This window comes from Corvus cornix, chromosome 2 (genome assembly GCF_000738735.6).
Source record: "Corvus cornix cornix isolate S_Up_H32 chromosome 2, ASM73873v5, whole genome shotgun sequence".
NCBI lineage: Eukaryota > Metazoa > Chordata > Aves > Passeriformes > Corvidae > Corvus > Corvus cornix.
Genome location: NC_046333.1, coordinates 153130037 through 153195729, shown reverse-complemented (window position 1 = coordinate 153195729; position 65693 = coordinate 153130037). Strand labels below are relative to the sequence as shown.

The following is a 65693-nucleotide window of genomic DNA, read 5'->3' as shown; positions in this document are numbered from 1 at the left end:
GGACTTTGAACTGAAGGTCAACTGTTGATTAGATAAAGGGAAATGCATTGTTCAGTCATCCCAGGCTGAGGGAAAGGTGCGCATCCACAAAAGGCCAAAGCCACCAGCTGCAACTATCCCCGGCTGAGTTTGGGGTGCGGGAAGAGCACAGCTCACAGACGCCAGGTTTACACAGACTGCCCCCACCCGAGCGGAAAGGAGGAGATTTTGGGTGCGTGGTGCAACCTCTGGTGAGAGGCAACAAACACCCATCCTCCGATTACACAAACTGGCCCAGCTGTGGAACCCCCACCCCCACAGGCCACATCCACGGGACTTTCCCGTGAGAGGCTTGGCCCCACAGGACTGCACATGGTGCAACAGATCCAGAGTCTGCTGTGAGAGACTCACCCCCCCGCCAGGGGGACATGCCCAGATGTGGTCACCCAGCCTGAGCATATACACCCATGGGACTCTGTGCCTTCTGGGGGGACCTTCACCACCAAGAGACCAGCTGGAGAAGATCACTGAACATCGTTGGGATCCATGGAGTGGTGATATTTTCCTTATCCTGTCCCTGTCACTCTTTCTGTCCCCCTCACCTATCTTCTACTTCTTTCTTCCTTTCCTTCTCTCTCTCTCTCTCTCTCATATTTACCATCAAATAAAACCCTTACTATTGTCACTGGCATATGGTCTCGTTTGCACCTTAATTCCAGCAGAGGCATTTCTAAGAACCTTAAAATTGGATCATAACAACTCTTCCTTATGGATTTAATTGGATCACAAGCACCAACGTGGGCGTGCCCAGATCATCTGGCCCATGTCACTTCTGTGCCACCAGCAGCCAAAAGATGAAAGCCCCGCAGCTCTCCTCGGGCCTTTAAGGTTGAGCACAAGGTGAAGGTAAAAGGTGAAAGGCAGAGCACAAAACAAAACAATCTTGGACTTGTTTTTGACAGTTTTTAGAGAGAGGATGTTCTCTTTGCTTGATTTCTCTTTTGTTTTTCCCCTTTTAGATGAAATTCCTGAATATTCCAGCCCTTTTGTTTACCTTATCTGGGTGTTTTATGGCTCCCACCCTCCTCTTAGTCCTCTACAGTTTCTTATCCAAGGTCAGCTTGTTCTTCCTCTACTTCTGAAAGACCACAGGCACCGTGCTCCATGGCAATCAACAAATGCCTTTCCTTTTAACTCTTACTCTGCTGGTTCTTCTGGTTTTTCCACACCCTGGAAACATTCCCATTCCTATTTTTTTTACACCAAGTTTAACATTTCCACTATAAAGCTCCAGCACCTTGCCTACAGCTTCAGCACATTTTGTGCCCCCTCCATGGAGTCTGGTGAATTCGTTTTTCATAGAGAGGTGCATTTTTTGGTGGAAGGGGTGGGGAAAGGACTGAAAAGCCTCCTCCTACCCCCAAAAAACCCAGAGATGAGGCCCCTGTTGCAGGAGAGGAGATGCCCTCAGGCACAGCAACCTTTGCAGGTGGTCCAGAACCTCTGATGGCACAAAAAAGGCCAGGACTCAGAAAAAAGCTACAAAACAAGTCCAGAGTTCAGCCAGGAGACAGAATTAGGCCTGGAGACAGGGATAGACACTATATAGTTAAGGATCATCCAGCAGGCAGTGTTGGAGAAGAGAATAATGGAATATCCTGGGTTAGGGACAAAAAGGATCAGCAATTCCAACCCTAAAAGTCACAACCAGAAGTCATAAACAGATAGGAGATAAAATCACAGCACACGGCCAAGGTCCATCCAGGACATGGCTGGAGACAGGGCCACTTACATCAGGGCCTAAAGGGTTAGGCTTGAGCTTAAAGGGGGTTCCTGGAGCCATGGGCACAGTCTGAGCAGGGCCCTGCTGAAACTGTTCAGGGAAACTAAGGTTTTTGCCTGAGTAAGGAGCTCTTCTTAAATCACCACAGTTGTTTTCCTGTCAAAGCCTAAAACAAGCACGGCTGAGGGTGAGTCATGCAGACTTTGGAAGGAGGAAGAGTGAGAATTCCAACACCAGCCAGCAATCCACTTTCACTTTAGGCTCAGGGAGAGAAGGGAAAAGGAAATGTGGATGGCAGCCAGAAGTGAAAGTTCATCCATGCAGCAGTCAGATCCTGTCAGATGACAGTCAGATCCTGACCCCAGGTTGTGGTTGGAGGGAGCAGATGAAGGTTTTATTCTTTTATCTATAAAAAATATAATAAATGGCACAGCCCAAAGATGCATCTGGTTGGGCACCTTTTTTTTCAGGAATTTTCAGGAATCTCAGCAGCTTCTTGAGAGCAATCCCAGGTCTTTCCCCATGGGATGCAGCAGAGGTGGTGGAGGACAGTGACCTGTTCGGCACCAAAGCAAAGAATAACTTGCAGCTTGGTTTGCCCATGGAAAATCTACATCTGGAGCATCCTTGGATGCTCCAAATATGATCCTGAGGGTCTTCTGGGCAACTCTGATCCAGAATAACCAGAAGGGACTTTAGGAGAAGGAACATCCAGGGTGGGATGATGAGGAAGGGCTGGGACATGGAGTCAGGCCTCTCGTTCAGCCAGGTGGAGCAGGGTGGCGTGCGCAGGAATTCCGGGAATGGTGCATCCCAGCTCCAGCATTCCATGGAGTGTCGGGGCCTGTGCCAGCACCTGGGCAAGGAGGACCTTCATGCCAAGACTGTGTTGCAGCAAAGTGCTCCAGACAAAGAGAATTTTGGGGGTGAGAGGAAGCAGCAAGGATGGAGATCCTGGATTCCTGCTCTTTCATGGCCTCCCAGTCCTCTGCCAAACTGATTCTCCACATTTTGCCAGGTGGGGCAGAAACCTCCCACAGAGCAGTTCCAACCCTCTCCGGGAAAAATCTGAACAATTCCCAGCTCCACAGGAGTAATTGCATAATTACTGAAAAAAAAGGACTTTGTCCCCTTCCTGTATCATTGGAGCAAAGCAGTTTGAGAAGTTCTGCTCCACTAACCCGGGGACACGTCTCATTTGCAAATTCCTCTGGCGTTTAGGTGCCTCACGTGCACAGCCAGACCCAGGAAGTCTCACACAAACCCTGAAACAGAAGCGTGATGGGGAAGGAACCTCTCTGTGTCCCACCCGGCTCCACAGAAGCTGAGCAAGCTTTTACTGACCCTGAATTTCAAGCTTGAACTCCCCAAGTGCCTGTTCAACACCAAAGCCTTGCAGGCCTAGTTAGTCTAGGTTTAATTTCTGCGCCATCTCTGCTGCCCTGAGCCATGAAAGGACCTGTCACACTCATCATTTCCTGATTTTAACCGTCCCCATTCCTCCCCAGTGTGCCACAGCCAAGAAATATTTACCCTAGCACCAGTTCGCCCTCTGATCCAGCCACTTCCTTATCTCCTTTTCCTCTGAGTGTGCTTTTGTAGCTGTCTCCACCTTTCTCCAGCACAGGCCACATTCCTGGTGCTGGACTCTACCCCTGTTGCCTCTCTTGCTTCACCCTTCTTTTCGTGAAGAAATGTGTTTTGGCCTTGCACTCACAATATGAAGCCAATGGTTCAACAAAGTCCTCCAGTGACCTCCAAACTTGCAAGAAGAGGTTGGAGCACTCAGGGCAGTGTTTTGTGGGCTGGTCTAGAACAGAGATCTCTGCCAGCAGAGCTGCTGTGTTGAGCTCTGCAGTCTGTCCCACACAGCAGCCTTGGGGAGGAGGTGGGAGATGAGCTTAGGCCGTAGAATATAAAATATCCTGAGTTGGAAGGGACCCAAAAGGATCACCGAGTCCTCAGAAGGAGGACTTTGCCTTTCTTTCCTTCCTTACCTGGTGTAATTTCCACCACAGAAAACTGGTCCCTGGTGGATCTGGCCACCTCTTCCTTTTGCAGCATCCTGTCATTAATGCTGTTCCCACCCAACCATTCCAGTAGGACCGGGATGACTCCAGATCCCACGCTGGGTTGTGACCTTTGTGACTCTTAGGTCCTATCTCTTCCTTCTTATCAGTAGACAGGGCCTCTCCAGGAAAAAAAAGGGGCTGATAATGTTAAATTTAAGTGTGGGAGAAAACCAGGAAGCTGTAGATCCTTGTACTCTTCACCTGGGAATGAGGAGAGTGTGTCACAGAATCCCAAGTTTGGGTTGGAAAGATCATCTTGTTCCACCCCCTGCCATGGGCAGGGACACCTTCCACTAGCCCAGGTTGCTCCAAGCCCCATCCAACCTGGCCTTGGACACTTCCAGGGATGGGGCAGCCCCAGCTTCTCTGGGAAACTGTGCCAGGGCCTCAGCACCCTCCCAGGGAAGAATTTCTTCCCAATATCCAGCCAAAATCTACTTCCTTGGTCTGTATGAGACAGGGGTTTTGCAAATGTGTCTGAATTACAATTCCTCAAGTTACCACAAAGCTGAAACTTCCCATTTTTTTAGTATTTGGTTTGTCCCAGCAGCCTGTTTCAGTGGAAGATACGAGCCCACAGAAACTGCTCGGAAGTCAGTTCCAGCTAGAATACCTGGCAGTGACAAATAAAAGTGAGTCATAGGTAAGAAACGGGAAGCAGGGATTTGCAGGCATGGGTTTGCTTCCCAAGCAGATTGCTCTGAATGCCTCCGACAAGACAGGAGCCGGAATTTCTTCTGACAGATGCGTTTGCCAAGAAATGCTGACTCTGCAGAATTAAACCCATCTGTGGCACAGAGTTTGTCAAGCCTGCTTGTTTCCTGCTGGCTCACCAGCCATCTCCTCCATTCCCAGGCTTTCCTGACAGCCAGCTTCGCAGGGGCCCTCCCCCACTGCCCCTCCTGCAGCCCGTTTCCTAGAGGATTTAGTTATTTCCGTGGGACCTACTGAATTTGGGACACTCCAACATCAGGGGACTTATTTACACTCTGAAGACTCATCTTGCCAAGCAGCCCAGGCTGTCCCATGCCATCCCAGCTGCTGGGCTCTTCAAGCTTCCCAATCCTGTATGCCTAATCCAATTTAGGCTCTGGTAAACAGATGGGGAAGTTGGTTCTTTATGTGCTTGGCTCTTCAGTGGGGGCTGTGCGTGCTGATGGGTCAGACACGAAGAGGGGGTGTTGCATGCAGGGACGGGTTCTGTATTCGAGGGAATCTCGCCTGCAGGAGATCCATGCAGGATATGGGGAATGTGTGTATACAGGGTGGTTGCGAATGTGTGGAGGAGGATGTGTGTGTGCTCAGGGGATCCGTGAGAGGAGATGCATGGAGGAAGAGGGTGAGGCAGGGAATCAGCAGGTCATGTGGGTAGAGGAAGTCAGAGAATCCCAGAATCCCAGAATAAGCTGAGTTTGAAGGATTGCGCTTGGATGAGTGGGGTCCGGCATACAGGCAGCCCCCCTGCTCCGGTCTCTTCCTTCAGGGAAACAGAGGGGACCCGAAAGGGGGCTGGAAAAAGCCTTTTGCGGCACGGCTAGGGGAAAGCTGGCTCTGTTCCCCGTCGGCCAGCCGCTGCCATGCCGACACATTCGGCCCCCTTCCCCGGCCCCGGTTCTCCCGAGCGGGGAAAAGAAACTAGGCGTGGCCAGGGAGGTGGAGGGGGGAGGCGGTGCGGGGGCCAGGCCCGGCCCGCGGGGCGGAGCCGTCGCCCTTTCTCCACCCCCGGCGCCCGGCCCTGCCGCCAGCCTGCGCTCCTCCGCCCGCCCTGCGCGTCTCTCTGGCCACATCGTCCGCACCATGAAGGCGCTCCTGCTCGCTGTGCTGGCCGCGGTGCTGTGCGTGGAGAGAGGTGAGGGAAGGGGATGCCCCCGCCACCATCGCCTCCCCCCCAGGTCCCCCGGTCCCGCGCCAGCCCTGCGTTTGAGAGCAAATTGGGGGGGTGGGGGAGTGATGCGTGTGGCAGGGTGGGCTGTGGAAGTTGGAGGATTGTAGGGGATATAAGGGTTGAAGAGGGGTTGGGGGCACGGCGCTGAGCCGCGGTATGGTTCGGAGCGGGATGCGGGGGTGTCTTTCCAAGACCTGCCTCGCAGCAGTGTCCCTCCTGAAGCAGGAACTTCGGAGCTTCCCCGCCTGTATGAATATGTGAGCATCTCCGGCTGTGCGGGTGGATATCCTGGAGCTTTTCCCAGTTGTAGCTCGAACAAAGAGCAGGGCCGGCTCCGCTCCCCATTTTCGGCGCAGCGAGCCGGGATAACGGCGCTGGGATGGACTGAGATGCAGCCGAGGGGAAGGAAGGTGGAGGGGAAAGGCAGCCCAGCCCTGGCAATGGCTGATGGAGCAAAGTCAGGGCAGAGCCGCTCGTGATTCTGGCTCCTGCTGCCCCCTCCGAGCATCCTTGGGCCGGCTGCGGTGGCCGGTGCGTGGCGCGATGACCCCTAAGGGACAAATGCCCTGTGGGGCGCATCCTGGGGCTGCCACCGAGCCTGGGGAGGACGTGGTTCGTGTTGTGTGTGACTGCCAAGTTGCTCAAGTCGCAGGGCCTGCCATCCCCACCTTCCCCATCGACTCCATCCCTGACTATCCAAACTCCATGGGGCCGTGCAAAACCACGTATTGTTCCCACACATGTCGTTGCTTGGAGAAGCCAAACAAAGAGCAAACGGGAGAGTTCTGAGCTCTCCCAGCCCCTGCTCTGCAAACAGCGTCCCTTCTTGTTTTCTGAGGGCACCGCTGAGAAGAAACTGGCTGTTTGCTTTCCTTCCCATTCCCCCTTCCCAGTGGGATCCGGGAAGCGACTGGCAATTGAAGCGTGGAGTCTCGGGCAGAGCCCAGCTGGCTTGTGCTCAGTTCCAGCTGGGAGGATGGGCTGGCCAGGCCAAAGCAGTGAAGGGTTTCATTCCCCATCACCCCCCCCAAAAAAAACCCCTACAACCCTTTCAGCTTTAAAAGTAAGTTTTTATCGAGGCAAAAGGGGTTGTTGCAGGTGATTTTATCCCCAAACACTTCCAGCATATCCAGGGGGGATCTTACAGAAGAGCTTTACCCCCTGCTCAAAGATCTTGCATATGGATCTTGATAAGGATTTTGCCTTAAGAGAATGGAAAAGCAGCATCGGGGCTAAGTGGAAAAGCTGCTGAAGCAACAGCATTTTCCTGCTGCTACCAAGCTCCAGAGTGGGCTTTTAAAGGCATTTTTTTTCCCTGTCTTTGTAAGAATGGTTCAACCCCTTATCTGAAGGAATTCCCCCCAAATACCCTGCTCTGTTTTGGGAGCTCTTTGTTCCTCTGAGAAGCTGAGCAGCAAACAAATAAACTCAAATTCTTTCACTGGTGAAAACAAGGCTTCTCTTTTGCATTGTTCAGTCTTGGGATTTTTTTTTTTCCTTGTTTTTTTTCTTTTCTTGTAACCTTGAGCTGCAACTCTTTCCTCCGTCTCCAGCTGCATGAAATTAATTCTGCCACCCTTCTTGTGCCTTTTGTCTAAACCACTCAGCGTGTTTGTGCTCTCCTAACTCTGCAGTGGGTGTTTTTTGGGGGGGGCAGAAAGTGACCGAATATTTCTGTTCTTAAACTCTGCCTCTTCTGGAAGGATTTTTTTTCTGTTAAGACAAGGGGTAATGGGTAGGTGTGACAAAGAAAAACATGGGGACAGGTAGGAGGTGCTGTGGCAGGAGCATGGATTGAGTCACGTGGCAGAGAATTTCATGCCCAACAGCACTTTTGTGTCATGTCCAAAGATTTCTGGTGTGTTTGTTCCTGGAACCTTTAATGAACAGCATTGCACCACTCGTGCCTTCAGCGCAGCGAGCAAATACATATGGAGACGTCTGTCCTGCCAGAATGCCCACAGGAAGCCTGTAATCCACTTCATTCCTGATTGCAGAAGATTCCTGAGATGAGTCAATTTGCCTCCTCGGGGTGGTTGTGAGGTGAGGGGTTTGGGACAGGTCACCTGAGACTTGGGAGCAGAGCTGGGCTTCACTCCGAGGTCCCACATGGAGTTGTGGCCACCCCATGGATGGGCTCGGCAATGACTCAGTGGCTGGTCCCATCCTCCTTCCCCTCTCCCAAATCCAGAAATCCACTGAGGAATCTCTCCCGGAGGTTTTGACTCAGCTGGTGGCCCTGTAATCCCGGTGCTGTCAGTTGTGGTGGTTGTGTTGGTGTGCTCAGGTAACCCGGGTTTGTTGTAGGGATTGTTGCCAGAGTGAGGATCCTTGGAGGATGCGTGAGCCAGGCCAGGAAATTCCTGCTTGGGGGGTTGTGGTGTTGGCTTCCACTCCAAAGCAGAGGTTTGGCTGCTCTGATGTGACATTCAGGATCTCCCACTAACCCACTTTAATCTGTTTCTCTGAGATTATATTTTGTTTTCTTTCCCCTCCTTGGCTGTGGCTGCTCGAAAGTCATTCCTCTGAGAGCAATTGCTATTTTTTTTCTCATTTTTCTTGTAGAAACCTTTTATTTTCCTGAGAGAAACAGGAATGAGAAGAAGCTTGAGATGTCGTGCCGTCCCATGGCAGAGTGGGACAGATGCTAAGCAATATTTATCCAAATAATTCTTCAAAATATCCATGGCAGGAACTGCTGAGCCTCAAGAAGCCCATCCCAGGGCTTTCCCCGCTTCACTTCCTTAGGAAAATATTCCAAGGGGGGTCTACAAGAAAGCTGGAGGGGGATTTATTTTACAGGGATAGGGCAAGCAGGAATGCCTTCAAACTGAAAGAGAGTAGGTTTAGGTTGCATATTGGGAAGGAATTCTTCCCTGTGAGGGTGATGAGGTCCTGGCACAGGTTTCCCAGAGAAGCTGTGCCTGCCCCATCCCTGGAAATGTTCCAGGCCAGGTTGGACGGGGCTTGGAACAACCTGGGCTAGTGGAAGGTGTCCCTGCCCGTGGCAGGAGGTTGGAACTGGACGATCCTGAAGGTTCCTTCCATCCCAAACCACTCCATGATTCTTTGATAATCCATTTGTGGCAGGGCTGAAGGAGGTGGGAGCAGCGATGGCACCGCCTTGCACTTCCCACCCTGAATCAGCCCCCGCTCTGTTTTTCATCCCATCAGCACAGAAGGGGGAAAGGTGGTGCCTCGTGGAAGGGCTGCCTGGGAGCTCCAAAATCCCAAATCCATGGAACATTGGGAACAGACCTGATCTGTCTGCATATGTAGGTCAACAACTGCAGCGTGGATGTGATGCTCTTGTATGTAAAATACAGAGATCAAAGTGCCCGTGGCCCTGCTGAGTCACTGGTCCAGGCTGTCCCCACAACCAATTTCCACCCCAAATGCTGTTTTCCAATCATTCCTCTTTGTGAGGGATGAGGGATGGGAGCCAGCTGGTCCATCCTGCTGGTGTAGGATAAGCCATAAATGGCCTCAAGTTGCTCCATGGGAGGTTTAGTTTGGAAACGAGGAAAAATTTCTTCACTGAAGAGGGTGGTCAAATATTGGAACAGTGGTGGAATCACCATCCCTGGAAGTGTTCAAGAAATGTGCAGCTGTGTTGCTTAAAGACTTGGTTTAGTGGTGAATTTGGCAGTGCTGGATTAATGGTTGGAGTCAATGACCTCAGAACTCTTTTCCAACTGAAATGATTCCATGATTCTATAATTTTAGGGGACCTGCCGTGGAGGAGAACATGCAAATTAATGCTCCTGCTCCAAATTAAAAAGATTGGATGAATAAGCTGCCTTTATAGTGCTGTGACTCCACGGAGTGGGACAGTGCAAGTCCTTGCAGGTCTTGAGCTTTCTGCTGAGAAATCATTTCCACCAGGTGCTCCAGCTCAAGCATGGCCTGATCTGGGTGCCCAAAGACAGGTCATGGGAAATTTGAACCCGTGGTCACACCTGGAGCATTTCCCATCAGGGTCACAGAATCATAAAATCAGAACGGTTTCGCTTGGAAGGCACCTAAAGATCATCCAGTTCCAACCCCCCTGGCCCAGGCAGGGACACTGTGTCCGTGGTGGTTGAGCTGAATGAGCCAAAACCTCAAAAATTTGCCTCTGGAGTTTGGTTTCCAGTTGGCAGCTGCAGCTGGAACACGTTCTTGGTGCAAACAGGGGTGACAGAAAGTGCCAGGCTGTGGTTGTACCAGCTTTAGCTGATAAGAGCTCGGAATGCATTCCTTAGGCTTGAACCATTCACTTGGCCAATTTTTTTGGGGAAAAACCCCCCCCACATTGCAGGTTGACAAAACTGAAAGTGTGGCTGTGGCCGGATGCGGGACATCCCGTGTGACAGAGATGGGGACCTCCAAGTGAGGAGGTCTCCCCAGCAGCCCCTAAGCGAGGTTTGCCTTTCTCTTGCAGCCCACACGCTCATCTGCTTTTCCTGCTCGGATGCCTCCTCCAACTGGGCCTGCCTGAAGCCTGTCAAGTGTGGCGAGAATGAAAACCACTGCGTGACGACGTATGTCGGCGTGGGACTCGGTGAGTGCGGGCAGCACCTCCTCCTGCCCCTCCTGGCTGCTCTCCTGGGTCACCTGCTGAGCTGCAGCGAGGCTTTGCTTTCCTCTGGCTGGGGGGAAAAAAGGGAAAGTTCTGCTTAGCAACTGAGTGTCGGACCATCCCACGGGAATTCGTACGAGGGACGCGCTGCCAGGAGGAGTCACGTTAAAGCCCACGTGCCTGCACTGATGCCCGCGAGTCCGGGGGGAATTTCAGGCTGGGGGCGGGGAGTTTGCTGATGAATAAGTGAAAGCGTGGAGGATGCTGCAGGCTCCCTGCGTGGGAAGCTCCAGGGTTGCTATTCTTGCTGATTTTTTGCCTCCTGTTTGGGTTCTTCGTCCCTGAGTCCCACCTTTTGCTTCACTTTCCGTGGACAAGGCGGGAAGGGAGGGTTGTGGCTTTCCTTCCTGAGTGCCTGGGAAGATTTGGGGGGTTCTGTGCTTCCCAGCTGCTGCTCTGAGGGAGGCAGAATGCTCTGGCAGATCTCCTGGTGCCTTTGCAGGAACCAGAGCCCATTCTGGCTCTCCCTGGCAGAAGGAGGGGGAGTTTCATGCCTGAGTCTTCAGCGTGGGTGGGTCAGAGGTGCACAAACAGAGACTGGGAGCTTTTATAAACTTCCTTTCTCAGCCCAGTGCTAATGGTTTCCTCTTTCCTGCCTCTTAACGTGGGCTGTGCTTCTCTGGAAAAGCAGACTTGGCTCCCAAGTGTCTCCCCAGTGCTCCCTGTCTCCCTTGAGTAGGCCCAGAGTAAAGCTCAAGAGGGATTTTTGGGATTCCTCACCAGAGCTGTTGTGGCTGAACATTGGCTGATCCAAAGGGGTGTCCCTGGGGTGTTGTGTGGTCTCTGGGGTGTTTGTGGGAGCTTATCAAGGTGATAAGATGGGCTGGGCTCCTGTCTCCCGAGAACCACTTCATCCTCTCCATGCCGCCTGCGCCACTTTGGTGATCAGGTGATCAGAAACCCAAAAAACCATCCTAAATCTGTCTTTTTTTCTTCCTCTCCACCCCAACCTTATATCCAGGCGGCAAATCCGGCCAGTCCATCTCGAAGGGATGCTCTCCCATCTGCCCCAGTGCCGGGATCAACCTGGGAATAGCGGCCGCCTCCGTTTACTGCTGCGACTCCTTCCTCTGCAACATCAGCGGTTCCAGCAGCGTCCGAGCCAGTTACACGATCCTGGCCTTGGGAATTCTCGTCAGCTTCATCTACGTCCTCCGGGCTCGCGAGTGATGGGGCTGCCCGAGGAAGAGCCGCCTCCCACGGGTCTCGTTAGCCAATATCTTCTCTGTTGCTGTCTGCAAGGAGATCCTCTACTTCTCAGCAGGCTTCCAAGGTGATTGTTTCCCAGACTTTTTGCTCTTCCAAGCATTGGAGACCTGGGCGGTTTGGCCGAGCTGTTCTCCTCCTCCTGTGGACGTCTCCCGCTGCACTCTCACTCCTCCTCGGCCAAGGTGGATAATTTTGGAAGGGTTTCTGCTTTTTCTACCTATTAATAACCCCCCCTCACCCCCCATTTCTAAGGTTGGTTAAAACCAGGCTGGGACTCGCTGAGAACAGACTCACCCCAGGCACCACCAGGTCTGCTCCAGCACATGGGTGGCACGGGCAGCGGGAATGCGGGATCCAAAGGGAGACACATTCCTGGCCCTCGCAGCTGCAGTCTCTTTTTATAAAATAATTTCATTTCTTCTGATCCTGGGCTGACTTTTCTGGAAAACCAATGCCGTGTACCTTGTCCTTCCAAGTTCTGTAAGTGCCAGACCTGAATAAACTTGCTCCTGTTGTTACCTGAGATGGGACGTGTGTGTGTTTCCTTGCTCCAGGGATTAGGAACTGTTTTCTGGAAAATCCCAATATTGTACCCAGCATGAGGGTCCCTCACCCTCTCGAGCAGCTTTTGGGTGCTTCATCTCCACATCCTTTCCAGCTGTGAGCAGCAAATCCATCTTCTCCCTGTTGCCGTCATTCCTGATAAACACCTCTGGGCCAGCTTGTTCCACCACCCTTGGGAATGACTTTTTCCAGGTGCATTTTAGGGATAAAAGCCAGGTTTTGTGGTCTGAGTCAACCCTAATGGAGCAATCACCTTGTGAGCAGGACTTCTAAAAGTGAATCTGCATTTTACAAAGACTTGGTGCCTCAGTTTCCCCACTTTGGACTTGTCATGGTGACCACAACAATGGCGATACCTGAATGACCAAGGACAACAGGTCTGAAAAATTTGGTGAGGTCAGAGGAGATGTCAATACCCACATCTTTAGGTCCAGCCTTCAATGCCTGATGGTGCCCATGAACTGCTGAAGGTGACTTCACCACCCAGCCTTCCACATCTGCTGTCCCTCAGCTCCCAGGATCTTCCCAGGTGTTTTGGCAAGGTTTTTCCTAGAAGTTCTCAGCTGTCCCATGGGAGTTGTGTCCTCCTGCCCTCTCTGTGTCATCTGTGCTGCCTACTCTGCTTGCCTGTGGACCTGCTTGACACAAACCAAGCCAAAATTCAGCCTTAAACCACCAAGTTCAAGCTTTTTGTCACTTCCACTGATGGATCAGAGGTGCCCTGGGCTTTTTTTCCTATTTCTAGCAGCAAAACCCAGGTGTTGGCACATTTTAGCCATGCCTTGTACCCGCTTCTCCTATTCTGTGTCAAAACCCAAACAAAAGCTCCACAAACCTTCAGTTTCACCTCTGTCCCCTCTTCAAGGAGTGATAAATGAAAGGTGGTTGCAGTTGTACAGAAATATTTGTAACAAAAGTGGTTTCATGGGCTTCCCCACCCCCCCTCCCTTCTCCCCCTCTTTTAATTAAAGCAACACAGATGTTAATGACAGCTTTTCCAGCAGGAGGGATGGGTCAGTGGGATGTGACCTGCAATTTAGTGGTTAATGTGGGAAGAATGCATCAATTGTGTTGGTCCTTGGATGTGCCTTCCTTTGGATAATGCATCCTCTTGGGACCTCGGGGCCCGAGGTGCCCCACAAACCTCTGCTATGCATGTGGAGCACAGGGAAAATTGGGAAAAAACTTCCTAAACTGAGGTGAATATTCCCCAGCTTCCCTGTGCCTCAGCCTTCTTCCCAAGAGGGTTCAAAACCTCTGTTTTTGGGTTCATTTGTCCCTCAGCACTTGCCGTGACACTGAGGTGGCACCCGGAGTGCTCTACCTTGGATTTAGGGGGCTCTGTCTTTTCTGGCTGCCTTGAAAAAGGTTTTGGGGTTGGTTTGGGCCTCAATTGCCTTTAGCAAAGAGCTGAACTTCAAAGCCATCAGCTGTGTCCTGATGTCCATCCATGCCTTTATGAGGATCCTGAGGATGCCATAGTGGACAACCCCTTGGGCTGAAGACCTGGTTGTCTCCTCCAAGGGCCCTGGTTGTCTCCTCCAAGGGCCATCTCCTTCCTATCTCAGTATTCCTCAGCTGGTGCCAGGGATTTGGTTGCGCCAGGGAGCAAAGGCCGGTGGGAGCAGCATCCAGAGGCGGTTTATCCCAATAAATAACAAATTATGTTCATGGAATTGCCAGGGGACTGAGCTGAGGGTTGGTTGGATAAATTTCACATGGCGATTTGTTTTTCCTCCTCGCTCTCTTTTTGTCTCTTCCTTCCCATGTGCTCCAATCTAGAGCATGGAAAAAAGGGATATTTTCAGTTTTTCCTTTCCTGGCAAAGATCTCTTGGATAGATCCATGTGTGTTTGAGAGAGGGAGGGAGTGACAGCTTGTCACAGTTGAATCCCAAGCACTTTCTCATCAATTGTGCCAACTCTCGCTATTCCTGGTCCTACTCTAGGTTTATTTTTGCCCCCAAATCCCAAGAATGACAAACCTGGTGAGAACCTCGTCCGTTGTAAAACCCGGGCCTAAAAAGGGGCAGGTGAAGTAATTCAAACCATTAATAATAAGACAATAAGTAGGAAAACACAGGATTCATTAAGTGTTCACACTGGTGGGTTGCTAAACCAAATGCTGGATTTGGAATTTGAGGGCTGTGGTGGGACAGCCCTGAAGTGCTTTGGATGTGTTTCTGTGGACTGTGGAATTCAGAGATCAAAATCTGAGCAGAAAACTCAGGTATTCACCTGTTCTGACAAGACAAGAGGTTATGAGGGGAGGAGGTTTGGCTCCCTAGAAGCATAAAATATCCTGGAAGTGTTTCTAGTGGAAATTTAAGAGTTAAGTGAAATACCTGCCCACTTCGGAGCGTGTTCCCGAGAAAATGGTTTCAGTGCTTCCATCCTGGGAATGGCTGTAATTCACCAGCAACTGCTGCCATCTCCCACTACCCCACGAAGGGCTTGAATTTTTGTGGATTGTCTAAAAATGCTCAAAATCCTTCCCACCCAGGATCTGGGGGTTTGCAGTTTGCCCAAGAGAAGGACTTCAAAATGAGCATGGTTCTTCCAGCTGGTTTTGAGAATTGTTTTTTTTTAAGGGCAAAATTTCTTTTTGGAAACCGCAAATGTGACGTGACTCCCTTGCTCCAACAGAACAAATGATCGGTTGCTTAATTATTACTCCAAGGATCCACTTTGCTACTCCAAGGATGTCCTGGATTGGTGTTGATTTACTCAAGTTGGGGTTTTTTGAAGGGATTTGTCTCCCAGGGGCTTTATTTGCCACCACCCCGGAGGGAAGCGCTGGTGGTGTGCATGTGTGTCCATGGGATGGGTCATAGGATCCGGGCCCTCTGGAAAAAGCAGATGTGGTGCACACCTGGATGCCTGGAGGTTTAGGGCCCTATCCCAAGTCTCTTGCTCCTGTGGGTCTCTGTTTGGGATGAAGGTGGCTCTGGATCCTTGATCCTGAAGGAGTTATTTCACCCCTGTCTGAGGCTGTGGAACGGGAATGGGAACAGAAACGCCCAATTTTGTATTTTGGGAATGCCCATGGTGCCCAGGGAGGAGAAGCCCTGGGTTGGTCCTGCCACCTACTGGTTTTTGCCGGACTTGGTGGAGGAACTTTGAAGCCCAGATCTCCAAAATCAAGGAGGACGAGCTGCCTCAAACCAAATAATTGCACCCAAAGCAGAGAATCATCATCAGCAGAGACAGATTGAAGGTTTTAATTCGTCCAGCTTTGCTCTCTGAGAGTGGAAATTGAGAAATAAAAGGCTTAAGAGCCTTCCCAGCTCCAACATTTTCCATGGGAACACTTCTTCCCAGCCCTAATCCTCCTGGTTCATCAAATGAAAATATATGAAGCCAATAAAATGTTGCGGGGAAAAAAAAAAAAAAGTTGGCACGTTTTATTTCAGCTTTGTTGGATGATCCGAGGTGGTTTCTCCAAAATGCTGATTTTACTAATCCCTATCTGTGAGATTTGTAACTGTGTATTATCTTTATTGTAACGGGGTAAATGGGATAAAGAAGCATCCATCCCTTTAAATATATTAACCTAAGTATAAGTGAAGTGTATGTTCCATCTTGTTTCTTATACTCTAATAAAAAAATATATGGAATTAATATAAAAAAAACCCACTTGGAAGGATGTTTTTGGGTGGTTCTGCAGATATTACAGATATTAAATCTTGTTTTGTGTGGAAGAAAAGTGCCTGGATTGGATTCCAAGCTCAGGGCTGTGGGTTGTGGGCTGGATAAAAAAACTAGGCTGAATTTAGGGACTAAAGGAGGGTTAAATTCTGACATTTCATCTCAAGGCCATTGGAATCTCTTCCTGGGGATGGATAAAGAACAGGGATTGTCTTTGCCTTCAATAGCTCATAAATATCCTTGGCTTGCCCGTGACCCTGCCGGGAATGGAGATGGGATTTGGCCTTGGAGCCTGCACTCTTCCTTGTGGGAGAGGGTGTCTATTTTGGGCACAGAAAGGGCCCTGTGTGGGTGTCCCTGGGCAGCTGCTCCTCTTCCTGCACTCCCAGGGACCCGACCCCGCTCCTGCCTCCGGACAGATGCACACACGGACACAGGGCTGGGTGCTCTGGAGACTCCGTTCTGCTCTCCCAACATTCAGCTCTGCCAAATTGTGTAATCCTAATTTTTGTTTAAAGATTTTCTGGGGATCCCAGTTGGGTCCCATGGGAGAAGGGGATTATATTCCCTGGGGAATGTAAAACAAATGCAGAATAACAGTGATGGGCTTGGGAGTTTCTTTGAAACACACAGAAATATCTTGCCTTTTCTCTGGAAAATCCCAGCCTGGACTATCTCCTTCCTGGGAAGGGATTATTTTCACTGCCCTCCCTCCTTGCAACCCATATTTTTCAGCGTGACTTGCAAGTGATTTTTGGGATTGGGACTATTTTGGGGACTGGGGGACATTGCACAGCCAGGAGAGACCTGCACCTCGCTCCTGCCTGGCATTCCCATCATTTCTCCTCACACTGTCACCCATGTCCCAGCTCCTGCTACTCCCTAAGGATCTGCCTGTCTCTGCACAGGCCCAGGATGGACTTTTCTGTATTTCAGTTGTTTGGAAAGTTGAGGGAAATGGTGCCACATCTCCTGTTTGCTCTGCAGGTGTTCCTCACTGGCATCCCAAGGTTGTCCTGATCATTCCAGGCTGGGAGACACCAAACGGGTCTGAAGTGGGAAAATTCTGGCCTCCACATCATAGGATCCTGGAATGGTTTGTGTTGGAAGGGACCTTCAAGATCATCTCGTTCCAACCCCCTGCCATGGGCAGGGACACCTTCCACTATCCCAGGCTGCCCCAGACCCCATCCAACCTGGCCTTGAAGGGATGGGGCAGCCACAGCTTCTCTAGAAATTCCATTCCAGGGCCTCACCACCCGCCCAGGGAAGAATTCCTTCCCAATATCCCATCGAACCCTGTCCTCTGGCAGTGGGAAGCCATTCCCTTTGTCCTGTCCCTCCATCCTTTGTCCTAAGTCCCTCTCCAGCTCTCCTGGAGCCCCTTTAGGCACTGGAAGGATCTCTGAGGTCTCCCTGGATCTTTCTCTTCTCCAGGCTGGACGTTCCCATCTCTCCCAGCCTGGCTCCAGAGCAGAGGGGCTCCAGCCCTTGCAGCATCTCTGTGGCTTCCTCTGGACCTGCTCCAGAAGGTTCCTGTCATCCATGTGCTTATGACTCCAGAGCTGGATGCAGTATTCCTGGTGGGATCTCATGAGGGCAGAGTAGGGGGGTTATATCCTACCCTTTGCTGTTCCTCTGGACAGGCCTCCTCTCTATCCAGGGCAAATACAGGTTTCAGAGGAGGAGAAAGCTCTGGAGCTGAAGAGGAGTCTCCAGAAAGCTGATTCATTTGGGTGTTTTGACGTGGAGGAGTCAAGAAAGGTGTGTAGGGAGAGAGTTTGGAATTTAGAACTGGAGCGGTGCTAAAGGAAGGCAAAAAAAAAGCAGCTGAATCAAGAGCTCCACCTTCCTGCCAGTGCTGACCCTCTCCACCTCCTTTCCTCCTGCTTCATTTCTCTCCATCCCATGGATTTTGAGAGATCATGGGGGCAAAGGGGGAATGGCACCCCCAGGCTCCAGGAGGCTGGAAAGGTGGGAGGAGGCTGGAAAGATGGGAGGTGCTTTACGTGGCTGTGGGAACATGTCCCAACATTCCTGCTTATCACCTCCCCAGAAGAAGAGATTTAAGGCATTGCACAACGTCTCCATGATCTGACCTTTCCTGGGATACTCAGCCACCCGAGCTGACATTAATAACTTGTTCTTTGCATAGGAGTTAAAGCTGCATGGAAATGTAACACAAACAGCACCAAACTCCTGGGGAGAGAGGTGTGAGTAGCCCCAAACTGCTGGGGGGAGAGGTGTGAGTAGCTCCGTGCTCTCTGCTCCACGCCAATTAACACCAACAGCTGGGTGGGTTGAATGTCACGCGGATTCTTGTCACACTTTGTCACCCAGAGCTAAATCAGGTGTTTTCCACAGGTGCCAAGTGCTCCCGGCTCAGATTCCATCTCTCATTGCACAGATTGTGGCGATTCACTCACCCGTTGTCGCTCCAGAGGCTGAGTTTTGCACCTGAGCTCAGACCAGTTAAACCTGCTGGTTCCAGCAGCAGCAGCACCCATTTAGCACCAAACTATGGAAGGAAAGATGCCAAAAAAAATTCAGGTTCAGTTCAGTCAGTAGATAAACGATGGTGGCACCTTGCATCTGACCACTCAGGTTCTTTATAATGACAAGGTGGAGCTACTCCTGTTGGAATTCAGCTGCTGGTTTGTTCAAGGTGATTTAAATAAACTGAATTTTTCTCCTTATTTTATTTTCGCCTGGAGGTTTCTCATCCTCAAGCTGGTTGGAACCACGTGACTGCAAACCATGAATTTTGGGAACAGTGAGAATTTAAAAATACCGAAAACGATCCTGAAAATTCCTTTCTTCCTTAGGAAATGGGCCGGGAGGACGGATTTGCATTTTTCTCTCTTGTCAGGAGGTGGCAGCGGCAGGTCCCAGTTCTGCCAGTGCTTCCCTTGGGATGTACTGGGATGGGAGTGTTGCCATTCCAGGACCACAAGCCCCTTCTCCTAAGGGACATGATGGAGAAAGGAGTTCATTTGGAACCTGTGGATGAGGAATAAATCCAGCCCAGACCTCTCTTTGACCCTTTTCCATGGCAGATGCTGTGGGGCCCCCTGAGCCCTCCCTTCCCAGCCTGTTTTCCAGGCTGAACAAATCCATCTGTCTCATAACTCCTCGTGTTGCCTGGGGTTAAATCCATGTTCCAAACCACACAAAATGTTGGGAATCGCAGGGACATGGTGGGATAGCTCAGAGAATTGAGTTCTGCCATGGCTGGGCTCTGGCTGGGCAGGGAGAGGGGGCAGATCAGGACAGGTAGTGGTGTTGTGGGTGTCTGATAACAGCCTGATCAGATGGAAGTAGATAAGGCCTTTTCCAGACAGCTGGAACAAGCTTCACATTCCCAGCAACCTTTTTTTATTGTGAAGCCATTGACTCTTGTCCTGCCACTCCAGGCCCTTATCCAAAGTCGCTCTCCAGCTCTCTTGGAGCCCCTTTAGGCACCAGAAGGGGCCTCTCTGAGGTGTCCCCAGAGCCTTCTCTTCTCCCGGCAGAACAATCCTAATTCAGCCTTTCCTCATAGGAGAAGTGTTGTTTTCCTCACCTTTCCCAGGGAGAAATGCTCTGGGAGCCACAAGCTTTGGGATCAGAAACATCTTCCTGAAATCTTCAAGCATCTGGAGACCAAACCTTTTGGTGCAGGATACACTGAGCCTCTCACTTGGGCAGTGGAATCTTCATTTAAGTTTTCTACTGGTTCGGGCAGCTCCCAGCAGCCAAAACCGTGGATATTTCCAGCTCCAATGCCAAGCTCTGCAGGATTAGAGGGAGATGAAGAGGGCCTGGAGGCAAAGCTGGTACTTTTCAGTCGGGTTATTTAGTGTTTTACACGTGTTGTCCTTGTTCTTCCCTTCTGGGTCAACGAGAGAAGTGACTCAAGTAGGAAAGTATCTCCTGTTCCTTGGATTAAGCCTGGAACGAAGGCAGGGGATAATTAAGGTGGGTGACAGCTACACCGAGTGAGTGATTTACATTCCTGCATCATTAACAATGCCTTGGAAAGGCTGGATGGAGCAAATCATCTCCAAATAAGTGATTGCTGCCTTGGTCAGAGTTGACAGGAAAGGAGAATTTCTCAGCTTGGAAGCAAAAAGAGCAAAAGGGAGCTAGAAAAAAATTGATAGGGAAGGAATTAAAATTCCCACTAGTTATAAATACATGATCAATCCTTCCTATGTACATCATAAATACACTTTAGGAATTATTAACTCCTCCAGGATTCCCCCATGGAACCACTGTATCCATGTGCTGGCCACTGGCCAGGGAAGCGATGGACGTGAAGGTCTCACCTGGAAAGAGTTAAGAGCTACACAGAGGTTAATCTAAATAATAACCTGGAGATAAGAGGTACCTGCATGGAATTCAGAGAGGGAGAAAAACAGGTTAGGAAAAAAAATAAAAAGGCGGGTGAATGATTACCTGGAGGGAACAGGACTCCTTATAGAAATAAATCATCTTGTTCCTGCCTTCTTGTCCTGGGGAACATCCAAAGCATCTGAGCCTCAGGTGCAGCTCACAGCACATGGCTGGGGCAGAGACAGGGATACTGTGAGGTCTGGTGGGAATCTGGGATGAGGAGCAGAGTTTAGGAACCCTTTGTGGGGTGGTCTGGCCTGTCTGCCCCGAGTCTGGCTTTAATCACATTCCCTCAGGTCTCTGTTGGAGCCAGGAGACAACAGAACCCTGGGATGCATCAAAGGGAGTGTGACCAGCACGTCCAGGGATGGGATTCCCTCCCTCTGCTCCACTCCCTGTAGATCCCACCTGAGTTCTGTGTCCAGCTCCGAGGGCCTCAGCACAAGGACGTGGAGCTCCTGGAGCGAGCCCAGAGGAGGCCATGGAGATGCTCCAAGGGCTGGAGCCCCTCTGCTCTGGAGCCAGGCTGGGAGAGCTGGGAATGTCCAGCCTGGAGAAGAGAAGGCTCCGGGAAGACCTCAGAGCCCCTTCCAGCGCCTGAAGGTGTTGCTGCCTGTCCCTGAGGTGCGGCCAGGCCCAAGACTGGTCAGAGAAGCCAGGATCTGTCCCTGCCATGTGCTCTGAACCCCCTCTGTTCTAAGCGTGGGTAAAACCGAAAGTAACTCGGATTCCACCTGTTATAAATAAAGTACGTAATTCGTGCTATTATGTATAAAACTGGAATGTAATCAGACCCTACAGAGACTGAGTTTCAAAATCCCTTCACCAGCCTGGCTGAGAGAAAAATTTCACAACACTAAAAGTATTTCTTTCACAGTAAGTGAGGATTCCACCTAGGTGGGGTTGGATCTTATCACCGGGACATTTGCACCATGACGACTTGATCACCACACTCTGATATCTACATCGCATCTGATAAGGAATCGGACATTCTGGGAACTAAAAATAACTGTTCCCGGGAACCAGAGATGGCCCATCCATCAGCAGAAATGGCCCACTCATCACCCAGGATGGACAATTCATCAGACCCAGGAAAAGCTTTGTGCAGCCCAACTCCGGGACAAGAAAACTTCATGAATACGAGAAGAATAGAATTAATTCGGACTCTACCCAAAAACTGTATAAGAAGGGACCAGCCAAAGCAGCATTCATGAACTTGGGAGGTCTGGTGCGATAGAGATCAGATCTATGCGTGTTCACCCAGCTCCGACCCTGGGCTCGGTGCTGCTTTTCTCGATCGTGGCTTTTGAAACCGATATTTCGCTCGCATAATAAATGTTATTTCTTTATAAATTTTGCTTGGGCATTTCTGTTTATCTTACACCGAAGCAGAGTCCGATTCGCTGGATACCCTGGGTCCACCCCTAGATCTCCTCTTTCCCTTCCCCTGAATAAAAGACGAGCCGAGGGGGCTCCGCCCTCTCTTGCTCTGGCTCCCCTTCTGCTAGCAGCTTGTGTGTCTTTCTGTCTCGGACCTAGCGCAATGTACCAGCAGGATTAAAGGATAGAGCGAGGGCTGCATTTCTACCTCTTTGCTCCTGCTCGTGGTATTAGCGTTGTGGCTACCACTTGCCGCTTTTGGAGCTACTAAAGTGCTGGATCGCCCGTGCAGTGTCTCTAGGCAGCTCAGGGCTTTCTGAGGCACTGAACTGAGAGCCTAGCCGGCCAAGTGTGCTGTGAGTATTTCCACATAAAGGGGATCCAGGAGAGCTGGAGAGGGACTTGGGACAAGGGATGGAGGGACAGGACACAGGGAGTGGCTTCCCACTGCCAGAGGGCAGAGTTAGATGGGATATTGGGAAGGAATTCTTTCCTGGGCGGGTGGTGAGGCCCTGGAATGGAATTTCTAGAGAAGCTGTGGCTGCCCCATCCCTTCAAGGCCAGGTTGGATGGGGTCTGGAGCAGACTGGGATAGTGAGAGGTGTCCCTGCCCATGGCAGGGATTTGGAACGAGATAATCTTGAAGGTCCCTTCCAACACAAACCATTCCATGATTCCTTGACCCATTTCAGTGCTGAGGGGGAAACCACCGTGGAGAGAGCAGCCAAACTTCTTGCATCCATCTGCAGCTCCAATCTGTGTCAGACCCACCTGCTCCCAGGTGTGAAAGCCACAACTCTCTGCTCTCTGAGCCTGTGGCTTGTCCCACCGAGAGGACACGTCCTACCCCTGAGGGCACCTCCCAGAAGTTCAGTTATGGGAATCACCCGACCTTCACATGCTCCAGAGGCTTGGGAGAGGTATGAGTTTTCTCCAAAGCTGTGTCAATGTAATAGTTTTTGAGCCAGGCAGAGACATGTTGGATCCTGGCCATACATTGTAGGGAATTATAGTAAAATCAATTAGGAGGAATAAGGCTGCTGTGACTAATGAGCTAATGAGGGGTGCCTTAGTGAAAATGGCTCTAAAAGAGCTACAGGGTTGGATTCCTGACTTCTTATTCACAGGGATAGGCCAGAGTCAGGCTTGGCATTCTTTATTTTTTACTTTGCTTTTCCAGCTTTCTCTTTAACTTTTAAAGATGTTCCTCATCAATGGAGGAGATGGAGAAGGGAAGGGATACCGATTTAATTCCTCTCTTTCTGGTGCAAGAATCTCATCTCCAGAGAATTTTGGTTTCTGTGAGAGACAGGTGGGGACTGTGATGTCCCAGAGGTGAAATTCATGGTGACTTAATCCCTGGCATCTGCCAAGCAGCAGTTCAGTGCTCAGAGTAACCCATCCTTGCAGCTTCTGTGAGTGCCTTTCATCATCCCTGACCCGTGGAGCTGCTGGAGCGAGTCCAGAGGAGGCCACGGAGCTGCTGCAAGGGCTGGAGCCCCTCTGCTCTGGAGCCAGGCTGGGAGAGCTGGGAATGTCCAGCCTGGAGAAGAGATGGCTCTGGGGAGAGCTCAGAGCCCCTTCCAGTGCCTAAAGGGGCTCCAGGAGAGCTGGAGAGGGACTTGGGACAAAGGATGGAGGGACAGGACACAGGGAATGGCTTCCCACTGCCAGAGGGCAGGGATAGATGGGATATTGGGATGAAATCCTTCCTTGTGAGGGTGGTGAGGCCCTGGAATGCAGTTCCCAGAGAAGCTGTGGCTGCCCCATCCCTGGAACTGTCCCAGGCCAGGTTGGATGGGGTCTGGAGCAACCTGGGATAGTGGAAGGTGTCTCCGCCCATGGCAGGGTAGGGAATGGGATGATCTTTAAGTCCTCTTCCCACAAAAACTTAGCACTAGGAGATGACAGTGTCATGTCAGCACCCCTCCACCCTTAAATCCAGTCCCATCTTTCGCTCCTGCGTCTGCCTGCTCTGGAAATTTGGGATTCATAGGAGATACATCAAGAGCTGATTAGAATAATGAATGTGGAGAGTTCAAAATAATTAAGTCAAGAAGGCTCTCAGTGCCTGCAGCCCTTAGTTCCTGAAACTCTGCCCTGGAGGTGGATGAGGAATTTTAGGACTTGGAATAGGACCTGGGAGGTTGTGGGATTTGGAGATTTCCAGGCTGGATGCAACTGAGGCAGGTCTGGTGAAGATGCCTCCATCCTGAGACTGCCTCAGCTGGCGAGGTAGGACAGGAAAAGGGTTTGGCACAGGATTCCCAGGATGGGAAGTAAACATTTGGCTGAACTTTTCCTTTTATTTATGACAACAAACTCATCTGATATGTGGAGAATTGTTGTATTAATTTCCCTTTGAGCAGATACTCTCAAAATTGTCTATTATTTTTTAAAGGCATCTTGTGATGAGGCAGATTTATGCAGATTGTGTCTTTTTAATTTTTTTTTTCTGTAATTGGTGGGACCCCCCCACCAGAACAGGTTGTGGTTTGCTACAAAATAATAAAAGGAATTCAACAAAACAATATTTGAAGGTTCTCATTATTTCTTGTTATTTTTTTTTGGTGAGTCGCCAGTCCTGCAAAGCAGCAGCACAGCGTGTGCATAAAAGACAAAACATTTCAGGACTCAGATAAAGATCAACTGAAACCATAAACAAGGTGTGTTGACACCCCCTGAAAACCACCCTCCGGAGCAAAGGAGGGAACAGGATTTAGAGCAGGGTGGTGGCGGAGATTCTTCCATCCAAGATTTTGTGAGGCGAGGGTGATCACATTTCAGCTGTGCAGGTGAAACCAGTCATTTAACACAAATTGTTTGAGGCCACTTAATACCAGAAACCAGAAGCCACACCCCATCCATGTTTTTTCTTTTCTTTTTTTTTTTTCCTACGAACAAGGCAAGCACACTCAGAGGATTTCACCCTTTTAATAGGATTGTAACATTTTCTGCTGAACAGGAGGAATGCCAGACCTGGAATATACCTAAATGCCTTTCCCTAGGTAATTTTTTGGGGCTGGAAATAACTGCTTAGCTCTCATAATCCACATAATTACAATATTAGAGAGGCAGCTGTGAAAACAATCTGTAGGAATTCCTGAGGATGGAGGTCACCCAGAAGTGGTGTTTGGCAAAGCAGCAGGGATTGCTGAGATGCCGAGACCACCTTTGGACTGGATATTAGGGAAAAATTTCTTCCCTGTGAGGGTGGGGAAGCCCTGGAATGGAATTCCCAGAGAAGCTGTGGCTTCCTCTGTTCCCCATCCCCAGAACTGTCTAAGGCCAGGTCGGATGGGGTTTGAAACAACCTGGGATAGTGGGAGGTGTCCCTGCCCATGGCAGGGGGTTGGGACTGGATGATCTTCAAGACCCCTTCCAACCCAAGCCATTCCATGATTCTGGAGCTTTAGATTTGGAGAGATTGGGATTTTTATCCAGCATTCCTAGAAAAACTTTTAACATTCCAAGGCAAGACAAGACAAATGGGCCTCAAGTTGTACCAGGAAATGTTTAGATTGGATATTAGGAAAAATTGCTTCACAGAAAGGGTTGTCAGGCATTGGAACAGGCTCCAGGGTAGTGATGGAGTCACATCCCTGGAAGTGCTCAAAACCCCATGGATGTGGCACTTGAGGACAGGGTTTAGTGGTGCTGGTTTGACTTTGAATGGGATGATCCTGACATCTTTCCCAACCTTAATGATTCCAAGAGTTCAAGTGAACAGCCCTGTATAAAGTTCCTTCAATGATGGAATGACAAAGGTGGTGGGAATATCTCCAAAACCATCTTGGATTCAGCTTCTCCCCATTCCTTAGTAAAAGTCTCTGTTGGGAGGGCACCCGGCATAGCCACCAAAAGGCTCTTCCTTCCCAGTCTTTGCAGTTCCACACTCAGACTTGCTCATCCCAGGTTGGAGGAGGATTTCCTACCACTGAGCTGGTCTGAGGTGCAGGAGAATCCAGCAGATGCCTGAGGCAGCAGGGTTGGGAATGGGAAAAGTGTTTGGGAAGCAAAAAAGTCATGAGCTTGCAACCACACTTGGAGAGGGTTGGCTCAGAGCAGAGGGGCTTCTCCATTCCATCCTTCCTCAGGATAATGAGCCTGAGAGGTTCCCTTGGCCCAAACTTTCAGATCCTGGTCCTGTTTTTTTCCCAGTGTTCCATGCTTTTTCCAGTGAGTGAGGAATTGAAAGTCAGATTTCCACTTCTAGACCAGGCTGGATGAGCCTTGGAGCAACCTGGCCTAATGGAAGGTCTTTCTGCCCATGGAAAGGGTTTGGAATGAGATGATCCCTTCCAATCCAAACCATTCCACGATTCTCCTCCTCCTGATAAACTCTGGACCCCACTGAAGGTAAAAACACAGAGGAGAGAAATCCATGAGGTTCAATTCCTTGACATTCACGCAACCAACGCTCTTTTCCCCGGGATTTCTTGAGACCACTCCAAAAGGGAGAGGAAATATCCCCAAGCTGCAAGACAAGACCTTCCAAGGCCTTCTGCATCCTGCTTGGACACAAAACACCTGGATTAATCCCAGCCATTGTCCACCCTGATAAGCCAAATTTTCTTCTCCAAGGAACATGAAAAGAGATGACGGAGTGGCAAGAGGTGGGGCCTGCTTTGGAGCTCCTTCAATTCATTTATAGCTCAGTGAGACTCGTTTTTCCAGTAGATTTGGATCTGGGGACGGATCTTGGTGTATGCCAAGCCACCAGGACGTGTGACATTGGTGAAGAGTGCCAACAACCCAGTGACCAGACAAGAAGAGCTGTGCAAGATGAAGGTGTTTCTGTTTCTTCTGTTGGCTGCTGTCACTTGCATAGATTTGGGTGAGTTCCCACTTGGATTTATCCAGACTCCTTCAGTAGATACAGCGTGATGGGATAGGATGTGCCCTGTTCCCTCTGAAAGCCACGTCTCCCACTTTAGGCAGTTTTCCGAAAAAAAAAGTCTGTCTTTGGAATATTTTCATATATTCGGGATGGTGATGTTGTCATTGGGATTGTCAGGTCAGGCTCTTTAGGAAGTGTCACAAGGCAGAGTGTGATTAAACCATGTCGTTCCTTCAATGCAAATTCCCACTCTCACTTTTTCCATGTTTGTGCTCAATCTCACTGTCTTTTTTCTTTTAATGTTATTTTTAACTTTGTGTACCTTTTTTGATACTTAGCCCCGGAAGTCAGTTCCATGCAGCATGTGTGGGATCTCTCCAAAAATGTTACATGTGTGATTTATCCAGTTTTAGCCATTAGAAGTGGGAAAGAGGGGTTGGGACATTGCTGGTGGCCCAGGTACTGCAGGGTTGATGTTTATCACGGAATCATGGAATGGTTTGGGTTGGAAGCGACCTTAAAGATCATCCAAAGTGAGGCACTGGAACAGGTTATCCCAAAAAGTTGTGGATGCCCATCCCTGGAAGTGTCCAAGGCCAGGCTGGACAGGGCTTGGAGCAACTTGGTCCAGTGAAAGCTGTTGCTGCCCATGACAGGGGGTGGAATTCTGTGATCATGAAGGTCCCTTTCAACCCAAACCGTTCTGTGATTCCATTCCATGATTCCATGATCTTTCCTCCATCCTTTCTGTCCCTTGTTTCTACCACACCAATTTCTTGGACAAAAAGTGATGATCCCAAGTTTTGGTGGTGTTCTCCTGGATGTCCAAGGTAATTCCTGGGCAGGATCAGTCCAGGACCTGTGACTGCTCATTGGGATATTCGCAGATCCAGACTGTGCCTGTCTATGGAATTATGTTATGATTTTTTAATTCCTATTTCTTTCCTTCTTATGCAAGGACATTTTCCTTCCTCCCTCCTTGCCGAGCAGATTCTGCAGGGGAGGAAGAGGTGGTGGCTTGTTTGGTTTTCTTCTCAGAGAGGATCACAAATCCTGTGGGTTGAATTTGTCCAGCATCATGAAATGTGAGACTAAAAACGATGCTTCCTCCTAAAGGTGAATTTCATAACAGTCAGATGTGGGATTAATGCAAACAAAGCATCAGGTCACAATGCGCAAGCAAGATAATAAAGTTTACTTTGAATAAAAGCAGGAAAATTGCTGTGTTTGTTTAAAAAAGGGCTTTTTCTGGCTCATTAATTAGGATGGTGTCTATTTTCATAGGGTGACTTGTTTGCCTGAGCCTGTTGACATCCCGTTGGAGCTTTGCTGGGAGGAGCTGAATCATTTCTCCCTTTCAGTGGGGTTTAAAGGAATTTCAGCTGGAATGTCACACAGACAGGGTGACAAGGGCTTCCCAGACCAAAAAGGGGCTGCTGGGGTGTGATGACACCAAAATACATCGCTGTGTTTATAACACACACTTTGAGGGGTCTGCTGGGGGTGGGAGAGGGGACCCAGAGTAGAGGACCCAGATCAAGTGTTGGGTTCCTCAGAAAAACCTTCAGAGAGCAAAACGCCCAGAAAAACTTGTTGAAAAATGGCTTTTTTTTGGTGATAGGAAGCACCAGATACTGTTTTGATTTGATAGCTTGGAGTGCTCTGTGTCACAACAATCTGGGCTCTTCAGTGGTTTTCTCCAAAGTTTCTCCATCTCAGAAGACTTTAGGCACTGAAAGATTTGGGCTGTGGTTATTCTGTGGTTGTAGGAGCTGAGAGGCACCTGCAGCTCTCGAGGGCTTTACGCTGTAAAGCTTAACAGGGATGAGGGACATCTCTGAACTGGTGAGGGACAAGGCAGGAGGAGCTGGATCAGGATGGATTTGGAGTCTTGAGTATCAAATTTTGTTTCTGTGGTCTCTGCCTAGAGCAGAACATGTCCCCATGCAATCCATTCATGGTGCTGCTGTCAAGTTTAATTCTCTTTGAGGGTGGGGAGGCCCTGGCACAGGTTGCCCAGAGAAGCTGTGGCTGCCCCATCCTTGGAAGTGTCCAAGGCCAGGTTCAACAGGGTTTGGAGCAACCTGGTCTAAGTGGAAGGTGTCCCTGCCCATGGCAGGGAGTGGAACTAGAAGATTTTAATGTCCCTTCCAACCCAAACCATTCCATGATTTAAAATAACCCCTCACACATTCTTCTCACAAACCCAGAATCTCAGCACGAGGGGAAGGGTTGTGCTCAGTTTGTTCTCGTGGCTCAGTGAATTTGATGGAGACAAATTCCTTCTGTCTGGGACACCCTCCCAGCCTTTGGGAAGAGCTGGCAGAGTGGACAGCACCAGAGGAAATTCTCCCTGCTGCAACTCACATCCGAGTCTGACTTTTGTGTGTGTATCCAGATCCTTCACCAAGGGGACAAACCTGACCAAGCTGACAAATTTCTATGATAAAGTGACTGACCTGCTAGACAAGGGATGAGCTGTGGATATTTTCTACCCGGACTTCAGGAAGGACTTTGATGGTCTCTCCTATAAGATCATGGAATCAGGGAACGATTTGGGTTGGAAGGGACATACAAATCATCCAGTTCCACCCCCTGCCATGGGCAGGGACACCTTCCACAACTTTCCAGGTTGCTCCAAGCCTCATCCAACCTGGCCTTGGACACTTTCAGGGATGGGGGGGGTCCAGAACCTCTTTGGGAAACCTGTTCCAAGATCCTCATGGACAAGCAGTTGAGGGATGGGCTGGATGGAAAAGCTGGGACTGCTCAGGCTGGAGAAGTGAAGGCTCAAATTGGTAATCTTATAAATTCCTGAAGGGAGAGAGCAAAGAGGACGGAGCCAGGCTCCTTTCAGTGATTCCCAGTGCCAGGACCAGGCAAAAGGCACAAACTGAAACACTGGAAACATCGGGAAACACTTTATGACTGTGAGGTTGACTGAGCACTGGCAGAAGCTTCCCAGGGAAGTTGCGGAATCTCCATTCTTGGAGATATTAAAACCCCATCTGGAGACAGTCCTGGACAAGAGGCTTTAGCTGGTCCTTCTTGAGAGGAGGGATTGGACTGGTGGAGCTCCAGATGCCCCTTCCAACCTTCCAACCTCCTCCATTCTGTGATTCTGGGAGTTTGGGAGTCTGGGATCTCTTTCTGATGCTCTACTGAAGTTAAGGAAAGATGTAGATCCAGAAAACAGAGAAACAGATCAGCCCAAGATCTTTCCTGTGTCACGGGGTCTCCTATGTGTGTGGCTCTTTCTTGTTTGACTCATCACAAGGGGTCTGAACCCGACCTGAAGCTGTGCTTTGACCACCAGACCTTTGTGTTTCTCATTCCCATCGGTCCAAACACATTCTATTATTCCATTCCCGTTCTCAGTATGACTATTTTGGAAAATTCCTCCCGAGAGATACCTGGAGGGGCACAGACAGAATCCACACTGAGGCCATCCTCATGTTTTCCATCCTCCTGTTTTCCCTCTTCACAGGACACTTCTTGCGGTGTTACACCTGCAGGGATTTGACCCCAGTTGACAAATGCCAGACAATTGAGAACTGCACAGAGGGTGAGCTCATGTGCAAGACTACGATGTATTCCCTGGAGGATGGTAAGGACAATTCCTTCTTTATCCATACTTTTGACAGGAATCAGTGTTTCGACAGTGCTGGTGTGGAGACCAGTTCCTCTTTCCACTTAAAAAAGAGATCTCCCATGGGATCTCCAGCTCTCCTGCTGTTGTGGAAAGCAGTGTTTGTGTGAAGGAATATTTGGTGAATGCAAGCTCCTGGCTAATGCTCAGAAATAAGATTTAAATTTTTTACAAGGCTGTGTGGTGATAGGAAAACAAGGAATGGCTTTAAACCTAATGAGGGTAAGTTTAGATTGGATATTAGGAAGAAATTCCTCCCTGTCAGGAGGGTGAGGCCCTGGCACAGGTTGCCCAGGGAAGCTGTGGCTGTTACATCCCTGGAAGTGTCCAAGGCCAGGTTGAACAGGGTTTGGAGCAATCTGGGACAGTGGAAGGTGTCCCTGCCCATGGCAGGGGGTTGGAATGGGATGATCTTGAAGGTCCTTTCCAACCCAAACAATTTATGATTCTATGACACCAACTCCTGGTCATCAGAAGACAAAAGAGAATGGTGATGCTCTCCTCTGTTTTTCCCAGTCCTAACTGTTCCTGCTTTTTTCTTTGCTGTAGTTTATCCCGTCACAGAAGTCTCAACTGTCACCAAGATGTGCTCCTCCACCTGCATCCCCTCCGACGTGGATGGCATCGGGATGACACATCCTGTCAGCTGCTGTTACTCTGACCTGTGCAACTTCGATGGTGCAGAAAATTTGGGGATCAGAGCTGAGCCATCTTGGATCCTCGCAAGTTCCCTCTGTGCCTTTTTCTGGACTAGACTGTGAGGGGACGATTCTGAAAATTCCATGAAGAAAATAACCCCCCACCAGCCCAGCTTTCCATGTGGATGCCTCAAAAAAAACCCTCAACAGCTCCCAAAAATTGAGGGTTTTTTTAGTATCCACACTTTTCCCACAACCAAGAGAGAAGCAAAACTCAGGAAGGCCCAACTCAAATTTTTCAATTGATTTTTCAACAACTCCCACAAAATTAATTGTGGAGTTTCTTTGCTGTGCTGGTCTGGTAGGGTTTGAAGTAAAAAATTCAAATGTGTGAAGTATATTTAAGGCAAAAAACCTTGAGAAGAGTCTTCCCTACCTCCTTAGAGCAGGCCCTCTCCACCCCATCATTTTCTGCTGTTCTTCCTAGACCTCCTTCTCTGTACCCAAAAAATTAAGGAGACATTTCTGTGCCTAAAATATGAGGCAGGAGACTGAACTTCCCATGCCAACGATCTGATCCAAGGAGCTTAAAATCTTGTGTTCTCTGTACCCTTTTGAGCAGAATAAAAAGAATCTTGCGTTAAAACAGTTGTAATCACATTTAGTTTTCCTTTTGTTATTCCCAAACTCCATCTTTCAGTATTGTTTATACAGAGTTGGGTTTTGGGGTGAGTCTCACACAGATGGATGAGACATTTCCCATTGTCCCTCACTGGAAGTGACCTTCCATCAGCATTTCTTCCATCAGCTCCCCTTGTACAAATCTATCTTTACTGGGAATACTGAGTAATGGCTGTTCCCTGAATTTGGAGATCAGTGAAATGACTTTCCCCCTTTCTTTAATCCTCCAGAGCATCATCTGCAATTCCTTGTGTGTTGCTCTGGGCTCCTACATTTTGGTCCATCCTGCTCTGGTGCCGCATTTTCCTGTAATCCCCTTTCCAAGGTCCAGCAAGAATATCCTCCTCCAATTACCACCCTGCTCCTGATTTTTGGAATAATCAATCCAAATGTGACATAAAGTCTTCCATGTGGCACATGTGGTTTCCAAGAGAGGTGGTACAATTCCCATCCTTGGGAAGCTTTCATGGCCTAGATGGATGAAGTCCTGAGAAACCTTGGGCTGACCTCAAAATTGGGAGCTTGGATCAGGAGCTTGGATTAGGAACATTCTGAGGTTGCTTTTCCAACCTGAGCTCCCTGTAAATCATGATGCAGCCACTGGGATCTTTGGAACACAAACACCCTTATTTCCAGGCATTCTACAAGGAACATATGCTAGGAAAAAATTCTTCCCTGGGAGGGTGATGAAGCTCTGGCACAGGTTTCCCAGGGAAGCTGTGGCTGCCCCATCCCTGGAAGTGTCCAAGGCCAGGTAGGATGAGGTTTGGAGCAATCTGGGATAGTGGAAGGAGTCCCTGCCCATGACAGGGTAGGGAACTGGAAAATCTTGAAGGTCCCTTTCAACCCAAACCATTCCATGGTTCCATGAAACTCTGAAAGCTCCTTGTTGGGGATTTCTCCAGCTCTGCCAAAGTCACAGATCCTGGAGTCAAGTGGGCTGACCCAAGAGGTGCCATCTGGGAGAAAACCAGGAAGTCCCAATACTGTCCCATGATTTCTTTCAGAGTAAGCAGGTAAATTGTTCACTGTGCCCTTCAATCCTCCCATTTATGACTCTCTTGAACCCAGGGTGTTTTTTGAGGTCCACACCCTCCAAAAATCATCAGGCACAGCTGATTGCAGCCACCTCTCCGTGAACTGGAGCGGCTCCGTAGCTGTCATCGCTTTGAGGAGCCGCGTGCGGAGGAGCGTTTCTCCCCTCCCTTCATTGGCCACGGATGCCTCACCCCTTTGATCTCTGGCCAGTTTGGCAGCGTGTTTCCCGCATTCTGGCTGTTCCCTACAGGGATCACAGCTCTGGGGAGAGATCTGGTCTGAAAGGCAGAAAATCTGTGTGGGTGAGGCTTTGGAGATGCTCCCCGGTGTGAAGCCAAGCTCTCCAAGCACAGGGTGGTTAAACATCAGCTTGAACCTCTCTGTGGTTTGTATCTTTTCTGATAGAAAAATTAATATATTAATTAATATATTAGCTCTGTTCCACCCGGTGTGAAGCTGTCCTCAACTTCCTGCTTCTGGAAATGTCTCTTGACTATTTTTTCCCCCCCAATAGCCACAGAAGGACTTTTTTGGTTCATTTTTGCTGAAATTTAATTCCCTCCTCATGAAGTTGACTTCCAGGTCCATCTGTTTTTCTGATCCTACTCACTCCTGGGGGCTGTTTGAGGCTCTCCCTGAAGGTTTCCCTGCATTTGTTTAGGAATGAGCCTTTTTCTCCCTTTTTTTCCTCCCAAGCTCTCCCAACCCCTTGGGTTTGCCTCTTGTCCTGTCACGGTGAATCTTTGGAAGAGTTTGGCTCAGTCGTTTCTAGATCTTCTTTGAAACACTGGGAGATGACAACGGTTCATGTTTGAGACAAAAGGCAAGGAGAACTTCAGGGAGAGATGGATAACTTGTCCAAAAGCTGTCTGAGGAAGTCAGGCGGGACTTTGCTTGGTCAGTGGAGACTGGCTTTGGAGCAGACACTCATCCCACCCCTTCCTGATACTTGTATGGAGCTGGGATGAGTTGCCATTTTTTGTCAATGTGAATTAATAAAGTGGTCTGGGTTTTCCTCCTAGCTCAGCTCAGGCATGAATTTTTGTAGAACAACCTGGCTCTGGTTTGTTGCTTCAGCTCCCAGTCTGGGAGCCTTTCCCACGGGCCTGGAGCTGTCTAAACAGATTCCCTTGGGAGCAGTAGGGATCAGGCAGGACTCTGGATAAACACAACCTCCCTGTGAACAGAGCTAAGCTCCCTACAATATTTCTCTGAATATATTTTGTTTTCTCCCTGTCTCCAGAGGCAAAGACAGGTGAATTCCCTCTTGAAATCCCTCCAGGTAAAATCCAGCTTGGTGACTGCAGGATATAGCACAGGAATCTGGGAATCAGCAAACAGCCCTGCCAGAACGTTTCCCTGATGCTTCTGAAAAATAGGGATCTGTGTCGTGCTTCCAATCCTTGCAGAGTAGAATCAGTCCATTGTGTTTGCTAATTCTTCCTTGGAGGAAGTGTTCCAAGAGGCCAAGGCAGTTGTGATTTCCTGCTGGGATTGGCACCGAGGTTTTCTTTTATGTCCCTGCATAAAAAAGCCCTTTGCTGCTGCTGATGATGAAAATGTGAAGTCTGAATTTCACCAGCGCTTGCGTTGTTTCCTCTGGAAGTGCATCCCTGTAATTCCCTGGGGCTGGGACATCTTCCACTAGACCAAGTTGTTCCTGCCCTGTCCAACCTGGCCTTAGACACTTCCAGGGATGGAGCAGCCACAGCTTCTCTGGGAAACCTGTGCCACCCACACAGGGAAGAAATCCTTCCCAATATCCCATCTCAACCTTCCCTCTGGCAGTGGGAAGCCATTCCCTGTGTCTTGGCACTCCATCCTTTGTCCAAAATCCCTCTCCAGCTCTCTTGAAGCCCCTTTAGGCACTGGAAGGAGCTCTAAGCTCTCCCTGGAGCCTTCTGGGTGAACACCTCCAGCTCTCCCAGCCTGTCCATGCAGTGCCACCTTACTTTCCTGGAAAAAAACCAAACCCTGGATAGTTGTACCCAGAGTGAGCATCCCAGTTTGCAAGCAGAGCTGTGCGTGTGCCTAGACCAGGAAGCAGAAACGTGCACTCATAAAACCCAGGAAGTTCTTTTAGTTCTTTTCAAAACTGTTTTTAAAAACCAATCTGGATGACTTCCTTCACTCCAAGGAGAATTCCCATGGTTATATAAGGAGATTATCTTTGACTTCAAGGCTGTGTCAATGTGACAGGCCCTCAAGGGCAGGGCTGTGTCACCAGGCCGTGGTAATGGATTTACAAATCCCTGCTCCCTGTGGCAACCCCACCATCCCCTTTGCAAACAAACTGGGAAGGACTTGGACCCAGCACAGGTGTCCAAGAGAGAATGGAAACTCTGGCTCATGTTTGGAAAGATCTCTAGCTGGATGTGACAGCAACTGAGGCCTAATGAGAGGTGTTTTGGGTAAAGCAGAAATAAAAGGAGTGGCCTCCCACTATGGATCCAGATCGGGAATTACACATGAGATTGGAAGGCAACTCTGGAGTCTGTGGTCCAACCCCGTGGGCTGGTTTGGGAGACGATTCAGCTGTTCTTCCCAATGTGTGGATGGAAGTGCTGTTCCAAAGCCCATTTTTTTGTGAATTATGGAGTTTTATGGACTTTTAATAAGATGGTTTGAGTTGGAAGGGACATGAAAGATCATCCAACTCTCAGCCATGGGCAGGGATTTTTCCACTATCCCAGGTTGCTCCAAGTCCCGTCCAACCTGGCCTTGGACACTTCCGGGGATGGGGCAGCCACAGCTTCTCTGGGCAACCTGTGCCAGGGCTTCCCCACCCTCCCAGGGAAGAATTCCTTCCCAAAATCCAATCTAAATAAATTCTTTCTTTCAAACAGAATTGTTTCTGTTTGCTGGGACATGTTTACAACCTGATTTTTCAGAGTAATTAATCATTTAAATCTCTTCACAAACCACACAGAGATTTTTATTTTATGAACTTTAGCAAAGGGCTTTGGTTCAGTGTCCCACATGACGATTCCCAGGTTTATGGCATGGCTTCCTTGACTCTAAAATGAGAGGAATATTTATCAGCCAGCTTTGATGCTGAAATTTTTGTGTCTAAATTCAGGCTCTGAGCTCCTCAGAGGAAAAGTTGCTGTAGAGCTTCAAAGCCTTGTTCCAATAATTTGTTAACTTGGCAATGAATCCTTCCCAGTGCTCCCATTTGATTGTATCCGGGAATACAGGACACTTTCCAGGTGCAAAGTTTTCCTGAGAGAAGGATCTCACAGAAAGCTTGGCTGGAAATGTTGCATTCTCCACCCCCTAAAATCAAGGTCTGGATGCCCAGTGCATCCTTGTCCCAGTTATCAGCTATTTATAAGGAAAATCTGCATCCGGATCCCAAAAATAGAGCAGGATAAAACCTCATGAAGAACTAAAAAGCCACTGGAAATAACAGTGCTGCATTTCAACAGCTCAGGTGTGTCATGAGCCTGCTTTCCTTAAAAAGCTGTTTACTCCAGTGGTGACTAATTCCATGCATCTTTCCAGGCCTTTAGGATGGCAGGATACAGCCCAGGGATTGAGCATCGAGTTTCCAGGAGAGAAGCAATACTATAAAAAGAGGAACATGAATGCTTCAGCCTCATTTCTACTCCTGTGACCAGGAAAAAGATTATCCCACTCTGGTCTGGATCTGCCAGGGCTGCAGAGAGGAACCTGCCGCCACCCATCCCCATGGGATGCTCATTCCCTTGGGATTGGGTGCACCCAGGACATGGCAGGGACTTTTCCTGGGTTATTTCTACCTGAGTGCTGGGAGGAGGTGACTTTGTCACTCCTTGTCACCCAAAACAAAGCATGAGGATCTTGGAGACAATCCAGCTGCAAACATCTGGGGGTTTGTAGTCAGCTCCTACAAACCCCTAACAGCCTCATTAAGCTCAGGTGCACCTAATCCTTAATGAACCAATAATGCTAGCACATGTTGTCCCGGAGTTTGGATGATTACAGGATTCCATAAAACCCATTAACTCTTCCTTGGCCTGCAGGGCTGGCAAGAGGCTGCCAAAATAAACGAGGTTATTGAGCAACGAGGGAGAAACAAGAACACAGCTCCATCCACCCATCCACCCATCCATCCATCCACCCATCCATCCACCCATCCACCCACCCATCCACCCATCCATCCACCCACCCATCCACCCATCCATCCACCCATCCACCCACCCATCCACCCATCCACCCATCTGCCCATCCACCCATCCATCCATCCACCCACCCATCCATCCACCCATCCATCCACCCACCCATCTGTCCATCCACCCATCCACCCATCCACCCATCCACCCATCCACCCATCCACCCACCCATCCACCCATCCACCCATCCATCCACCCACCCATCTGCCCATCCACCCATCCATCCATCCACCCATCCATCCATCCACCCATCCATCCATCCACCCACCCATCCATCCACCCATCCATCCACCCACCCATCTGTCCATCCACCCATCTGTCCATCCACCCATCCGTCCATCCATCCATCCATCCATCCATCCGTCCACCCACCCATCCGTCCATTCACCCATCCATCCACCCACCCATCCGTCAATCCATCCACCCACCCATCCACCCATCCGTCCATCCATCCATCCATCCACCCATCCATCCGTCCATCCATCCACCCTTCCATCCATCCACGTGCACATGCTCCTGCTGTCCTGGCCTTCCCCCCCAAAAAAAAAATCAGCCACTCCTCAGGGCTCCTAATCCAAACACTGCTGGCACCACAGTTCAGAGGTTGGGACATGAATCAGGATGGATTCCATCACTCTGGCTGAGGTCCCTGGGAATTCTCAGCTTGAACAGAGCTTCCCTGAGCAGCTCAGGGTGGGGTGGAGGATGGTTGAGCTCTAAAGCTTGGAAAAATCCATGGAATCATGGAAAGTGGAGAAATGACACTGAATAAAAGACTTGGATGGATTAAAAAAGGGGAGCTGAACACCTCATCTTAGACTAGAAATTAGGAGGGATTTCTTCACAGAAAAGGGGGATCAAACAGTGGGACAGGCTTCCCAGAGAGGTGGTTGGTGCCCCAAACTTTTCAGTCTTCTCTTCTCTTCTCTTCTCTTCTCTTTTCTCTTCTCTTCTCTTCTCTTCTCTTCTCTTCTCTTCTCTTCTCTTCTCTTCTCTTCTCTTCTCTTCTCTTCTCTTCTCTTCTCTTCTTCTCTTCTCTTCTCTTCTCTTCTCTTCTTCTTCTCTTCTCTTTTCTCTTCTCTCCCCTCCCCTCCCCTCCCCTCCCCTCCCCTCCCCTCCCCTCCCCTCCCCTCCCCTCCCCTCCCCTCCCCTCCCCTCCTCTCTTCTGTCTTCTCTCTTCTCTTCTCTTCTCTCTCTCCCTCAAAGACATGTCCAGATAAAAAGGAAATTCCATGCATGAAGATCCATTTTTACTTTGCTGCCATTTTTCACGTGACACAGAATTTTCTGTAGGTTTTAGATGCACTTGTGTGACCAAATGATTGTCCCCTGAGCACAAAGTGAGTGCTTGACTCTACACACCTGATAGTTCTTTCCCAGTGATCTCATGGCTTTTCAAAGCAGCCTCCAGCCAGGAACTGCATTTTATTCCAAAAAAAAGAGGACACCAATGGGACTCTCAGCCGTGGTTTTCTGTGGAAAAAGAATTCATGAATTACCTTTTTAAAGGGGTAATATTAGAGATTATCCAAATAAAACATCTCATCTCCTTTATCCAACCCAGGAGACGGAAAACAACAGATCCTCCAAGGACCCTTTTGTGATTTTCTTCTAACTGGTGACATCTTGCACAGAACTTGGATTTCTCAAGGTGACGGTCACAAATAATGATAATTATTGTGCTTGGAGTGCTGATCTTCCAAGAGCAGATCAGAACAGGCTGGAGCCCATGGAAATATCATCCAAGAGCAGGGAGAAGAAGGGCAGGAATTTATTATCCCTGTGGTTTTTGACCATCACAGCAGTGAAGGTCTGGAATATGAGCCACAAAGATGCACAGATTTCAGATGAGTTTTCTTCTTCAAAGAAATGATAGAAGAAGTAAGGGTGGGAATTGACTTTTAAAAGCTCAGGAGACCCTTGGCACATGGTCCTTGAGTAGTAAAAGCCCCTTGAGATATCAAGACTGGCTCTCTGTGCTTGAGGAACCCCAACCAGGCTGTGACATCTTTGCACAGAGCTGGCACAGCAGAAATAAGATTTCAGAGACCCCTTTTGTGATCCAAGGGCACCAGCAGGCAAAAAACCCTTCCTAGTTGCATTCCCCAAAGTTCTCAAGCTGTCCATGCATGGTGGATGATGGCATTTTATTTAAAACCCCTCATTTTGTGGGGAAAAACCCAGGTATTTTCCTATTCCCCTCTCCCCTCCTTTCCAGGATGACTTTCCTGCTCTGCTGTGAGTGTGTCAAAGTCTGTCACCATCTCCTGGGTATTTGTTTCTCTTTCAGATTTGGGTGGCATCTCCCAGTACGGTGACAGCTGTCTTGATGCTAAAAACACCTGTTCACCTGTGGCTTCTCTCCCTGGAGATTGGCAGCAGCCAGGAAAGATTAGGAACAAAGTCTGGCTTGTTTTCAGCTCGGTTTTGTAAGGACATTGCTCATCTGATCTGGGCTTTGTGCATGAGCAGGTAACAACAGAGAGCTGCTTCTTTGGATTTGCTGCATGGCAGGAGTTTGTGAAGTCCCTGTGTATTTCACTAAAGAGATTTTTGGGTGGAAAAGGTTCTATGGAAGTTTCCAGTGGGAATGAAGACACTTTTTTAAGGATTCAGAAGGTCCGTGATGAAGAACTACATCAAAGCAAGTTGATAATCAGCTCATGGTGAGCCTGTTCCCAGGAATCCCACTTTGGATCGATGTTCCTCACTGGGAGCACTGGCACATCCCTCTGCAAGAATCTCCTGTCCCTGCTGGCTCCCAGCCACCCTCTGGAATCCTGCCACTGCCCAGGGCACAGTTTCGACTGGCAGAATTCCACCCACCCCCGGGATTTCACAGAGGCAAAGCCTTGAGCCCCAGCCCGTGTTTGTGCCTCATCTGGGGAACCCAGGGAGCAGCCAAGGAATGTGTGGAGCAGCAGTGCTCAAAGAAGGGGCAGAGCTTCCCCCAAGCATCCCAAGCTCCTCACTCTGCTCGTCTGGTGGGATTTTTGGAGGTGTCCTGTGCAAGGCCAGGAGCTGGATGTGATGATCCTTGTGGGTCTCTTCCAACTCAGGATATTCTGTGATTCCATAATTTTAAATCGAAAGGTACTGCAGGAGCAAATGCACTGACACTGGAGCTCCTTGGCATCACTCAACCTGCTTTTCAAGGAAATCTTTTAAATCTCCTTCCCTGACTATTGAGTGAAAGCAATTTCTATTTCAGGGATGTGAAGGGATGGATGTCCCAGTCCCAACAAGACAGGAATAATGCTACTGCTCCTGCATGAGGAGTCCAGGGCAAGGCTTGCATCAAAACAAGATTGGAACTGTGCCTCAGTACAGGGGTGTCACTGCTGGTGTGACTGAGGACACATCAAACTGTCCTTGGAATGGGCAGGAAAGACCTGAAGACATGGAAAACATATTCACCCCTTGTATTACACAGGCCTGGATTGCCAGGACACTGGGAATGGCTTCCCACTGACAGAGGGCAGGGGTAAATGGGATATTGGGGAGAAATTCTTGGCTGGGAAGGCGGGGAGGCCCTGGCACAGGTTGCCCACAGAAGTTGTGGCTGCCCCATCCTTGGAAGTGTTCAAGGGAGCGTTGGACAGGTCTTGGAGCAAACTGGGATAGTGGAAGGTGTCCCATGGCAGAGAGGTTGGAATTTGATGATTTTTACGGACTCATCCAACCCAAACCATTCCATGATTCCACTGAGAGACCTGCTGGCCAAAGGCAGCCTGTGGTATTTCTGTTCAGATTCTGGATCAGGTTTTTGGGACTCTGATCCATGGATTTCATATATTTTGGCTTTCAGTTCCCTGTAATATGTTGGACCTCATGGATTTCAGCAATTTGCCCAACCAGGAACCGGTGAAAAATTGTTTCCCCTCAAGGCACAGTGTCCTCACCGACATTTACTAAGGATATTCAGAATTTTAAAACTCAGTCCTAAAGATGTGTGGTTGGACCATGCCTGGAGCTACCAACGTGTGACAATTCCCATCTGTCCAATGGGGGCTGAGGGGGGAAAGGGGATCAGGACCCAGACCAGAAGGATTCAAGGAGAAGGATTAAAACACAGAAGGATTAAAGCACATCCTGTGCATTTTCAAACCTGATGGGAATGTGCAGAGTACGGTCCCAGGTCTGTGCCAGAGGTGGAGCCCACCCAGACCATCTACCCCAGCCTTTTTCAGCACTCTGAGCATCTCTCTCCTATCCAAGTGACCCACAATGACTTTTCTAAATTAAGATCCCAACCACTATGCTGTGCTTGACTTTCTTCCCCCTCAACACATCTGCTGCTGACAACGAAAGGTTGTTTTCACCTCATTTTTAGGCTTTGTTTTCAGGCCTGGGGCTGTACAGAATAAAGAGGGAAAGAGGCTTCTGTGTTCCTCTGGAATTAGGGATGCAAGAGTCACGCAGGAGAAAAATGAAGATATCCAAGAGAGGATGTGCTGCCGTGTCAGAGGCAGATGCTCCAAGCCCTCCAAACCCTAATATGGAAAAATAGCTCTATTTTAAGACCGGAAAAAAGTGCACATGATAGGTTTGAGATGAGAAATAATTTGGGAGTGATATTGAAAATGATATCACTGCTGCTGCACTTCAGTGCTGCCAGGCGCATTCCATAATTAATAACTCCTTCAGATGGAGTGACTTTCCTTTGAGGGTGCGGAATTAAACATTTAAATCCCTCTCTGTAAATACAAGGCTGTGGCAGAGCTCTCCAGAAGCCTCGCAGCTACACTCTAATGTATATTTATATTCTAGATAAGTATTTTTAGTAAGAACTACAAGTCCTCTCTGTATTTGATGACATCAGAGCTCTGTTTTACATGCAATGTCCCGACTGCAAAAAATATCCCCTTCTTTTTCCTGCTCTTGGAATGTTGCAATAATTTCTGCCCTTGTCTCATCTCTCTTTCTTTCACGTTTAATGTGTGTTCCAAGAGGGCTGTGTGGGGTTTTTTTTCACTCTCTCACTCCCAAAGATGATAAAATATGTAAAAATTTTAAAGAATGAAGCAGCCAAACAGCTCCTGGTGTTTCCCACCTCTGCAATCAGGGCATGCTGGGATAACAACCATCACTCATGGTCTGACCAGTGTCCTGCTGTGGAAAGCAACTGGAAATGATCCCTGCTGGAAAACCCAGTCCTTTAAATGTTAATCCTGCTGTTCCTGTGATGCTTCTGTGGGAATTCTGCCCAGGGCAAACCATGACTGAACCTGGCTCCTCCTTCAGTTCAAATCCAAGGTGAGTGTTGCGTGTCTCCAACGAGGAATTATTTTTTGGAATGCCCACCCCCACCTCCGAGAGTCGTGGAGCCCACAAGGAAAGTCTACTCAAGGCAGACACAAATTCCTGATGGAGGTGGGACTCAACAGGGTATCCCAGCTGGAATATCCACACAGATAAGCCTCTGTTGTTCTTTACTCTCGAATTTCTGGGTGGACAAAAGCACTTCAGGTTTGTAACTGGAAGCAGGAGGTGCAGATCAGGAAAAAATTCCTCCCTGTGAAGGTGGGGAGGCCCTGGCAGAGGTTGCCCAGAGAATTTGTGGCTGCCCCATCCCTGGAAGTGTTCAAGGCCAGGCTGGATGGGGCTTGGAGCAACCTGGGATAGTGGAAAGTGTCCCTGCCTGTGGCAGGGGGTTGGAATTCAATGATCTTGAAGGTCCTTTCCAACCCAAACCATTCCAGGATTGTGCACATCTCTAGGGCTGCCCCACATTTGCAGGAGGGCTGGAAGACGATGGAAAATGCAGGTTTTTTTGGCCAGATGAAGCATAAGGCACCAAGGAATACCCTCAAATCCAGTGATAAAATCTCTGGATGTGCTGGGAAGCAGAAACCCTCAGACAGACAAGAAAAATCCTTCAGCAGAGCAACATCAGCGCTGGATTCCGCCTACTGCGAAGCCTCACCTGGCAGGGCCAAGAGGTTGCAGGTCTTTTTCCAGCCCTTTGGAGACACATTTTCCTCTGTTCTATTTTCTCCAGCCTATATTTAAACTTCTCCCTCCCTGTGTCCACTTGACCCAGTGACGCAAAAGTCCGGCCAGGCCTTTGAATCTCCTGCATTTCCTGGGGCAGTGGCACTCGCTGGGTTTAACTCCTACGGAGCAAAGGGAGGGATAAATAACAGCAATAACCAAAGAAACAGCAAATTCGATTGTTTTAAGTGCTCCCAGTGAGGCCTGTTCAGCCTTGTGGCTGCCGCAGTGTGAACAGGTGACTTGTAACGCAAAAAAGGCCATTTTGTACCGCTGTGTGAAGGGTTTGTCACCTCTCCTAATCAAGAAATGTATTAGAGGTGTTTTGAAGATAAAAATCTGCTTTTGATTCTGTTTTAGCTCCCATAGAAACTCGTGGCCACGTTGGCAGGTAAGTCCTGGGTGACAGGAGGCCGGGAGGGGCTGGGAGCTCACAGCCAGCTCTGGTGATACAAGGGCACAGTCCCCACTTGGAGCATCTTTGCAGCACAGAATTGTCACTCCCAGCCTCCTGTTGGCCGCAATGCTGAGCTCAGGCCCTTTCTCTTTTGCTCCTTGAAATCCCCCAGTTCTCCCAGTGCATATCCCAAAAGAGCCTCCTGTCACACTGGACTGTATTTTACCCTTCTCTGCCTCCTTTTCCTGCAGGGATAGCCTTAAATATGGCTCTTTCAAGGAGGATTCTTCCACTTCTTTGCTTGTCCTTGTGTGTAGTTTTCCCCCTGTCTGGCACAGGACAGTTTGGGAGCTGAAAAACCAGACAGAAACCCCCTCCCTGCACCTTGTGCTGCCCCACACTCCTTTCCCATGGGAATATCAAGCACAAAAGAAAGATGCTGCAGGCTGAAAACCAGAGAATCCAACTTTATTTGTGAAATTCTCACCCAGAAGGGAACCCTCACCCTCCCAGTCCCTCTATATCCAGACCCTGCCCCATGCACACGTGGAAAGCAGAGCCCAGGATGCTGCAGAAAACATGGAAAGGCCACTGGAGATAGAGCTGGAAGCCAGGATAAAAAAAGGAATGAGCTCTGAGGATGGCAGGGATGGAGTTTTGCTTCTGGCCTGACACATCCGACTGGTTTTTGGAGCAGGGAAAAACAGAACAGACGAGTGGGAAGCAGGGGCTGGAGCTCAGTGTCTGCGAGGGTGGGTGGAATACCGGGATTGGAGTAACTTCCAATTATTATCCTCTCCATGGCATTTTTGCCCTGTAGATCTCAGCATTGCCAGGGGGTCTCAGGGAAGTTGTCAGTGTTTTAGTGGAGTTCTGAGGGTTTCACCTCCAGGAAAAAGGGCTCATCATCCTCCTGAGCTCACAGGGACCTCTGCCAAGGAGTGCAAAATTGCCAAGCATTTTCTTCTAAATGGTACTGAGACAGACCTTGAGAAACAATTCCCTCAGTGCAAGGAGGAAAAAGAGCCCCCCTGATTTTGTTTCTTAGGGAAACAGAGTGGAAAAAGGAAAAAAAAAAAAGGAGGAAAAATAGACTGCTACAGAGGAGGTTGCAGGGGTGCCATGAAGACACAAGGATGGTGCATGGGGTGTAAGCATGCTCCATTCTGCTTTTGCTTCCTGATCCTCTGGATGGTCCCTGGCAATAGGAACAGAGGGAATGGCAAATTCCCTGGATCTCTGTGAGCTGGGCGCACCTGGCTCATCCATATCTGCTTCCACTCCAGATGCTTTTACATTAGAATCATTCCTACAGCTACTCCAAGCAAATCCCAGCTGGGATCCCAGCACTTTTAACAGATTTTTTCCAGAGTTGAGGGTCTGGGATAACCATTACTTTTCCTATCCTGCAGTTTTTGCTCAGGAGGGATGGCAGAGCAACAGAAGAATTTGCTTGGAATAGTCTTTAAAATACCTGGAAAGGGAAATCTGGGAGCTCCGACTCCAACCTGAGCTCAGGCAGAGGCTGAGGGTGGGGTAGTATTTGTCTGGCCAAACTTGGATATTTGGGTTTGCAGGTCTGACCTACCCTGGCATGTCAGTCCAGGGAGTGTTCTTCTGAGCTTTCCAGAAATCCATCCCATTCCCACAGGGAAGTTGAGCCCTTCTGAACTCATTTCTTAGCTTATCCTTGGAATCAAGTGCCAGCTATCTGCAGTTGCCACCCACACCCTGATGGGCAGGAAGTAACTGGGCCCAGATCCATCTGCTCCTCTCGCTCAGGACGTGGCACAGGTTGCCCAGAGAAGCTGAAGCTGTGGCTGCCCCCCCTGGAATTGTTCCAGGCTGGGTTGGAGGGGCTTGGAGCAACCTGGGATAGTGGAAGGTGTCCCTGCCCATGGCAGGGGGTTGGAACTGGATGATCCTGAAGGTTCCTTCCAACCCAACCCATTCTCTGTGGGTCCTGAGGACCAGAAGCAGCTGAAGGTGAGGAACATCTGCTTTAACAGCTGGAAACTGGAGATTTGAGGGGTTTAAGTCCAGGTGTCCAAACTCTTTGCTTGAATCCAGCGTTGGAGATGGGGTGAAGCCACATGTCAGCGAAGAAGGACATTCCCAAAGCATCTAAGAGTCCATGAGGCAGCTTGGCAGGGAGAGTGGTGGGCTTCTGCCTGGAGCTGGGAGACTTGTGACCTCACAGGGAGCCCTGGAGGACTGCTCCGGCCACCATGGCCACCAGGCTCAGCGCTGCCGAGCTGCTCCTCAGCCCACTGCTGCTCCTGGCGTCATCCGTGCACAGGTCAGTGAAGCAGCAGGTCTTGGGCCTCGTTGCCCCTATCCCGTCGTAGGAGAGGCATTCCTCCTCACAGTCCCTGGTCACGGTAATGTTGCCAAAAAAGGGATAACCTGGGAGAGGCGGATTGGAGAGGGGAAGAAATGGCAAAAGGAAATGGGATTGAGAAACACTGACAGAGGAGGTGTTGGACATCTCTAATCCGTGGGGGCCTCTAGTCCAGCCTATTTTTTGTGGGAACAGGTCTGCCAGTTCTCACTGCTGACTCTCTCTCACCCTCCTGCTCCTTCCAAAATCATTCCAGCATGGACAAGGGACACAAGTCCCTGTAGATGTTTGCACCATCTATAAATTCAGGGTCCATAAAGGTATTGGGGTAGGAAAGACAACACAGAGGGAGTAAGTGCAGTGAGTCCTGATACTTCACTATGAGGCTCCAAATCCGTTGGATTTCTCTCCTTCCCTCTTTAAACTGGGATAATTTCACCTGGATTTTTATAGACACGCTAAAGGATAATCCAAGCTGGGACTGGGATGGGGAGAGGGAAGCGTGGCCAGGAGGTTGAGGGAGGTGATTCTCCCCCTCTACTCTGCTCAGGTGAGATCCCACTTGCAGAGCTGCCTCCAGCTCTGAGGTCCTGAGTGGAAGAAAGTCATGGACCTGTTGGAACAGGTCCAGAGAAGGTCATGGAGATGCTCCAAGGGCTAGAGCCTCTCTGCTCTGGAGCCAGGCTGGGAGAGCTGGGAATGTCCAGCCTGGAGAAGGGAAGGCTCCAAGGAGACCTCAGAGCCCCTTCCAGTGCCTAAAGGGGCTCCAGGAGAGCTGGAGAGGGACTTGGGACAAGGGATGGAGGGACAGGACACAGGGAATGGCTTTAAACTGGAATAGGGTAAAGTTAGGTGGGATATTGGGGAGGAATTCTTGGCTGGGAGGGTGGGGAGGCCCTGGCAGTTTGCCCAGAGAAGCTGTGGCTGCCCCTGGATCCCTGGAAGTGTCCAAGGCCAGGCTGGATGGGGTTTGGAGCAACCTGGGATAGTGGAATGTGGGAGTTTGGAATTCAATGATCTTTAAGGTCCCTTCCAACCCAACCCATCATGGAATTCTTGGATTTCTCCCTGGGATCCCTCAGGGAGGGCGTTGGGACTCACCTGTCTCCACGGAGTGCAGCGTCGTGGTGCACACGGTGGCTTTTGGGGGACACACGGTGGCTTTCATGCACCGGGAAATGTCTGTGGGCTCCTTGCACGTGTAACATCGCAGGGACTGGGCTGCAGAGGGGACAGGAGGGCTCTGAGGTGACAAAATAGGGAAAACAGACCCAAATCTGCAGCTTCCTGACTGAAATGCAGCAGTGTCCAAAATTAGGCACACCCAGAGGCACTGGCAAAGCTTGGATATGCCAGAGGGGAAAGACCAAATCCCAGCACTGGAGGACAAGGGTGCTGTTACAGCAGCTGGGCCTGAACACGACTTTGGAGGCTCAGCAGCCCAGAAAAGAGCAGGGATTTAGAGGGATCTGTTCCTTGAGGAGTTTTGGTAGGTCTGAGCGTCCTCTGTAAGAATTCAGCCTGGAGAAGAGGAGGCTGTGGGGAGACTTTTTGGGATCTACAACTTCCTTCTGAGGGGAAGTGGAGGGGCAGCACCGATCTCTCTGTGACCAGTGACGGGATCCAAGGGAATGGCCTGAAACTGTGTCAGGCCAGGTTTAGACTGGATATCAGGAAAAGGTTCTTCGCCCAGAGGGTGGTCAGGCACTGGAATGAGCTTCCCAGCATGGCATCAAGAGTTCAGGACAATGCTCTCAGGCACAGGGTGGGATTGTTGGGATGGCCTGTGTGGGGCCAGGAGTTGGACTTTGATGATCCTTGTGGGTCCCTTCCAAATCAGGATATTCCATGATTGTAAAAACCAGCTCCTTCTGCTGACAGCAACATTCCCAAGCCATGACAGTGGCAGTTCCCCCATCCCTTCCCTCACAGCAACAGCTCCCTCCTGTTTGTTTGAGGGAAATTCTGCAGGAATCAGTAACTGAGAGCAGGATTTCAATTTCAGAGCTGTACCAGAGATCCTGAGGGCTGAGTGTGGCCTCACAACCACTCTCATGAGGGGCTACTGCTGCTTTTTAAAGAGGTGCTGTACAGACCCTCGCTGGCTCCCACTTGAGGGAGGGACATCTCTAAATATGCAAATCTTGGTCACAGCAGCTCTCAAAAATCTCAGTGTGAGCCTTGTCCATCCACAGCCAGCAGATACTGAGAGTGTGGATTTTCCAAATTCCTGCTGGTGTGGCTTGGTGACAAAATCCAGCCCGGTTTGAGATTTTCTAGCCTACCCTCCTGCCAGCTGCTGAAAAGCATCCTGAAAGCGTCCAGTGCCATCTATTGGTAAAAATTCACACCGATGCTGTGTTTTTGTTCCCGTTCTGCTGTCACAAAGGAACCTCTGGGGCTTTGTGATAAGGATAAATATTTTTGAAGGCATTTGTTTGAACACCTGACTTCAGAAGGAATTTTTAAGGCATCTACTCCTCGTAGCAGCTCCCTTGGAAAATTCAGCTGTGGGGTAGAGCCTACAGGGCGCAAAACTTTTCTTTGTCTCTTTGCAGAAGTAAAAAGGATTTCTTCCTGGGAATATTTCAATGTTCTTGTGGCCATACTCCCTGTAAACAGGGTGGTGGAGCCATCCCTGTTTATCCCAGCTCAGGACCTCACTAGATCCCTTCCCAATGATCCACGAGAGGCTGTTTACATTTTAACAGAGGTAACACATTATCAACAATCATTTGGATGTCTGTGGATGTGTAGGATGGGTGGATGGATGGAGCAGTTCTGGCTTAAGGCACTTGAGAAACTGCTCTGAAACCCTTGGGGTGAGGTGGTTTCCATTTCCAAACCTCAGAATTTTCATGGATGAGCAGGGAAGTGCATTGGGGGAATTAATCCCAGTTAAAAGCAGGTTTAAGGAAGGAAAACCTCAACCCCCTCATCTTCCACTGACTCTGGGTGGGGCATTTAGAGGACACGGGTTTTGTGGGAAGGTTGAATGGAAGAGGAAAGCCCAAATCTGTAAGAACCAGGACAGAAGAACCGAACAGGGACAGCTCTGTGTCCTGATCTGAGCCAATAATTCCCTGTTCCTCACTGTCCAACAGGACCTTCCATCTCTTCATATCCAACCTCGGGAGTATAAATGGTCACAGACACATCCCTCAGCTGCAAGAGGGGTGCCTAGACCAGCTGCTTCCCTCTGGATCACCCCAAAAATTTTACTTCTGCCTGATTTCAGCTATAAAGCAAAAAAATAAAATTCTTTGACACCTTGGGTGGTTTCTCAGAAATTCCATTAAATCCAAGACAAAGCTCCAGATGGAGATAAGTTTGATCCCTGCCCAGGCTGCCTTTCCTTTGAGGTCTTTCAGGGTCCCATGGAAGCAGCCTGAGGAGCTCTGGGGCCCATGGGCTGTAGGTTAAACCCCTCTGGGTTGGTGTCACCCCTGGAATGGCTGTTCCAGGCAGGGGTGTAGCTGAAGTTGGTCACATCCAGATGCAGGAAGGACACAGCAATGACCAAACCCTGCTGCCAGCTTGCCCAAGATCCAGACCCATCACAGACCCAGGGGAATTTCCCATTCCCACCTATCTCCTGAAATAAGGGAAAATCCTGGAGCTGGGGGTTTAATAAACCTTTCCAATGTCCTTGAAGTTATTTCTCATACCCTCACCCTTATCTATATTAAAGTTTCACCTTCTGGCTTTCAGCACTTCAAGTAGCCAGCTGGGAGGTTTTAGGGATGGCAGGAGCTCAGGATGAGCATATGCCATCCCATTTCTGAAGGGAGAGGGTGGCAGCTTAGGTAGAGGCTGGCGCTTCAGGCTCTTTCCCAGGCTGGTCCTGCCCTGTGGTTGTCCCCTCCACCCCTGGGTATGGGTGACAGGTATCTGAAGGATGAGCGTCGCTCCCAGCCAGGCATCACAGCTCTTCCCACCAGGAATGCATCTCCCCTTTCCCACTTCACCCTTTGACCTTCTTCAATACAAAAGGCATCATTGCCCCTACCCGGGGGTTAGCAGGTCTTTCCCCTCCCTCCCCTCCCGGGAATTTCCCAGGGGGTCCCTGGAGTGTTGGGAATGAGGAGCTCTTACCCAACTCCACGAATGCCAGGCCCAGCAGGAATCCAACCAGGAGCTTCTTCATGCTGAGAGCAGATCCAGGCAGCCAGGACAGATCCAAGAAGCTGCTCCCAAGGAGCTTTATATGTTTTCCCACCCTCCACCACCTGTTGTTGATCCTGTGGGCGGATTCCCTCGGGGTGATCAGGGGAGAGCCCAGCTCCAGTCTGGATTGGGATTTGCAGAGGAACAAGTTCCCTGATGAGGTGACATCACCGCAATGAGCAGACTCCTGCCATACCTCGGCTCTTCCCCAGGTTTATGTCCCGGGGCTGGTCCCATGGAAAAGGAAAAACACGGCTGGCACTGCAAGGTGTGGCCCCGTGCCAGGGCTTGGATGGGGAATGTGACCAAGGTGTGTTTGCTCCTTCCAGCCTGGCTCCATGAGCCCAGAGCTGTCTTGTGTCACACTGGTTGCACTGGCCAACCACGGTCAAGGGGCAAGTGACAGCAGGCTGGGCTTCCACGTGCTTTGGAAAAATGATTCCATGGGCTGGCATGACTGAGGTTGCCCAAAGATGTTTGTTTTCCCAAATCCAGTTCAAAATCAAGCCTGATTTCTGGATCCCTTGGTTATTAATTGAGCTGCTGGGTGTGGGAGTCACTTGGAGGCCAGTGGGATATGGTGCTTCCAAGTCTGGAATTGGGATAAGTCATGTGGTTTCAGGTCCTGGGTCATGCTGGCAAAGCTTTCCTTTGGAAAGCTGTCAATTATTCACCAAATTCTATCCTGAAGCTGGGAAATAAACCCAACATGGAGCAATTTTCCCACTCTGGCACCTTCCTGATAGCAAATTTCACTTCATCCACATCAAGGCAACCCTTTGAAACATCATAATTTATTTTGCATCTTATCCCATATTTGGGGAGCCAGCTTCAAATGCTTGGAGCTGGGGAGAAATGATTTACTTCCCCCTTGGGACTGAGCCACTGGTATTTTATATTTCACAGGAAAAGCTGACAGACTTTTTGTTGAGTTTGTTGTGATCCAAATTGGAAAACCCCAGCATTGTGCAATTTCCCATAAAACAGCTGAATAAGCCAAAGAGGCGAAGTTTGTGAATCACTGGAGCACTTGGAGATTTTAGAGATGGAGATGAGGTGAGTTGAAGGTGTTTTGATGAGGTGAGCTGAAGGTGTTTTAATGAGGTACTTTGCCTGTCACAGACTTGTTATGACAACACACGTGAGAATTGCTGCCATTCCCAGCAACCTCTCCTTCTTCCCAGTTGGAGGATGGTTCCCAGTAACCTGAGAAACGTTGCTAATGAAAATTTCCACAGCCACGGATGACACAAAGCTGACAGAGCTGTGGGAAAGGGAGAGAAAGACCTACACCCTAATCCTCCTCTACAAGTGTGAAAATTATCCTTTATTTTATCTTCCTGTGCTGTCAGAGACCAGGCACATAAAAAAACCTGAATCAAACATAACTTTCTGGGCACACAGGAAAAAAATCCACTCGGTGAAAGCCACCAGACCTGGTTACATCCAGATCTTTGCTCGGAACTGGGCAGCTCAAGGCACATTTGAGCAATATCCTAATTAACAGCCGTGAAACTGGAAAAGATCCAGCGCTTTCAGCATTCCGGGTGGTTGTGCCTCAATGGGAAAGCACAATGGGGTTGGCACAGTAAAACTGCTTGGTGGGTTGTGGAGTGGAAATGTGCATGGAGACATCCTCTCCTACCTGAAAATCATTCCATATGGAGGGTTTTTTTGGGATAAATCAGTGTGGTTGAAGGAATAGGGATATAAGTACTTAACCACTGTCTTAACTCTGTCTTAAAGGCTTGGAAAGGTTGGAGATCTTTCCATAAATCAGAACACTGGGAAAACACCAGGGCAGAGGGGTTGAGTGTGCAGCAGTGCCAGACTTCAGGGAAAGAGAATTTGGGTGTGTTCCAGTAAAACTGTGGAGGAAAGGAAAGACCTTTAAGGTCTGTTACCTTTAAGGTATTCCTTGATTAAAGATAATCAGGAGCCTATGGAGAGATGGAATCCTGGAAACAAACCCAAAACCCAACACAACCAACCATGAGTGGTGTCCAAATGTGTGTTGAGGTGGGAGGGAGGTTGATTTTGGAAGTGGCAACACCCTCCTGGCTTCCCAGGTGGAATTCCACTGCCACTGTCAAGAAAAAAATGGGATCTTGATGGAAAAAACCCAATAGACAGCAATTAATGGGGAGACTGAGACAACAGGATTCACTCCAAAAGATGGCACTGGAAAACACTGGCCCCTTTTAGATCAGCAGAGTTAAGACAAGCCTGATTTAAATGAGACTGGAAGTTGAAGTTGGATCTTAAATGCTAGAAAAATTAGGATTATTTCTGTAAGCAAATGCAGAGAAGAAACCTGACCTGCTTAAAGCCTGATAAATGTGTGAAAACTGTGGTTTGACAAAGGAGTTCGGTAAGGCTTAGACAGCTTTCATGACTCAGGAGGCCCTAAAAATTCCCTTCTGTCTCTGTCAGGGGTGGAATAAGCCCTGGGAAAGGTTGTGAGCTCTGACTGACAGGAGCCAGAAGGGACTTCGGTTGAAATGTCACTTCAGGTCTGGAGAGCTGAGAATATCAACGAGGTGTGGTGCGTAGGGAGAAAGGTTTGTGTGCCAAAAGCCTTCAGAAATTCTCAGTGGGATCAATCCAAACCCTCTCCCAGCCTGTCTCTGGGAGACTGTTCTAATTTATAAGGTGATATAGGGAGATATAATCCCTCTCTGCTTATCACAAATACCAGACAAGGCAGATGACAGAAATTCGGTGTTTACAGGCAAGAAGGTGACGTGCTTCACCTGCTCTAACTTCCCTTACAGTTAATTCTTTTTTGAATGATAAAACCCCAATTTTTTATGAGGTGTTCTGCAGGGAGTGAACACAAAGCTTTGCTAAGGTGTTCCAGTTGCTGGTTATCAGCCACATGTGATATTAGTCCTGTGTAAAATATTTCTGCTCTGATTTATGGGGTCCCTACAGCCAGTGGCTCTCCTTACACCCCTCTACTAAATTTAATTTCTCACTGTTGCAATTTTCCTCTTCTCCATAGAAATGTATTTTGTCTGGGATATCCCTTGGACAGATTTTGGTGGGCTCTTTGGCTCCTTCTCTGGAAAACTGGTTCTCCAAGGCTTTAATCCTTCTGATGGTCCTTCTCTGAACTCCCTCTGTTTCACCACCTGCTCTCCTACATTGTCCAGTTCAGAAATGGACATTTTCTTAGGCCATTCCATAGAATTGCAGAATGGTTTTGGTTGAAAGGGACCTTCAAGATCATCCAATTTCAATCCCCTGCCATGGGCAGGGACACCTTCCACTAACCCAGGTTGATCCAAGCTCCATCCAACCTGGCCTTGGACACTTCCAGGGATGGGGCACCCACAGCTTCTCTGAGCAACCCATGCCAGGGCCTCACTACCCTCCCAGGGAAGAATTTTTTCCCAATATCCCATAAAACCCCACCTCTTTCAGTTTGAAGCCATTCCCCCTTGTCCTGACACTCCATTCCCTTGTCCAAAATCCCTCTCCAGCTCTCTTGGAGCCCCACTTCAGCTACTGAGAGCTCACAATAAGGTCACCCCAGAGCCTTCTCCTCTGCAGTCCCAGGAATAAACAGAACGGATCCATCTGCTGTGATACAAAACCAACCAAGCCTATTTGACACCATGGTCATGTCGTGATAACCACGGCATCAATCTACCTGACATCAATGTCTTTCCTGGGAGCTGATTTGCAGGATGGAGTTTATTTTCCAGGTATCAGATTTCCAAGTATGCTGGTGACAACTGGTTTGCAGGAAAATACAGATACTGTTGATCATTACACTGAGTCACCTTGAGTTCAGCTCCTGTGATTCCAGGGGGGTAGAACTTTTGCCAGGGGACTTTTTGGATGGCTGCACCATCTTCATGTGTGACTCAGTAGCGGGGAACCTCTCTGCCTGTGCCCGTGGCTGCAGCGATGTTTGATGATCCAATGGAAGTTCCACCTCTCATAGGTGTGTGTCGACAACAAGACTTTGGGCTTGTTGGGGTGGAGTTGGTCTCCACCCTCCTGATGAAATTCTGCCACTGAGCAGGAAGAAATCAGGTTTCGTTGGGCTGGAGAGGGGTGAAAGTGTGAGCACCCTCCTCCGAGGAGCTCTTTAGGTCTGTCTTCCAGGGGCCGTTTGATATTAAATGTTTCTCCTCCATGGGGAGTATAAAAAAAAAAAAAATCCAGATTCACAGCTCTGATTCAATCTCTAGAGAGCTCTTACCCCTTTTTTTCTGTGTCTGAGCTTCATTTTGCTGCTTTGCACCCCCTGTCTGAAGATATGAGGTGAGAAGTTGAACCTCTCCAAGCAGAGAAGGGAACTGTACTCGCATCTCCCAAATTCTGGCTCAAGCTCACTAATCCCAAGGCTAAAAGGCAGGTGCTCCTAAGGATGGGAGGAAACCTTCCAGACTTGCTGGATTTTTACAAAAAGACATGAGTTGTGTTCAGTGCTCTGAGAGAAAAGCAGGGAGTCCAGGGATGTGATTATCTGGAGGTTGGAATCATTGAATCATGGAATGGTTTGGATTGGAAGAGCCCCTAAATCTCATCTCATCCAATCTCCCAGCCATGGGCAAGGACACCTTCCACTAGACCAGGTTGCTCAGGTTCCTCCTCTTGCAGTTGCAGGATTGAGGACAATTCCTTCAGGCATCACCTATCTAGCTGTGTTTGGTCCACCCCGGGAATGTAGGTCCCTCAAACATTTTCTGAAAACATCAAGAATGTCGAAGATGTGATTCTGGGTTGGACCCCAGAGGGATGAATATCCACAATTCAGGCATTTCAGGCTTCCTTTAAGATTTATCAGTCCTACCATGGACTTGAGAGCTGCCTAGGAAGTGTAACGGGCTGTGTTATGGCTGGAACCCCCTGGATCTGTTCCAGGGAATGTCCAGGCACACGCTGAGGCATAGCAAGGACCAAGGATGTTTCCAGAAAGGTTGCTCTGGTTGGAAGGATGAGAAATTCAGGCGCAAGCTGTGACAGCTGTGATCAGGATCAGAGAATGGATCCTGCTCCCTTTTGAAGACCAGCATGGACACAACCTGGATGTGTGCTCCAATGAAAACCTCTTGTGTCCATCATTCCGGTGTGATTCCCTTTTCCATCCCAGTGACAGCTGCTGCCAGCCCTACATGAAAGCCCATGTGACCCATAAATCCACGCTCCATCATGTAGGGCACCTGTGGCCATGTGATTTTTCCATCTGAAATTTGGATGATTTAGAATAATGGGATTGTTAAAAGTTGGAAAAGACCTCTGAGATCACCAAGTCCAACCACCACCATGTTCACCATTAAACCATGTCCTCAAGTGCCAGACCCATGTGGTTTTTTGAACACTTCCAGGGATGGTGACTCCACCACTTCCCTTTTCCAATGCTTAAACACTAAAAAAGCCAAGGCTGAAGGATGCTGGGAATATTCCTGGGGGCTGCTGTTGGCTGGGAGTGTCCAGTGTCTTTCTCCACACTTTAATCGCTTATCTCTTATCAACATTTTGCAGTACAAGGACAACATGCAGAGACTGGCTGGTTACAGAGCTACTTCCTTCCCTTTATCAGGAAGATTTTCCCTCTTTATCAACTTTGGTTGTGCAGAGAAAGGAAACAGAATCTTCCCTGTGTACTTGTCACTTGTCAAACCCAGGGACTGTCACCGAGTCTGTGACTGAGGAGTGCCTGGCATCACTTTGTCAACCTTCAGCATCATTAGCAGTGCCTTTGACTGACACGTTGGCAGCAAAGTCTGTCACCAGATACAGATCTGGATGAGCCAATCTAAGTAAGTAACCCCTGCTAAGTAGTAAAAATAGCCCGTGGTGGATGTTGCCATGGGGATCCAGTGCAGTAATAGGAATAGCACGACAAGGAAGCAATTCCCATCATCAGGGTCTGTACGGTCAAGGCATAAAGTTGTAGGAGCACCAATTAGCAGAAGATGCAGCAGAAATAACCTTTGAAATTTTGCAGTCACAAACAGATTGAAGCAGGACAAAAAATCCAGAGTGGGAATCATCTGACTTCAGTTCAGCCTTTCTTCTCTACCATAGGTGGCTCCTGGTAACTCACTGGAGCTGTTTCTTTTTCCAGTCAGGCAGACAGATCCAAATTTCATCAGACAAAAGCCTCATCAAAAAGTGGATGGCACCTGCTTCCCTTCACTGGCTTTAAAAGGAATCTTGCAAGGGTGGAGATGAGGTCACCTGGAGGCCTCTTCATAGTAAATGTGTGTTTTGTCATGGAATCATAGAGTGGCTTGTGTTGGAAGGAGCCTTAAAAACCATCTTGTTCCAACTCGCTGCCATGGGCAGGGACACCTTCTACTATCCCAGGTTGCTCCAAGCCCCATCCAGCCTGGCCTGGAACACTTCCAAGGATGAGGCAGCCACAGCTTCTCTGGGTAGCCTGTGTGGCTGAGCATCAACCACCCTCAGAAAGAAGAGTTTCTTCCAATATCTGATCTAAACCTGCCCTCTGTCATTTTAAAGCCATTTGCCCTTGTCCTGTCCCTCCATCCCTTGTCCCAAGTCCCTCTCCAGCTCTCCTGGAGCCCCTTTAGGCACTGGAAGGGGCTCTGAGCTCTCCCTGGATCCTTCCCTTCTCCAGGCTGGACATTCCCAGCTCTCTCAGCCTGGCTCCAGAGCAGAGGGGCTCCAGCCTTTGGAACATCTCTGTGGCCTCCTCTGGACTTGCTCCAGCAGCTCCACATTCTTCTGCTGTTGGACCCCAGAGCTGGATGTGGTGCTCCAAGCAGGATCTCAGCAGAGTGGAGCAGGGGGGCAGAATCCCCCCCTCACCTGCAGCTCACATCGTGGGGACACAGCTTAGGACACAGAGGGTCTGTGGGCTGCCGTTCCTTGACAGAACAACTCTCAGGCACACACTGGGGTTCTTGGAGTGTCCTGTTCAGGGCCAGGAGCTGGACTCAATGATCCTTGTGGGTCCCTTCCAACTCTGGACTTTCCTTGAATTTTGCCAATCCTTCCCAGCAGGACCAAGCTCCTTCCTCATCCATCCACGTGTCCAACTTCAATGACCACATCCAATGCTCTTTCCATTTGTTGTCCTACTTCTGGGTATCCTACATAATTCCAGAGCAGTTTGACTCTTCCAATTAATTTTGACTCCAGCTCCTTTTAGCCTCCTACACCACAGACCAATCGTGTCTTTCCGTCCTCCCCCATCTCTCCCCTCCCAGCTGAGATGGTTTTGGGGTGGTGTAGATACAAAAATGTTGCTAGCAAGGATTTTCTTGCTATTTTCTAAGCCTGTGAGAGACTTTTCTCTCTCACAGAAGAGGTAGCAGAGCTATGTAAACAACCAAACACCTGCAGCCTTGAAAAGTCTTGTTTGTAGTGCAGTAGGAAAATATTTTGACAGTGGATGTTTTAGGATTTTGGCCAACCACCCCAAGGGGTGGCTGATCCTTTGTCCAATTAGACTATGAAGAAAAAAGTCTATAAAAGAGTTTGTAAAATAATTAAATAGATCAATCTTGCTGCACAATTCCTGCCTGCTGGATTTTCTCTCCTCCTCCCTACGGCTGTGGGACACGGTGATACACCCTAAGGTTGCAGTAATAAGGTGGCACACCCAGATTTCTGGGACCAGGAGTCTAACACACTTGGAACAGTATTGTCCCCTCATCCAGCTGAATTTTGGGATGATTCAGTTTCAGCTAAACAGATAAATGTTGATATATGGTTGATATATAGATAAATATGTTGTTATCCAGGCCTATTTGTTGATGTCCAGAAAAAGGAGGAGTGCACTGGGAGTTCAAGGACATGGATGCAAAGTATAAAGCTTGTGGTTCACTGAAATCAAGGATTCAGAAACCTCTTTGCTTTTTTTCCATAAAAAAAGAGGAAAAGTGGCAAAAAAAATTCTAGACAGAGTAACCGTGGCCTGAAATGTGTGAATAATTTCAAATTATTCCAGGAATGAGAGGGAAGTCTAAAAGAATGGTGGAAAAACGAAGCAGCAGACAAAACAATGTGAGGGAGGTTAAGAAATATATAAAGTAAAAATTTGCAATAGTCAAAATTACTTAGATCTTGAGAAAGACATTGAATGCTATTTATTCATTTATTTAAAATGAATTATTTAAAGTTATTTAAATATTATGTAAAATTATTTAGCCTTTAAGTTGAGAGGCAAAATAAAGTAGTGATAGATGAAAACTGAATATTAAATTAACCACTTGTTTATTCAATATATAAAATGCTTTTGATTTTGGGGGTAAAGACAGCATGGAAAAAGGTGTCCAGAAAAAGAAACAACCACAACTGAGGTGGAACAAAAAAATTCAGTGTATTCAAGCTGGGACAAAGCAGGACAGCATGTTTTCCATCCCAGAACTCTTGGAGAACTGAGATACAGAGCAACAGGTCCAGGTCCACTCCCAGTGTTCATAAATTGGTCAAGGCAGAATCATGAGGTCAGAATTTAGCACCTAAATTAAAAAGAGGAGGGGTAACAGCCACTGTCTGACCTTGATAGACTGCCAAGATTAAAAACAGGGTTTGAAGGAATGAAAATAATAAAAAAACAGGAAAAGACTTAAAATCCAATGTTATCTGTGTTGTTTTAATGTTAGTAAAGTCAGATTTTCACAAGTTTGGCAAAGAAATAACACAGGATAATGTAGGAATATTTATTAAGATGGCACAGATGGAAATTAAGTTGGATTAAGATGAGTGAGAATTTTTTAAAGGCTTGGAGTGGAGGAGCTGGAAATATTTAAAGTGTTGGGAGTGGGATATGAGCCTGGGGAAAATCATCAGTGCCATTCCTCACTTTTGGAGTGCTCTTGCTTAATATTTTCTGTTAAGACCTTGAAAGATGCCAAATAGGATGGAATTCACCGGTAGCACAAATTCAGGGAGCCCCAGCAATTCCGGGAAGGATCAGGATATCGTTAACAACCAGGTGGCTTGGATGCAAGTCATGGATTAAATAGGATCATCCACCGTAATAAGTCAGTTATACGGTAAAGGAGGAGGTCACCTGGAAATGATGGGGAGATGAAAGACGCGGGAATTCTTGGATGATCCTGGGTGGAATCTCTGCCAGGCGCCTGATGGAGCGTAGAAAAGGTGTTGTGGTTGGGGCTGTGTCAGTAGGGACAGTGCAGGGATGTTGTGCAAGGCACCAACAAGGCCACACTCGCAACACTGGGTGCATTTCCCCACCTTTGCCTGAGGGACCTGAATTCCCCTCCAAAGGATCACAGGAAGATGAGAATGGATGGAATATGAAGCTAAAAGGGAAGATTTAATGAAGAGGGAGAGTGGCTTTTCACACAGGCAGGTGGTGATAGGGCAAAAGGGAAATGGTTTTAAACTAAAAGAGGATTTACATTAGAATTTGGGAAGAAATTCTTTGTGGGAGAGATGAAACACCGGAATAGGTTGCCCAGAGAAGTTGCGGCTCTCCCATCCTTGGAAGTGTTCCAGGCTGGGTTGGACGGGGCTTGAAGCAACCTGGGATAGTGGAAGGTGTCCCTGCCCATGGCAGGGGATTGGAACTAAATCTCTAAGGTCCCTTCCAGTCCAAACCTTTCCATGATTCTAAAAGAGATGGGATTTCTTAGCAGAAGGAGAAAGGATTCCCAAATATGGACACGCTCAACAGCAGGGAAGAACAGGCTGAGATAAGAAAAAGGGTGGCAACTAGAGAAAAACAGTCCTTCAATTCTCCATATAAATGTTCCAGGTTTAGTGCCAGGCTGGGAGCTCTCAAGGGTGGAGAACTAATCCATGTCCACGACTGGGAAATTGGGATGGAGACACTGAAGTTAAGGCTGGTTTGAAGTGAATATAAGCAGTGTTTTTGCCAGACACTTGAGTGGAAAGGCTTTATGACCTTCCCAGCAGTAACATTCCAGGAAAACCTTTAATCCCCTCAGCCTCCAGTGCCCATCTATCCATCCTGGATAGCTGTCCTGTCATCCAAGGATGTTGGGTAAGGCCTCATTTGGGATGCCAGGATTGCAAGTACCCCCAACAGCTGAAAATAAGAGTTTATGGACAGTGCTCAGCTCTGGGAACAGATGAATCCAGCTCTTCCACACTCCACTATTTTGCCAGTGCCAGTGCCCTGGCAATCCATGTTTGGATAACTCCAAGATTTGGAGTGGTAGAAGTGGATGATGGAGTAAGAAGTGCCCAGGTAACATTTCCACTGGTCTGGGGGAGAACCAGGCAAGTTTGAAAATTATTCCACTTGTGAGTAATGCAAAAGTAAAATGTACAGGTTATTTCTGCTGAAAGCACTCCCAGGTCTCATGGCAGCTCTGTCTGGATGGGGTTGGAGGGAGGTGACAAGGAAAATAAGGGTGACATAAGTGGAACATTCACTTGGTTGTGATGTGTGGGATCTGTTTGCCTTAATATCCTATTAAATAAATCAAAAGGCCCAGAGGGTTGGGATTGTAGAGTCTGGAGAAGAGAAGCTTCAGTGTGACCTTAGAAACCCTCCTAGTACCTGACGAGGCTCCAGAAGAGCTGGAGAGGGACTTGGGACAAGGATCGGGAGTGACTGGACAAGGGGAATGACTTCCCACTGCCAGGGGGCAGGGTTAGATGGGATATTGGGACGAAATTCTTCCCTGGGAGGGTGGGGAGGCCCTAGCAGAGGTTTTCCAGAGAACCTGTGCCTGCCCCATCCCTGGAAGTGTCCAAGGCCAGGCTGGATGGGGCTTGGAGCAACCTGGGATAGTGGAAGGTGTCCCTGCCCATGGCAGGGGGTTGGAACTGGATGATATTTCAGGTCTGCCCCAATCCAAACCATTCCATGATTCTGAACCTGATATTGATGAAATGGATGAGATCCTCCTCCTCTTGGGCTCCTCTTGGACAGAGAGCCCTGTCATGTGGGGCAGAGCAGAGCAGCCCATTCACCCTTCACCAACCACCTTCACAAAGTGTCTGCATCATCTCCTTGCCTCCTACGTCCCTGGCTGTCCTCAGGATGCTGCCTGCTCCTTATCCCACCGTTCAGCTGGAAAGAGGCAGCCCTGAGTTCTACTTTAGTCTGAAGATTTGGGCTTGTTCGTGTCGACATCTTAATCCCGGAGCCAACAAAAGTTTTCCTGCCATTTCCATGATGCAAAAGTGTCCCCTGGTTTTTATTTCGTGGTGAATCACTGGGGTGGTGGTGGCAGGGCATTTACCTTGGCGTAGCCACATGGGGTTGTGGCTTTGCTTCCTGGTCTGTTTGGGCTCCACCCTTGGTGTTTTGGGGTTCTTTACAGAAAGTGTGGTGAAATCTGGGCAGGGGAAGAGCCAGCTGTCCTAAATAGGCTGGATAAGATTAGGTTAGAATAAATTAGACTAGACTAGAATTTTCAGTTCCTAAAATGCCCATCCAGTCAAAGTCCCTGACCAATTCAGAGCTGACCAGAATTTAAGGCATGTTCTGAAATCCAGATTCTGATAGACCTGAAGCACTGACCACCTCTCCAAGAAGCTGTTCCAGTGTGTGACCACCCTCTTGGTAAAAAAACACTTCCTGATGTCCAGTCTACACCTCCCCTGTCACAACTTTGACCCTTTCCCACATGTCCTGTCCCTAGATCCCAGGGAGAAGAGCTCAGCACATCCCTCTGCCCTTCACCTCCTCAGGAACCTGCAGTGAGGCTCCCTCTCAACCTCCTTTTCTCCACACTGGACAAACCCAGAGCCCTCAAGGACGTTCCTTCCCGCCCTTCTCCAGCTTTGTTGCCCTCACATGGACACCTTCAAGGACATTCCCATCATTCCTAATTTGTGGGGCCCAGAATTGCACAGAATGTTTAGGGGAAGCCACAGCAATGCTGGACACAGCAGGATAATCTCCCTGGACACAGCCCAGGATGTGGTTTGTCCTCTCGGCTACCAGGACACCCTGATGATCCCTATGGAATTCCTGTCAGATTCCTTTTGCAGGACTGGTTTCCAGTCCCTCCTCTCCCAGTTTATCTTGTGCCTGACATTGCTCCATCTTAGGTACAGAATCCATTATTTGGACTTGTTAAATTTCATCCCATTAATCATTAATTCCATTCTGTTTCACAGCTGGGGAACAAACACCCATCCCAGACTCTATTTCCATTCTTTTCCACCTTACAAAAAGGTGGCTGGGAATGAGACATTTCTCCAGAACAGCGTCACAAAACTTTGGAGGAAAACAAGCATTTCCAGCTTGGAATAAGAATTCCTGCTGAGCTTGGAGAATACAGATGTGCAGCTCTGATGTGAGGATTTTCCATGGACCAGCAACAGCAAAGACCATTCTGTAGAACTTGACCTGGGTAGAGGCAGTGAATGACTGAAGGCACTTGGAAAAGGGTTTGGACAGATCCAGGCTGGGAAGGAATGGTTCAGTCTGAGAACTCCTGGATCCATTTGGAAGAGGAGTTTCCTTCATCAGGTTACTCAGATTTCTCCTGCCCCAGCAATGCCGCAATTCAGTGTCACATTTTTACACAAAGCCCTTCAGTCTCTTCAAACACCTTCGGCCTTTTGCTGCACATCTCAACCGCAAGAGATGTTATTTGTTGGTTAAAACTGATGTTGCAGAGTATCTAAAAAGTTAAAGACCATGGAATCATGGAATGATTTGTTTTGCAAGGGAAGTCCAAGATCCTCTTGTTCCAACCACCTGCCATGGGTAGGGACAGAGATGCTGAGGGCGAGTCTCTGGCACTGAAGCTGACTAAAAAAAATGGTCTGTGATTCTTTTTCCTGCCAAACCCCACTGATTGTATCCAAACTGCCTCTGGGAATGGTCTCTGGGTAGTTTTAACTCCTCTGCCACCCCCAGGAGTTGTTTGGGAGAGCCTTGACCTCAACCCATGCTGGTGACAGTAGGGATGAGGAACCTCCAGTGCCCAGAGGTCTCCACTGGCCTGGAACTGTGATTTTTGGGCCTGAGACTTGCTGGTCCCATTCCTAGAAGGCCAGAAAAGTAGTAAGTTTTTTGTATTTTGGGTTCCATGATTTTTAAGGAAATATTTTTCTCACCCTTTATTCACCCTGAATTTCTGTGGGGGCTGTGGGTGTATCCCACCTCTGGTGCTCGTTAAGCAGGATCCTTCCAGGGAATACAATGTGTTTCAGGATGTCTTGGCCTTGATTTATCCCAAAATGGGACTCAGAATGTGTACAATAATGCTAAAAAAAGCATCACAGGGGGACAATACATTTTGGGGATAGCCAGATAGTGAATATATTTTAATTTTAATTCTCGATTCTTCTGGATACAGGGGACACTGATGAAAACCCTGCAAGAATTTCTGACAGCGATATGCTGGCAACAAATCCCTGATTCCCATGGACACTGGGAATCAACGGATCTCCATGGCAAAGGCAAGTATTTATTTTGCCCATCAGAAGGGTGAGGAGAAACAGGGCAGAGCTGCGCACTTGAAGAGCACCTGATAACAGAACATTTGCTGCAACAACATCAAAGACGGTAAATTAATTGGTTGGGATTATGAAGGGCAGGGAATCAGCTGTCTTTCATAGTCCATGGGTGTGAGAAGGTTGCTAAATGCTCCGTCATTTTACCACAAGGCAATTGGAGCTAGTCCAAAGGCCATGACTGCACATGAGCACCTCATTCATGACAAGCAATTACCATTCCCTGCCTCCTCCCTGCAAGAGCAAGAGTGGAGAGGGTTGTTTGCCTAATTGTTTTCTTTTAAATATTCCCATTTTACTTCAGTAGTTGAATTCTGATGACTAGCCTGCCTATATTTTTCTAAATTTCTGTTTTTCATTTCATGTGAGGAGGAATAGAATAGGTCAGGTGCATTCAAATTATCACATCTCAATTAATGATTTGAATATTTGTGTGTGATAGCCACACCTTCCTCTCTTTTTACTTATGACAGCTGAAGAGGTGTCCAAAAAATAGTATTTTAAGCAAGATGATCACCCTCCTCTTCACTGCAGAAATGTTGGATTTACAGACAGAGATTACATAATTTTTTCTTAAATTTGTCTGTGAGAGCAGACGAATCTGTATTTTTGCAAATTCAAAGGCTGCTGCCAAATGTAAATCCAAAAGCACACATCACTACTCATTTGGCACCTGTGTGTGGCACCACCCAGGTTTGTCCCTGCAAATAACTCAGTGTGTGGCGACCCCTGAGGAAAACGAGTCCATCACTCCACTTTCACTCCCCTGCCCTGGGTGAAGTCCTTGTTCCACAGAATTCCCTCAAGGCCAGATTGAATCTGAATGAAAATAAGCAGAGATGAAGGAGCAAAATGTTTTTTTCTTTTCTGACTCAGCCCCATGCCTACCACCTCTGTTTCAGGGGAGGTGGTGACACTACCCCAGCCAGGGAGAGCCACCAGCAGAGCTGGGAAAGGCTCCAGGGCTGGGTCATGGTGTCTTGAAGTGATTCATGTGGGGAACCACTGGCAGAGGTGAGCAGGTGCCCTTAAATTTCAGTATTCCAGGCATAGAGGTTATTTCAGTGTCGGGGTGAACTCATCTGGTGTAAAAAATTCTGGGAAAGGCACATTACAAGAGCTTTTTTATTGAGTTGATGGCCTTTAAGGTGATGTCCCCATAAAATAAGGATGAGAAATCGGAGAAGCCATAGAAGGAGGAAGTTGGGCTTGCAAGAGAATCTGAGAATCAAGAGCATCATCAGAGGAGTCAGAGCATCACCTGCTTTGCAAAGAGTCCTGAGGAGGAGCTTGGAAAGGCATTAAGAGAGCTCAGGATAAGGTCAGAAACGAGGGATCAAGGGATCTCTGCCACAGAGAGCTGTCAAGTGGCAGAATGGGCATGGGATTAGTCAAGACAATGGGGATGAACTTGGCTTGTCCTGATTGAGAGGCAGCTACAATTCATTGAGGGATGTTCTGCAAAGGGCAGGAATTTGGATTGGTTTTAGTGGCTTAATAAGAGGCAGAGCAGAGCTAATCAGGCTCTCTCTGTTCTATTTGCCCCCAAAAACACCTTCATTACTCAACGTGTGCATGATTCAGAGCAGGAATGTGGCTGTGCAGGGTGGGTTGGGAGCAGGTGAGCCTTCCTCAGCTACCTCTGTGAGACTATTTTTGGCCTCAATCTCTCCCCTGGCCCTTTAAAGTCACTATCTGAGCATCTCTCCATGTGTTGGGCCTGATACCATCTGTACAAAGCAGAGGAAAGGAAATGCTGTGGAACTCGCCCCAGGCCATAAAGGAAATGTAGAGCACAGCAAGGAACTGCTGGTCCCCAAGTCCACCTCATCCAGCCTCTCTGCCCCACAAACTTTCTCCAGTGGTTTAAATCCAGTTTTTAATCAGCTGTTGCAACTTGGGTTGAGTTCAGAGGAATTTGGTGACGTTTTTCAGGCTGGGGAAAGGCACTGGATATAAATTCTAATGTGCTGTGGGAAATACTGGATGGCCTAATCCTTATCCACAGGGACAATGAATAATGGTTAATTGTACCAGGAGTAAACAGAATCATGAAGCCTTAGAATCATGGAATGGTTTGGGTTGGAAGGGGCCTTCAAGAGCATCTCATGGGCAGGGACACCTTCCGCTAGACCAGGTTGCTCCAAACCCCATCCAACCTGGCCTGAGATACTTGAATTGTTTAAAGACCCTGTCCTCAATTTTAGGCTTTTTGAGAAGTGTGGAGAGGACAGAAGAACTAAAAAATCTGTTTGAGAAGAAACTTCCTCAGGCAAAATAGACCCAGCCTTATTTTTTCAGATGAATGTTGCGCTTTTGTGTCCTGCAGCAGCTCTCAGGATGTTTTATCAGCACCCAAAATGTAAATTGTCGCAGATTTCTTCACCAACAGAGCACGTTGGTGACAGAGGGTGCAGGGGCAGAGCAGAGGGACCTGACCCAGAGTCCTATTGAGCTGTGTAATGGGTTTAAAGCAGGAGGGGGAACCAACCTTTCTGCCAACGTGCAGTCCCAGCCCTTGGGAAAACATCCCGTCCTCTTCTTGGTCCTGCCCTGGCCCAGCCCAGGTTCTGATCGGCAGCTGAGTCATTTATCTGCCCCAGTTCGCCACCTCCTTGCCCTTCCCAGAATTTAGAGGGTTGTTTTTGAGGCTGCTCTGTCGGTGACCTGGATGCAGAGTGAGGTTTGGGGTTATTCCAAGTGCTGTGCTGGGTGCCATTAGTTCCACCACTCGCATGGGGTTCCTGCCCAGTTCTTTACTGTGCCTGTCCCAGTCTTGGCCTCCCCCAGCTGCACCTTCTTTAAACTTTTTCATCACCAAATCCCAGAATCCCAGAATATCTTGGGTTGGAACCCCCCCCACCATTGACAGGGACACC

General features: G+C 48.8%; 3 protein-coding genes across 3 annotated transcripts; 2 read left to right on the top strand and 1 right to left on the bottom strand.

Annotated features, from left to right (window-relative positions):
• Positions 1 to 5555: 5555 nt before the first annotated feature.
• LOC104692603 (lymphocyte antigen 6E) lies at positions 5556 to 12072 on the top strand. Its single transcript, XM_010404682.3, has 3 exons — positions 5556 to 5683; positions 10143 to 10262; positions 11302 to 12072. Exons 1-3 carry the CDS (start codon positions 5632 to 5634, stop codon positions 11508 to 11510), a joined length of 381 nt encoding a protein of 126 aa, XP_010402984.1. The 5' UTR covers positions 5556 to 5631; the 3' UTR covers positions 11511 to 12072.
• A 14141-nt stretch (positions 12073 to 26213) lies between these two features.
• On the top strand, positions 26214 to 31254 carry GPIHBP1 (glycosylphosphatidylinositol anchored high density lipoprotein binding protein 1). The gene is made up of 3 exons (XM_010404683.2): positions 26214 to 26351; positions 29842 to 29961; positions 30553 to 31254. Exons 1-3 carry the CDS (start codon positions 26300 to 26302, stop codon positions 30762 to 30764), a joined length of 384 nt encoding a protein of 127 aa, XP_010402985.1. The 5' UTR covers positions 26214 to 26299; the 3' UTR covers positions 30765 to 31254.
• A 12098-nt stretch (positions 31255 to 43352) lies between these two features.
• LOC104692605 (ly6/PLAUR domain-containing protein 2-like) lies at positions 43353 to 49509 on the bottom strand. The gene is made up of 3 exons (XM_010404684.4): positions 49342 to 49509; positions 46348 to 46467; positions 43353 to 45311 (listed from the first exon to the last, which is right to left on the bottom strand). Exons 1-3 carry the CDS (start codon positions 49391 to 49393, stop codon positions 45100 to 45102), a joined length of 384 nt encoding a protein of 127 aa, XP_010402986.4. The 5' UTR covers positions 49394 to 49509; the 3' UTR covers positions 43353 to 45099.
• Between the last annotated feature and the right edge of the window lie 16184 nt (positions 49510 to 65693).

What these genes read in the sequence shown, in the direction of transcription:
- LOC104692603 (XM_010404682.3), top strand. Translation starts at nt 5,632, where the DNA reads ATGAAGGCGCTCCTGCTCGCTGTGCTGGCCGCGGTGCTGTGCGTGGAG. An exon ending in GGTGCTGTGCGTGGAGAGAG is followed by an intron (nt 5,684 to 10,142) that starts GTGAGGGAAGGG and finishes TTTCTCTTGCAG; the next exon opens with CCCACACGCTCATCTGCTTT. An exon ending in GTATGTCGGCGTGGGACTCG is followed by an intron (nt 10,263 to 11,301) that starts GTGAGTGCGGGC and finishes CCTTATATCCAG; the next exon opens with GCGGCAAATCCGGCCAGTCC.
- GPIHBP1 (XM_010404683.2), top strand. Translation starts at nt 26,300, where the DNA reads ATGAAGGTGTTTCTGTTTCTTCTGTTGGCTGCTGTCACTTGCATAGAT. An exon ending in TGTCACTTGCATAGATTTGG is followed by an intron (nt 26,352 to 29,841) that starts GTGAGTTCCCAC and finishes CCCTCTTCACAG; the next exon opens with GACACTTCTTGCGGTGTTAC. An exon ending in GATGTATTCCCTGGAGGATG is followed by an intron (nt 29,962 to 30,552) that starts GTAAGGACAATT and finishes TCTTTGCTGTAG; the next exon opens with TTTATCCCGTCACAGAAGTC.
- LOC104692605 (XM_010404684.4), bottom strand. Translation starts at nt 49,393, where the DNA reads ATGAAGAAGCTCCTGGTTGGATTCCTGCTGGGCCTGGCATTCGTGGAG. An exon ending in CCTGGCATTCGTGGAGTTGG is followed by an intron (nt 46,468 to 49,341) that starts GTAAGAGCTCCT and finishes TCCCCTCTGCAG; the next exon opens with CCCAGTCCCTGCGATGTTAC. An exon ending in GCTGCACTCCGTGGAGACAG is followed by an intron (nt 45,312 to 46,347) that starts GTGAGTCCCAAC and finishes CGCCTCTCCCAG; the next exon opens with GTTATCCCTTTTTTGGCAAC.